Here is a 72089-nt window from a genome sequence, read left to right as displayed (position 1 = left end):
CTATGTCAAGATAACTTAACGTTTCAAGTACATATTCCAAAACTTCTGCATTTGTTGTATTTGTTTCATTTTCAAACTATCATGGTTGATGACAAATGTTAATATAATTTCAACAAAACTTCATTTTTTAAATTTCCATTAACGGCGTAGGTGGAATAGCGGCGGCATCTTCCGCCCACTTGCCGCAAGACACACATGTTACGTGGTTATTACATGATTCTTTCGGATATTGTTTTCTTAAATCTTAATATCACATTATCATCCATACACCAATTGGCTGCTCTATCTGTTTTTTTCCATCTCCTATTGCAGGCCATGCCATAACATTTCGTTCATTAAATCCTTGATCCAGTTGTGACCTGCTGTCCTGTAATTTCGTTCAGAACTCAAGGCCTGAAACAAAAGTTACCTCGTTGGTCATATTTCAGGGAACCCATTATTTACTGTCTTATGGAGATAATTTTCTACTAACAACGAAGGGAAACATTTAGTTATCTTGCTTATGCCATTTCATTATTAAGCAAGTTATTACTTACTGAGTTTGCAATCGGAGTAGCACTAGAGGTCAACATCGTTGTCCCTTGCGAAATTTTATTTTTCAGCTAATCCCTCATCCTGTCCATAACAATTCATTAAATGGTACACGATCAAATAAATAATCACTTTTTTCCCATTCAATTAACATCGCCTCAAGTCATATCTCATATTACCTGAACTTGACATCTCGTTGATAACGGTTTTCTTATATTCTTTTCTCTAGGAGGCCTTATGAATGGCTTGTTTTTGGAATCGGATCCTTGAATCTCTGACATTTGTTGAATGCTGACAGTATAAAAATCTCTAACTTTATCTGTTTTTAGTAATGGATGAACAAAGTCCTCCACCATTCCGCGTAAATGGCTAATGCATTTGTATGCATGCGCACAAGGAATCCCACTTATCTGCCACATGCCGCATGAACAACTATGGTGTCCCATATGAACAAAAAACTTTGTAATTGCTTCTTTTTGCTCCACAGTATATTGCATCCCATCTCCTCTTACAACATTCATATACTGGGCTGCTTCATTCGCCTCCATCACATGTCGTCGGACTACTGGCGTTAGTTTGTCTCTACACTTCCATGCGTCTGAATAGTATCGATCTCCAATTGATTTTCTCTTCGTTGCCAATCCATTGAATCGTTTTGTAATACTCTGTGCATAGTAGTTCTGCATCCACACTATGAATTTCATGCTAATTTTGTTGGTGACATGGGTTGATTTTGCCCATCCTGGCATGTAATGAACCGCCTACTTATCCCACATTGATTCCATTAGCCAAAAATGTCATTCTTCATTTAGTACCCTGATTTCCTGCATCATTGTTTTAAAGACATCTTCGCTGGTGCTCCTACATGCACGCCATAAATAATGTGCTATATGAGTGTAGGGGAAACATTTTTTCATGCGTTCATAAACTTTCATAGCACACAATCGTTCTTCTGCTCTACAGAATACTGACTCCATGGCTTCAGATACGCCGTGGTCCCCATCATGCAGGACACAAATACCATCCCCATTATCCAACCGTAAGACCTCGCCCAGCTTCTCAAAGAATGAAGTCCATGTCATTTGTGGCTCATTATCAACTTCGTACACGGCAACAGGCCAAATGCCTTCATTCGCATCGAGTCCGACTGCTGTGAACATTATTCCCCCATATTCCTCGCCTAATTGCCACCCATCTACTGCGATGAAAGGCCTGCACATTAATTTAAACGCCAATACATATTCCCTAAAGCAAACAAATAAGCATTCGAATATGCTCTCTGTCAAATGCATGGTGCTTGCTATTTCAAAGATGGCCTTATGGGATGTGTCTAATTCTTCCAGTGCTAAAATGAAATTGTGAAGTTCATTATAAGCAATCCCATGGTCTAACCCAAGAATCTCTAGGCCTAATCGATCGGCTTACTTTAACTTCCATAGAGGACACGCTTGTCCGAACATCTTAAGAAAAACATCATACATATGCCTTGTCGCCTTTTTAGAGTCCTTCTTCCATCTGTGTAAGAAGTAGTATACAATCCATTTCCAAGTCCCTCTACTGCTGTTGACTTTGGGCACACATGTATGGACACGATTGAGCTTGTTAATTTGGAATATTGGTCCCTTTTCAACTTTCGTTGCTTCAATCTAAAACTCGCAATGAATGTCCGAGCATTCCGCGGTAATGCAGTCTCCTGTATTCGCCATTTGGCACATGTGAAATCCATCCCTTGCAGCCGTTGCTTTGATGGCATGACATAAAACACCAGTATTATAGAATTGCTGCCCTGCATAATATACAATATCACCATCATCACTGTCATTAAATACGATACTTCCACCCTGCATCGCTGCTTCGTCACCCCAGAATGTGTCATTTAATTCGTCCGTGTCAGAATCCGAATTATAGTCATCCAACTTTTCGTCATTGTCGCTTATATGTGGCAAGGGATCACGTTTACTGTCTGACTCAGCAGCTTCAAATCTTGCATTCAACATCTTGCACTCTCGGGAGCTATGGCCGCTACTGCGTCTTTCAACTGATTTATCACTTCTCCCTTATGTTCCATAATTGCTTCGCTTTCGGAGTCAGAATCTATATCAACATTTTTTTATCTCCAATCCTTCTCATCGGTCTGACTCTCCCCAATAGTCTTCCTGCACTGCACATTCCTTGTGGATACATTTCCGTAGGTGTTATGCTCTGATTCCTTTGTTACTGGACAACGACTTTTTTTGCGATTTTCTGCTTTGGCCTTTATCCTTTTAACTGCGGTGAACTGAATGTCACACCTCTTTAAACAACTGTCAATGTACTCCTTTGACCGAAATAAACACCGTTTACAGTTCCTCTTCACATGTGCTTGTTTTCCTAATTGTACACCATGCCGGCAATTTCTCTTCCATGTATTCTTTTGCTATATCCAACTCCGAGTCCGAGGATTCTTCCGAACGGTCCAGTATTTGCGGCCTGCTTTTGTCCATAAGTCAACACCCTGTACAACATTGCATATGTAACTTTCCACCCACATGGCAACAATAAATTTAATAACTTTAAAAGGTTGATTTGCTCAGTGTAGAATTACGTTGACAACCACTTGTTGCATCTTAACCTGTATGCTTTCACCATTGCCAAAATTATGCCATCATCTTATTAACGTTAATTACTTGAGTACTGATTGTTCTGTTTCTTTTATAGTTTCCTTTTTTCTGCTACCATAACATCATGACCTCGCTAGCGTATTTAACTTAAATTTTATTTTAATCCAATACATGGCTTCTGTATAAAGCTTAATCATTAAGTACTTAAGTATATGTTCTTTTACGTTTGGTTAAAATTTCAATGTTTCATTGCCTAATATATAGACCTGAATCCAACACAACCCCATGAGTTACAAAATAACTGCCAAAATAAATTTATTTGCAACGACCTGACCTGGCAACAATTCTTTTCGCGGCGATCCTCCCCCTAGTTCTGATGGTCTGTTCAAAGTTATCAACTACTTTCCGTTGCTCCCAATGTGCTTCTGTACTTTGTGTAATTCGTCATTTCCAATTTGAGTTGGCGTAAATACCACAGCTTTTCTTGGCGCGCACATCAAAAGTTTCCCGCGGTTTTATTTCATAGGAGTGTAGACCTTTTTCTTGGCTGCTACGACTATTGCTTTGGTTCCAAGAAATTGCCAGTCAATCAATTGTTCATTCATCCTCACTGGCCGATGTTATTAAATTTTCAGGGACATAGCTAGGACCTATCTACGTTACAGATCCTGCAACTAACAGAATTTGAAAAGGCAAATAAAGAAATTACATTTGGCCACATGTACAAAGCGTTATGAAATTATGCGAGCTTTACAAGTTCCAATCTGTTTCCAAAGTTTAAACCAATATATTCAAAATGAAACTCCCCATCTTCGTTTGAAGTGAAGTCCAAAAATTTATTGTAATTGTTACTCTACATAATCTTATTAGCAAAATATTAGTTTTTTTTGTTATGAGTTAGAAAAATGATTTTTATTAATAATCATTTATTTAATACGATTACTTATTACAATGATGAACATTATATAATTAAGTCATTTACCTCTCATTCTTTTGTGTGTACCTATTTTTATATATCAACTTATACATTACTTCATGTTTTTTTCTCATTAATGAGTACTAAAAAAACTAATTTTCAGTGAAGTGTAGTATGACAAAATTTCATTGCTAATAAATTAGTAGACAACTTATTCCATAAATTTGAAATTTTTTTTGTGATGACAGTAGTAGCTGATGACCATTTGTTAATGGATTCCAAACATGAGATTTGACTAATAAACACATAATTTAGTGAAATTCCCCCCTCCCCTTTCGTTTCTCCCAACTATAGCGTAAATGTTTTGTTTTATATATAAAGATGACAACAAATTGGCCGATATCTTGTATTTCTAACTTAGCTACGTCCATATCTTAGACATACATAGTTTATTAAATTTGATTTAACATTGTGGCTTCTGAATTTCTTCAAGTATCACAATGGTTGAACTAAATGTGGCCTGTCAAAGGGTACCAGTATCATGAGAAATCAAAATTTGCCTTGTCACATTACTTTATTATGTACACATGAATTATTATCATCTTTGAGCAACATTTGTCCAATGATATGTACCCAATAAGCTTCTTATTGTTTTTATGTTGTGTAGAAATAGTTAATACACAACCAAATTTTATTGTTTCCTGAGCGAATAAAATACAGTTACGCATTGTTAGTGTTGTGAAAGTTTTGTGTTATTGTTCATCTAACACGGAAGTCATTAGGTAAGTTATTTATTCTGAGTTTCGATTTAAATGATTAATGTTAATATAATTATCGTCCACAAGAATGGGGAACCGATTTACCCACAGTGATGGGTAATCTTACACACTGGTCATTATAACATCACACATTAACTTATGCCTTAACCCATAGTGATTCAGTTAAACGACATTGTCTTCAATTAGCAAAGGATAATGTCATTTACTGTCCTCCTTCTTGTCACCCCCAGGAAGCCACATTATCCACCTAAGGGGATTAGTTGAAAACTGTCAGAGCATTTAATGGTATTCCACAGTCCTATCATCTTAGCACAAGACCCAATACAATCTACGACGGGGCACCGACTTAATTTGCTGTGGCCATCAAGAGATTTCCTTGCAATAGCAGAAGAAATTTATAATCATGCATCAATTTTCTCCGCAGGAGTTATGATAAAGAACCAAAAAGATCAATGAGAGTACCCAAGCTTAACTACAAGTATGAGGGTTATGCTTGAGCTACGTAACCCATGCAAGCCTTGCATGGCACATTCAAGACATGTATCACGTGAAGTTTGTGTGTGGATGCTTACCGGAGCAATAATGGTTGGATTACCACGTCAAGTGATCATTGCAGATTTAACAGGGAATCAAATCTTGGTTGTTATATTTGATTTGAATTCTGCTGCGAGTTTATAGCTAGGTGATATTATCCTTAATTTTATTTACTAAATTTGAGCCAATAATCTCGGTTACAAAGCAAAGTATTGTTACGCTTGTTGTTATAAATAAGCTCTAGTATTGAAATAAAAGGTATGGAGAAATTATCTTAAATATTTGTTTGTGGTCATTCTCACCAACAGCAGAACAATTATATTACTTGCAATTATTAGCAAGCATCTGACTGGGACCTATCAAGTTACCCATTCATATAAGGGACGATGAAGACGCAATTTCACACTGTTACCCAAGAGTTTTTGGAGCAGGATTCTAGATTAATTCAGTGCACGGTAAGTCCCCAAATCTAACTTTACCGATTGTTAGTATGAACGTACTCAGATTAGAACACATGTTATTGCTATTACTCCTAACATTTGACCAGTTGTCTTTTCATGTTATCAGTTATTATCAGCCATCAGTCGCGACAACGAGAAATGTAGGTGAGATTACACTATGCAACTTTATCTAACATTATGCTTCGTATCTTTGACCCTTGGCCTGAATTGCCAATGATTTTATTAATTTTCCTTTGTACCAATTATAATAATGCACATGTTGGCCCTATTTTGAATACAGATTAATGTAATATATTAGTAGCAACATGAAGTGCAGATAGTAAATTTAACCGATTCAGTGTATCTTTCACATCAAAATTATTTGCAATTTACCTCATATTCAACCTTATGTGTAATATGTTGCCATTTGCTAGAAACATGCGAGACTCTAAGTGGATTGTATATGTTATTGCATAATATCAGTTTGTTACGCCTCAAGTTCAAGTATATGTACATGTTGTTCCATTATAACTTTGTGTTAGTGCGGACCTTAAATATAGAGTAGAAGAAGGTCTATTGAAAGAAAATATTAAAGTCACCATTAGGTTGGTTCTACATGGTTAGATGTATTTGATGTAAGCGATTGATTGTTATGTTACCAATGGATGACTTCCGTATTTAATTATATTATTTTCATGTCTCTGTTTATTCATCACTATGTTATTTGTCTTGCAATGTTATATGTTAGCGAAGGACTGAAAATTTCCCCTTCTCGAAGGCAAAGGTGATAGATTGGCAACTGCGGGTGTCCTTTTCATACAAAATACCTCCACTGGTTTTTTGTCCCGCTGAAGTTAGTTGTGCGGCTAACCTTCAAATTATTGATGTCATCAGATAGGTGTTGACCTCAAAATAAACCCAAATGTTTGAAAGCACTTGCTTTGGACATTTCTTGCACATTCCAACGAATTTCACTTTCCAAGGCAACTTACTTCACAGTGTTCTAAATCGAGAGGTGTGGAGTGAGAATATTGATTAGGAGTTATGGTTCGTGGTGGGCGGTCGTCCTTGCAGATTTTCAATGATAGAATTTAAACTCATCATTAGTTTGAAGATGGGACCACATGTTGCGTCTGCCGATAATGTCAACCAGTCACCGTGGGTAAGCTGCATGAACATTTTGTGAGGAAAATATGGGTTAATGAAGATGATTAAGTTCTTGTTCGATTTGCCATTCTCCTGCTATTGTCACAAACTCTTCTGGGCCTTGCGGATGATGACATTGTAGACAACTTATGGTTTCGCCTAGCCGAGAATGTCAATGTATTTCAGAGCTATCCTTGGGGAAACTTGGTCTGGCAGGCAATATTTACATATATTGTCAACAACATTAATACCAACGCAGCCGACTTGATGACTACTAGTTGCATTGATCTTCAACAACCCCAGCAGCCCTACATTCTGACAGGATTTGTATATGCTTTCCAGGTATGGACTATAAACTTTTGTATATGCTTTCCAGGTATGGACTATAAACTTTCTCCCACAGAAATAGAAATATAGTAATATTTCATTGCTGGACAAAACCCATTTGTTGAAATCAAATTTAATGTTTGAAACATAAATGCTAAAGTACATATATACTTGTCATCGCACTACAACTGCCATGTTTGCATGAATTAAATATATCGGCACTTATTAAAGGTAGAAGTTATCGAAGTCAATATCACACCCAAGTCCCGACACAACCATATAATCTTAGTTGATTCATGTTAATTCTATAAAGGTTTGGATTTATGAAGCAATTGCGAGGGCAGGAGAATTATATGAAAAACGACAGAATAACTCCACTTGTCCTCACATCTTGCATTGGACAGCAGTCACACAGCCAACTGATAGCACGCTTAAGGTACAGCTGTACTCCATAACGCGATTCAGTTGCAGCCAAGTTGCATCCACTCTACAACATTCGCAGACAGAAAAAAACTCATCGTACTACAAGAGTGTCATGGCATGGGTACGACCTGTCCGACCGGTTCAATTTGTGGATGGTTTTAAAACCTTGCAGAAAGAAGACAACCATGTTACCATAACATTTCAGTTAAAGCCACATGTAAGTCCTATCACGAAATCTTTTTTCAGTTTAATGTCAATATAATTAAGAATATAATATTTTCTGATATTGGAATCCTGGCACAACATGCAACTGGCCGAATTCTGTTTACATGATTGTGCACTCAACGCAGCTAATGCGTATATATGTATTCAGTCCATGGCGCCGTCGGGACTTACTGTGCTATCATTTAATTAGAATAAACTCCAACACGAACTAAATCCATAATGCAGCGTATCAACCTAACATTGTGTGATATGTTTGGTAGAACATTATGTAAATGATGTTCACCCACTGATATATTACACCATGATTTCAAGAAAAAAGCATGGCTGGCTCATGGGGACAAGCAGACACCAGTAATGTAATCGTAAATGTAGTCCTCAGTGCCATATCTCAACTGAGGGCGGACATTCTAACCGAATTACGGTAGATAAGGACAGAGCTGTTTGATGAGATAGACTGCCATTACAGGATCCTTATGGAAGAACTACGACAAGGATCTCATTGGCTGAATGAGGATGAAGATGGTACCACTTCTACGAATTTTCTTCCTCAGATATGGGTAAAACACCCCATATTGAATGAAATATGTTTTGAGTCACTGAAACAGAATTTCAGCTGGTTCTTTGGGTTGTTAACAGTGGTTCAGTACGAAAGGATACCATAATTTATTTCAATTGGTTGTAAATAATATTGTAGTATTAATTAGTTGGTATTTAGCTTTAAGATATACTGACCGGACAGATTGGCTCCTAAATGGTGATTGTAGTTTAGGGTTCATGTGACATAGCAATTATCTCCCTGAAATTTGTTTTGTCATCATGAATGAACTCAGCATTTTACACATTAGTGTCTTGACGAATTGCAATTTATGTTATAATCAGTTATATTGATATACATATCATCACCATTGTTGGTTAATTGTATCACTGCCCATCTTGTCTGTGGGAAAAATGAAACAATGTGGGCAGATGTAAATGGGCCAGCAACTTGACGACTCCAACGGGATGCCACCAGAGTTGTCACAATTACACGAGCCAGTTAGGTGAACTAGAGGATTGAGGAAGAGACATAGGATAACTGTATTTGGTGATGACATCCATGTCAATCATCGCGCTATGGCAAACTTTAATGTAATTGGCCCATATACAACCATAATTCCGCCGTCAACCATCAAACTGGAGCCACTTGCTGACATTGACCCATGTAAATGGGGTTAGTTCAACCAAATGATGGAGCTCACCTTTGAAGACATACAATCCATAATTTTTGGGAGGAATTAATTCCTGTTGATTACAAATGGTTTCAATTAGTAAATAACGGGGAATGACTGCACAATGATGTAAGTTTTAGGTATTTCTTTAAGTACATAACTGCCATTGTAGCTGTTTTAGTATGAAATTACACAAAAAATGTAGACCGTTTTTCCGTCCCACTAGCTTTTAAATTTTTAATTATTACTTCCATACTGTAATGCATCGTAAATGGTAATTGTTTTAGCATGTGAGTATGTTCCTTCGACTCATCAAGGAGACACGGTACAACTCGCAAAACGAGCAACACACCAGATGTGCATGTATTGACAGTGAGTTATGGGTAAGTTGTTGTGGCTTAGACACAAAAACTGGGACAATACTACGTTACAGACTCTGTATGTTACAGCTCAGTGCAATTTGGTTTTGTATCAGCTAAGGAAAACACCTGTTCCTCTCGCCTGCAGCGCGTGGATGCTCCCCATGTTGTTAGGCTACATACAGAGTCTGTAACATTGCAAGGTCTTACTGTGCTATAATTTAACAAAATGATGATAGTAGGACGCAGATCATTAGAAAGATTCTTGCCATCCAGTTTGGTCAATGCTTACACATGATATAGTCGCATTATAAACTTGCGTAACTGGACTTCTTAGTTACCGCATATTTACTGCTATGCTTATATGCACATTGTTTTCATGATACTTAAATTGCAGACAAGTTTATCTGGCTTGTGGGATAAGATGCAACGTGATCGCAGGAAACCCCCCAATGTGCGCTTTGATCCTTACTTAATTACTAGATTCACGAAAGGCAAACGACATTGGTCTAGCGTTGATCAGGCAATTAAACATAATGCGTGTAAAAAACAAATTGAAATTACTGAACTTGTTAATTGAAAAAGCAAAGATCAGGAAGTTATAGCCATGTGGGATACCTTAGAAAAGATCTGCAAAATGCAATTGGATCGAATAAGAGACAGAAGCTCAAAGATTCTGACTCGGAGTCTTGCATCGCATACCTTGAAGGTAAGCGAAGTATGGACCCTTCATTCTATTATGAATACACAATTGATGCTAAAAATAGATTGGGTGACGTTTTCTGGTGTGATGGGGGCTCGCAGGCTGATTATGCTATATTTGGTGATGTTATTACTTTTGATGCAACTTATCGGACAAATGCTTACCGCAAACCATTAGTGATAATCGTAGGCATCAACCACCACATGCGCACAACAATCTTTGGGTTTGCTCTCCTAACTACAGAAACCGAACATGTATATTCTTGGCTGCTGGAAATCTTTTTACATGTAATAGATGCAAAGCAACCTCAAACAGTCATAACAGAAGGGGACAAAGCAATAAGAAAAGCAATTTCCAATATTTTCCTCCAATCGATTAATAGACTTTGCTGTTGGCATCTAGAGCGAAATGCACAAACCAATGTGAAAAATATTGGTTTCACAGCAGACTGAATTTGAAAGGAAATGGCATGCAATGGTTAATAAACACAATGTTGCACATAATGAATGGGTGAAGAAGATGTATGGTGACAGATATTTGTGGTCAGAGGCCTACCTGGCGGGAAACTTTTTCGATGGGATGCGGAGCACCCAAAGATGTGAGGGATTGCATGGTTACTTGAACCAATATGTCAGCATTAAACTAATACTGATAGATTTTGTGGATCAAATGGCAACACTTATGGACCGACAACGAGAAATTGAAGGAAAAGATGATTATGACAGTTGTGACGGCAACTCTGTTTGTACCACTCACTTGATAAAGTATGAAGAACATGCAAGCAAAATTTACACAAGGGTGGTTTTTAGAGAGCTACAACATCAAATCAACAAAGAAAGGTTATTGACAATCAAAGAAGTTATATCTGATATAAATAGCAAAACTTACCGAATCAGGGAGTTTCAAAAGCCAAATAAAGAATGGGAAGTTATATTCCACCATCACTCCTTGCCTCTTGCCAGTGCAAGTTGTTTGAAAGTAAGGGAATTCCGTGTGCGCATTCCTTTTTAGTATTTAAAACCGAAGACGGTAAACAAATTCCAGAAAGTATGCAACTATCTCGTTGGATGAAACAAGCGAAAATCAATGCGACATTACCTCGAGCCAACCAGCCAGGGTAGCACTACATGAGCAAACAAGCAAGGATTGGTTGTCTGCATGCCATATGTTCAACATTGCACAAATTTGCTGCCCATAGCCTAGAAGCGTACAATGCAACAATTACGGATATTCAGCAGCTTAATTTGCGCCTTCATGCTTCTTACTTCACATCAATCGAATCTATCAGCCAACATAATCGGATAGAAGACCCTCTCATTGTACTGACAAAAGGATCAGCGACCCACAATAAAACTAGGGCCCCAAAGCAAAGTCGAAAATGCAGTAGATGTAGCCAGCCTGGACACACAGTAAGAACATGCACAACATTGACACCTGCAAACCATTGCGATGTGAACATTTCCAACAACTTGACTGCACCTATTTCTCCAGTCGACTTGACCTGTGTAGAGCGTACAGCCTCATTTCCGTCTCAGTTGAGTCCTGAAGGTATCTTAGATCACAGATGTTCACAACGTTCAAACTCGTTGATACAACACTCCCAAACTGGTGTATTGTTTGAGGCATGTGACCTATCTCTAATGGGTATCACCTCATTACAGGATTATGAGCACCAAATGGAAGAAACGTTGTTTGAATTTGGCCACTCTTTGCCACCTACTGAAATCTATTCAACAAACTTCTCACCGTGGTAATCACCTATGTGGTGCACATAACAGAGGCATCAGGAATCGTACCTTCACAAACGTTAACCATGTCTTATCCCGTTCTCACAACAGACGAGTAACAAAATATTTATGTAAATGTGTATGGAAATATGGAGCAAAATAGACGGTGGCTTTTCTCTGCCTGTGATTATTCATCATGTTGGTCAACCACTTCAGTTTGTTTGCAGCTGCTATAATGACTTCATGTTTGTACGTATTTAAAATTCGTGAACAATATTTCAGGTACAGGCCAAATATTTCATTCAGACAAGCAATTTCAGTAACAATTTTGATAATTCTTATTATGTACAAACTGGTAATTGTTCGTTATTACACTATTGTGAACTACTAAAATATAAATAACATATAGCTATTACTAATGTACCCCCATAATTGGTCTGTCAATTCACTAACTGTTGCTTTTCTACCTTAAGTTAAATATAATAGACCGTTTACTAAACATATCATTCATTATTAACCTAACTACCGTCGTCGACCATTACCCTTCCACTTTGACTGGGAACACTTCTCACGAGACTTCTTCTGATATTACTCATCTCGCATTTGTTCTGCATTCTCAATCCTTGTGTAATAGCTGCGGGCACTATGCATAATTTTATCCTTTACCCTTTTACTGGCAGACATCACCAACTTCAGTGCCAAATTCTTCCGAGCCTCATCAGATTCATTCTGCCAAAGGATAAAGAAAAATATATTTGAACTTCCGGTCACACTTGCGGACAGTACAATAAACGTAACATTGGTCACCATCAACAAAGAATTTAGTTCATTTCTATTATATTGTCATATATTGTGTATCTAAATATTACAATTCATGTTTATATGTAAATGAATTTTTTTTCAGTACTAGAACTAACCATGTAATTCAATTCCCTTTCATTATCATGCTTCTCCATAAATGATATCATGAAAAGTCCATAATCATACGCATTGTACTGCCGCATTAAAACTCTACCAGTTAGTACATGGAAATCCTGAAACCGAAAATCCACTCTATACAACAGTCTCCTGTCCTCCTTTAAAACGTCGTCCAACGCTCTTAACTAAATCATTAGCAACAAGTCAACAAAATAAACTTGTCAATAAATATAACAATTGTTGCTTAATGATACAATATTCGCCACCTTCAATATCCACTCACTATCCCGCATATATAACACAATTGTTTGTATTCTCACATACTGTGATTGTAAGTCATCATCTCTGAACTAACTTGCCTTAGACTGAAACATGCGGTCTCATCGCACCAATAACAAGGGAAAATTTTACTTTATAACTTTATAAACCAAATAACCAATGAATAACATTTACAGATAAACATATCAAACACTTACCATTAACTTTGCCTCCTTCACAGTAGAAATATCCCTACCCTCATATGGGATAGGATCCCATATCTCTGCACACTTTCACTTTATATCCACCAACATCAGGTACCAGTGTGAAGGCTCATTTTTTATAGGAATAAATATCTGTTTCAAACTATATTGTTAATGATATAATCAATAAAGCTGCATTTTTCTTCAAATAATGCACTCTATTGTACATAATTACCTTCTGACACCACCCAAATTCCGGCATGTAGCATTCTTTGAATCGCGTACCCATTCCTAGGCATGATACATCATTTCTTTCAACTAAAATCTTTTGCTGCATACATATAAACATCATGTCCTAATAAATGAATCGATACCAAAGAAAGTCTAACACTTTTCTTTTAATATAACCATAAATTTGCATAACATACATCAAAATATGATGGCATAAACCAGGAACGATGACTACCCTCCACTTTTCGCCTTTCACTATTTGTTAGGGTCTCGGCCACAACAGATACTATCTACATAACCATTACTGATTATTAGGGCCATTGAATCATAAATATAACAAATCTGAAAGCCACTTACAGATTTTCAGGGACTTCCTCACCTCTTGTGAATACATATTTTAGGGCACAGCGTCAACATTTCCTTCCTGGTAACCCAATTAATTTTTGTGTGTACCAGTGGTTCACTGCCAAACAAATTAACCCATCACCCTACTAAACACAAATATACCAATGGATTATAATTCCTAGTATCATAAATTGTAATAACTAAGCAATACACACATTTTCAGTTTTCACGTTTATATTCACCACATACTATGACACAAATATGATCAAGTACATAAGATCGGCATCATATTACCATTCATCTAAGTCTTCATTCATCATATAATCGATCAACTTCATCTCATCAACTGACACAAGAGTCGCCACAACAAAAGGGCCAACCCTTAAATGGCCTATGGGAGCACGTCCAGTTGTCTCATTTTTGTCTGTCGTATTTACCATCCCAAACAGCATTCCCACGGCTAAATTACTGTCATTCTTCACCAACAACAGAGCCTCCATGTTGTCCACCCTCATAGATACCTACATTGGTCAAACACATATTCTTACATACCAATCTTAAATTAACATTATGCATATGAATCATTCAAACATATGTGATTTTCTCTTCATTGTAACACAATACCATTGCCTCATTGTTTTTATATTTATGGGTGACACTGATCGCTTCCTCCAATGTTGTCTCATCATCTACTAGATGATAACATTTTTCACCGTCCACTGCGTACTTCTGCCATACTTTATCCCCTTCCAATCCATTATCTCTGATGCAATCGGTAGCTCTTCCCTAAAACATATATTCGCAACATTCCAACCCTTCCACATGAATACAGTTAGAGACTTCATTATCATTTTCTTCATTTGCGATATTTTCGATTTCCCCGCATACATTACAACATGCGCTCTTTTCTTTGCTACATCTAACAATGTCAAAACTATTGTCCTTCACCTCTTCTACATCACTTCTGCGCTGCTCTACCGAAGATCCTTCTTCTAACCAGCTCCAATTGGCTACCTCGATTGCATGCAACAATTTGTCGAATTTCCTTTTTTCGCCAATATTTGTCACTCCATCACTTGCTTTCTCACGCATAACCACCTGTATGAATAATAACATGGACATTGTTTACCACTACTTGGCGTTATTCTTGAGTATATTTACATTGATACTGTCCTCAGTATCCATGAACATCCCTTGTTGGAGCCTTTTTTTGGTCTTCACCCAATATATGTTCACCCTTTTTCGTACATCTCATAATCATAGTACACTAACACCTCATATATATTTTTTTTCATTGATATAAACTCTACTCATGTATCCTAATATTCATATCGTTTACTGAATTTCACCTGATTCTCGAAATCAACATCGCTTTATACTATAACAAAGTTTCCACCATACCTTTTTATCAATATATTTTTTCTTTTTTTCCCATTTATTTTTCCCTAAAATTTATCCATTATTTGGATTCAAGCATTAATTCAGCCCTAACACAACTACAAAACGATCTTGTTTTTTTTACAAAACTCGTTTGCTAAAAAATGGAACGCGTCAATTTTTATTTCCTATACAAATGCTACAAAATTTTTATTCCAATCATCATTTGACTATAAGTGTTTTAACCATAAACCATACCTTGTCAGTCCCAATGCCTCCCTGTTTATTCAACCACTTCATGAATCTTCTAATCTCCTTAGCATCCCATAAAACTACTGGACATAATGTGGGGTCTCGTTTTATTTTTACATATAGTAAAGAATTGATATACAATATCTGCAAAACAACATTCATTTAACACGTCGGTTTCATTTTAATGATTACACTTCCTCTTTTTGTACTTTATATCCTTTACTCTTTCACCTCCCCCATCATATAATAAACCACACTGACATAATTACAACATCATATAACATTGCATTCTCTATTAACCGTAATTATCATCAAAGACAGCCGCGAACAATTCTTTCTATCTGTTTTTTCCAGATATCACGTAATAATAAAAAATAAAAAATCCCCCTTTTATTCAACTAACAAATACCTGCAAGTATAGCAGACAACCGCCTATATATGACAGTTTTTCTTCCCTATATTTTGTTATGCCTTGCATAAACCTCCCAAAGCAAAATGACACCCAATTCCTTGACCTTATTCTTTCCACATCCTTCAAAGCGAACAAAAAGGACGAACTTATGTGCACTCCCCCTGCAGGACACAGCACCGAACATAGAGCAAATAGCGTGAAAGTCACCTTGAATTGATCATCAGCCACGTTTTGGTGACGTAGGATATCAGCCAACTTTTTTATATGTATTCCGTTACTATTTGATTTATACAGTTTTAAATATCCTGACACCTCTTCCATGTTCCCATCTAACTCCACATTCAATCCTCCATAAGATATTCCCATTATATACCCAAAACTATGCAAACGCAGCTCCAACTCTGTGCCATGAACATTCAAAATTGATCTGGCCATATCTACCCTCTCTACTAACCACTCACATAGTTTTCTATTCAATCGCCCACACTTCATTTCATTTAATTTCCCAAATCCAATTGAACTTACCTCATCTCTTTGTGCTGACATCAGATTAGCTACCATGGCTGACAGTCGCTCCGGCACACACCTAGACACATACTTCACATTGTTACAATTCACACCAACTCCTCTGTGCCTTCCACCAATATACTTGCACTTAACCTCAGGGTGCAGATTCTTGAAGGCCGTTCCAATTTCTTTGCGCATCTGCATTATGTTCATTAAACGTCGTAATACATCAGTTGACAAAACTAGTTATTTCATTATTTTACTTCATTAATATAATAAATAAATAAAGCTTCTTTTTCTACCATCAAACTCTCACCTCATTAGTAATACAAGCTCTCTCATCATTTGCCTTTATCTTCCAAACTGCATCTCCACTTCATATAAATAATCATTCCACTTAAAAATAACATTTACATTTCTTGAGTCATTTCAACACTTTCTTCTGTCTTTACTCCATTACATTGTATTTTCCTAATTTCGAAATTTAACACGCTGCTTATTTTATGACTGCTTCGAAATGGACAACCATTATAACAAATTCGACAAACGCAACCCAATTTTCGTTTATCAACCATTATTCTAACTACTTATAACATATTGACTTAAGTTTGCTTGCAAATACGAAACAAAACCATAACAACTTGTTCCTTCCTCCCCGTCTGCACTGTTTTCGAACTGGGCTGCACCAGGTTCAGCTTCTTCACCAGTATAAGCAAACTGCTTCAGATCTGATGCAACCATACTGTCATCATCACCGTTGGATTCACAGATATATCTCTCATATTTCTTAGTCATATCTACCCACGAACAACCCATCATTTATAATATCAATTATACAATTTCGCCTCTATAGTCACCAATTCGCCTCCACTATGTCCCCTTCGCTGGTCTCTTCATACTTGTAAATGAAATCTTTGCTGGTTATCGTTTCGCCAATATTTCCCCTAGCCAATCTGCTGATCTTTGTACTACTCCAACCAATTTTCACCGATATTATAGTAAAATTGACATTAGCTTTTCCAATTCAATTATAATAGGAATGACCTAAAGTGTCTTTTTTCACTGACACCAACCTAATTGAAATACAATTAATTCTGTATATTTCTCCAGCCACGTGTCTTTTGTTACTTCTCACATCCTGTTGCACATTAACCATTAAAGCCGGTTTCCCATGCTATAGGTTATTTTTTACCATTATTTTTTTGACCGTTCCCAACCCTCCATCTTTATGTATCCACATTCAACGATTGAGATTGCATGTCCGTTACTTACAGAATCTGTAAGGTAGACAGGTCCTTTTGTTCGTAGTATTTTCATTGGTATCATGCTCAAGTACATTTGGTTTGGGTCTTGATTTTCATCAATATAAATGCTACATTTGGGTCTTGTTTATTTAATGGGCATTTGATTTTAGTATGTAGGCTGTTTGTTGCTGTGTCAATTTTGATTTATTTACATTCAATACGGGTGATGTTTATTACGTAGCAATGGAAAGTTTGGAACTTGGAAGAAGTCCACGAAGTTGGAGAACTTGATAAGGTTGAAAACAACAACTTAGAAGAAGATATTGGCAAATTTCGGATATTGAGACTGAGAGAAAAGACCTTAACCCATGACCCCATTACCCCATCACCCATTAGGCCATTACCAAGCAAATCAAATACCAAAACAGAAAAAATATATATATATACACTTACATGGTGAAAGACAAGTGAAGAAGCTAGAATGGTGTTGATGGGTGTCGCTTTAGAGTGGTTTGGGCTCAAGGGATTTAGGGATTTTGGGCCTGGGAATTGACTTAGAAGATAATGGATTTTAGGCTCTATAGTGGTTTGGGCATAATGGATATGAGGATATTGGGACTGAATTTTTTAATTTTTAATTTTATTTTTACTGTTTGCACTTGAAAAATGCGTAAAACTCATTAAAATTATCAGTCACTATTTTTGCTTCGATCTTCTCGGGCTTTAATAAGCTCGGTCCGTCTGTCATTTTTTCCATTATACCTGCTAATGATATGTTCATAACTGTTTATTTTGTGCTGTTTCTTTAGCAGGCTTCTGTTGCTGATGGGCATAATGATAAAACAAAGAGTGAAGAGCTTACGCATGCTTTTAAGAAAGATAATGTAAGTATTGAGTATTTACTTCTCTCAACAACTCCGTAGTGGCTATGTTTTTTTAGTACACTTTCAATCCACGGTAATGTAGATGATATGGAGGCATTTCTAATTTAGTCTTTACACCACAGACATGATCGCCACCACTTGTCTGGAGCCAGAAAATTTAGACTAAGCATATGTTTATTTAGGTAGCAAGTCTAAAACTTGCTGCTTCATGATAATGCAAGAATGTTTTTCTCCTTTGGACACAGATTGTATTCTTATTTATAGCCTGCTTTGAATCATTCTTGGATTGGTTTAATCCAAACTCTATTTAATAGTTTCATTGTAAAGATCGACATTATTGGTGTATTTCACATAGAAATCCATCAGCAAACTTTTTGTATCTATACACACACACATATATATATATATAGTCTGCTATAGTGCTTCCCTGAAAAACTATACTCATCTATAGACAATATTTAAATAATATTTTAGTTTGTCAGGCTTATAGTTTTTCAATTTCTTTTAGCATTCTAAATTGAGTTTGATGTGTTTTAATAGTACTTTTCCTAACTCCTGATTTCTTGTTGCTGTTTCTGATCTCAATTGTATCTATTTGCAATGGTAGTTAACCCAATCCTTAGAAGCTAAGTAGCTCTATTTTGCTTGTAGCTCAATCATTGAAATGTTTTCTTAAAGTGGCTTGCTGTCATTTTTTTGGTTCGCTGAACCATTATTCCCACAGTGTATTATGAAAATTTATTCCTCATCTGCTGACTTTTCAATTTTTTTAATTTTTATTTTTCAATCCATAAAATGATTATCCAAATGAGATTATCCAAATGAGAAGAAGTATTCGAATGGTATTATTAATTTTAGTTCTTGCTCCTTTTGCTCTAAATTCTGGAATGACCCTACTTAACTTTCTTCATTTCTCTGTGTTCTCAGTTAATGATCATCCACGAAACGATTACCCAAATAAGATGTCTGATGGAGAAGAGGATTTGAATGTTCCGTTGCTCTAAAGTTCACAGTTCTTTATTTGACTTTCATCTTTCGGTGTTCTCAACCGAAGATAATGCCCGAAATGATTATCCATATGAAATGTCTGGTGATGCAGCAGATTTGAATGGTATTAGAACTATTAATTCTTCTCATCTGTTGGTTGTCTTCATCTGTTGGTGTCCTCAGCTGAAAATTATCCAAGAAATGTTTATCCAAATGAGATTTCTGATGAGGAAGAGGTTGAGGAAGAGCAAGAGGAAAGTAAAGCTACTGATGAATCAGAAGGCGAAAGTGAGAATGGCAGTAGTATTTCTTCTAATGGTATTATAACATTTAGTTCTTGCTCATGCTTTTGCTTTTAAGTTCACAATATATCCATTTAGCTAACTTCATCTTTTGGCACTTCCAGTTAAAGATTATCTTCATAACTTTTGGTTTGCTCATCCCTTCACTTTAAATTTCAATATGGCCTTATAGAGTTTTCTTCATTTTTGTGTGTTCTCAGTTAAAGACAAACCAGGAAATGATTACCCATATGAGATGTTTGATGATGAAGAGAATTTGAATGGTATTATAATTTTTAGTTCTTGCTCATACTTTTGTTTTAAAGTTCAAAATGCCCCTAATTGTCGTTCTTGATCTGTCGGTGCTCTCATGATCTGTTGGTATTCTCAGCTGAAGCTAATAAATGATTACCTATATATGAGATGTTGTGAACTGAGGTTCGTTATATTCTGTTAAACAATAATGCTGAGGTGGCTTGATGAGCTGGCGAGTGTGGGGCCCTTGGTGGTTAAGTCGTTAGAACAGTCCTAAAAGCTTCTGGATTAAGTATAAAAGAAGCAAAGCTGGCTGGTGCAGCACCTGGAAGAGAGATTTTGAGATTTTGATTACATTTGAGATAGAACTAGAAAATTCTGAGTGGGAGATATTTGTTCTCTGTAACCTCAAGAATTGTTGTAATCAATCTCATTAATAAAAGCTTCAAGCCCAAAGGATATTATCAGCTGTGAATGTAGGTACTTAACCACGTAATATTGCTTTGTTCCTTTTTTTCTTCTGATTTCTCATTTTCTTTTGCAATCTTGTTCTTTGTTCTTGTTCTTTTGATCCAGTGTCATTAATTCTTTTTACAATTAATTAGATTTGTTAAGTTACCAGTCTGATTAAGATTAACGAAGGAGTTAACAGGGGCTGTATTTCATAACAGATGTCTCATGAGGAAATAGATTTGGATGGTATTATAACCTTTAGTTTCGGCTCATGCTTTTACTCTAATATTCACAGTACCCTTATTTGACTTTCTTCATCTTTCATTGTTTTAAGCTGAATATAATCCATGAAATGATAATCCATATGAGATGTCTAATGATGAAGCAGATTTGAATGGGTATTATAACTTTTAAATTTGCTCATCCTTTTGCCTTAAATTTCAAAATGCCCCTATATGACTAGTTTATCTTTTGCTGTTCTCAGCTGAATGTACTTCATGGAATGTTTATACAAATGTGATATCTGATGAGGAGAGTTAGAGCAAGAAGTGCAAATGGAGAGTAAAACTGCTGATGTATCAGAAAATTATGCTTCTAGAGATGTAGAGCAATTGTTTTAGAGAAGAGAGTGGCTGTTATATATTTTCAAATGGTATCATAACTTCTAGTTCTTATTCTTCCTTTTGATCTAACTTTCAAGATGTAGCCATTTGACTGATTTCATCTATTTGTGCTTTCAGCTCAAGATAGTCCACAAATGGGTTATCCAGATGAGACAGACGTTTCATGAGCTGTAGGAAGAAGAGAAAGACTGGAAGAGGGCGTGGAGAATCAATTCTTTGATGAATCATACAATGAAGGTGAGAGTGGTAGTATTATTTGCTTCAAGAGATTTGGAGCAATTTTCCGGAGAGGAGATTTACTATGATGATTTTGACCATGATGATTTTCATAGTGGTCTCTATGACAATTTTGAGGATGACAATGCTTACATTGCAATTACTATGACGATGGAGGGAACAATTACTATGACTATGGAGGGGGCTATAGTGGTGGTGAAGATTGGTGATTGGTGATTGGTGTGATGTTCTTATTGACAAATTTTGGCCATGAAGTTGAGCTCGTAATTGGAGGGATCATTTCTGTTTGATTGACGTGCAGCTCGTTATTGTTGCAAAAGAAGCACACTGAACTTCAATCAAGTATCATATTTGAGGTCTTGCTCAGTCGGTTGAGTTTGCAAGTGATGAGTTCTATTACCAAGTTAGATTCAAAGTATAGTATTAAATGTGGTGTCCGGTCACAATACCTTATGGTTTGGGCATTGTCATATAGTTAGAAAGTCAATAAAATATAACCATCTAATGATGAAGAAGTCCCAAGGTACACATAGTATTCATAGATGTAATAATCACACATAAGAAATGAATTAATACGTAGTTGAGTATATTGCATGGCCTAGAAAAATAAAATAAAAAGTGCTTTAAAAAAAACTAAAATTTTTATATTGTAAGGGGAATAAATATAATAAACTAAAGCATTGGAACTATCTCAACAAAAAGTAAACTCTAAAGAAAAATGCAGTGTTGTGTTAATACGTTAATTAAAAACAATTTGGATTCTGAATTTTGAAATTATTTTCTCTTAAAAAGCTTCCAAACACACGAATGAAATGAGAAGCTACATCTACTCGATAAAGGTCTGTAAAGGGAGAATTCATAAAACATGATGTTTTTGCTGGTTGCCTGCAGCAAGCAATTCGTTGAAGCATTACATAACCTAAAACGATAAGTTATTTACACGTAGAGATGGAAAAAAATTGCAGAAAATTGAACAATTATATAATAACTGCCTTACCTAATCCATTGAGATTATTTAACTACCATACTACTGAAACGGCCATTATTTAAGAAACATGATAAATCACAAATGCTAAAATAAATAAATAAATAAATAAAAATGTGAAAGCAAACATCGAATCAAACTTTTTAAAAAAGGTCTTGGGCTTAGAAATGAGCCAAGCCCATCATAATAGAAGCCGAAGTGTGCTTGTCATTTTCCTTTAGCAGAACTCTACTCACGCGCCTTTTTTAAATTTAGTGTGGGCTCACATTTTTGTTGGTTTATTAAATCATTTCTGTCTTCTCTCTGTCTTCTCTAAGTTCAAATAGCAGAACTCCTTTATGTTTTTGTATTTTTCTTCTTAATGTTTATTTAAACGTGTAAAGTCGAAAATTTTATTAATTTTAGATTTTTTCTAAACTTATTTACATTAAATTTTTAATTTATATATAATTTTTAATTATTTACATTTAAATAAAAAATAAATTTAACTTTTATTTAAATGAAAAAAGTTTAAGTAAAAATAAATATGATTCTAAATAAGAAATAAATAAATATTTTTAAAATATCTCTTCCAACTATATTTGTTTGTTAAATTAAAAAATTTTGAATATCTTTTGTTTTAATTTACAAAAAAAATTAAATAAATTTTTAAAATTTTTTTAATTTATAAAATGAATAAGACACTATTATATTTAAATATTTGTATTCACATTTATTCAATTTTTTTTTTAAGGGAAACAAAAGCTGATATTCCATCCATCAGATCATGCGGTGCAGGCAGAGACTCTTCAAAGCAAGCTGAAGCCGGCTGGCGAAGTCCAACCAACGAACCTGATTCCCATCATCTCCATTCTCCAATAAAGCCAGCCACTGTGCTCTTTTTCGCTTTCTATTTATTCTCCTTATTTACTATTCATTAAAAAATAAAAAAAATCAAACTCAAATGAATTAAATTAAATTTATCAATATTTGTTATTTATGGCTGCTTCTGGTCCTATATACACGGCGAACTCGCCGATCCCTGTTGATCTGTTCGTCTCCAAGAAATATCCCGGCCTTACACGTGGCGATATCGGGTTCGCTGATTCATCCGGTGACGTTATTTACAGAGTCAATCGTACTCAGCATCAGTCAAAATCAAATTCATCACAACGGAGGAAAAGAGTGGTGGTTGTTGATTCAGCGGGAAATCCTCTCATTTCCGTCTATCGCCAAGACGTAAAGACTTTCTCTTTCCTTTTCTCTCTCATTTTTTTCATTAAATTTTAATTTTTTAAAATTATCAAATTAGTCCCTATAGTTTGTCGAAGTAGTAAATAGGTATTTAAATTTATTTGTTGTCACAAATCAGTATACTCCTCTCATTCGAGTAATGATAGGTATAAAATATTTTAAATTTTTTTCTAATTCATAGTAATTCGATACAAAATTCAAGTGGATTAATTATATTTTTTTTATCAATTAATCATGAATACCACATTATTTAGCCTTATTTTTTAAATGACAAATTTGTAATGGTTAGCATTACACTTATTATTTACAAAGTTGGAAGATGGGACAAATTATTAAAAAGAAAAAGGTAAATTTGTAGACTAGTTTGTTACTTCTGGTGAACTGTAGAGATCAATTTGATAATTTCACCGCTTAAAGTTCACCTGAAGAGGAAATAAATGACGTTATTTTAGCCAAAGGGTTCTGCTCTTCTGCTTATTGTCTGTTCACTGTTCCAAATAACATTATTATCTTATTTATTTATTCATAATATATTGCCTTTTAATTAAAGATTAGTATTTTTGAGTAATGAGAGTGTAAGACATGCGATCATTGATAACCGTGCTTATTTTCTGTTCCTATAAATTTTTGACAATGCCTCTGAGTATAGTTGGCTTTGTTTGTCTTTATATAAAAGTGTGATAATCTTTTATGGGTGATAGTTGGTTCAATTGGTAAAATATAACCCTTTGAGCATGATTTTGTCCCTTTGCGGCAATGCTTTAAAAAAAAATATATTTATTAAATTTGGTGAAATTGGAATGTTTGGTTATTGCCAAAGATGTGTAGTTTGGATTTTGATTGCATTTTGATGTCCTATTATTGTGATTGGCCAATAGTACCTCAAAAGCTACAGTATTTGGCAAACATTTGTTACTGTGGTGTAGAAGTTGAGTTGATTTTTATCTCACATATAAATATGATGAACTACTTATAATATCTTTACTAATTCTGTCAAAATTATTATTTAAGAGCTATGTTTACCACCATAGCACCTCAATACTAAACGGACCCTCAGACCATTGTGTGTTTATATAAACTAAAGACATGAAATGATTGACTTGCTCTCCTGTTTCATGCTTAAGTAGGCCTGTCCATGCATCTGAATTTGTTTCTTTTTGTAAGACTTCACTGATTCTAATATAATTGTCATTTATTTTTTCAGAGTAAACCACAAGTAATGTGATTTCTTTCCTGGTTGTAGAAGGGATTGTGGCAAGGTTTTAAGGGAGATGATGGTGAGGAGAAGGAGCTGATATTCAAAGTGAACAGGACAATGAAAACACTTACAAGAACTGAGTTTGAGGTATTCCTTGTCGATGAAAACTCTGAAGACTCAGCCTCTCATTTCACAATGAAAGGCAGCCCTTTTCAAAAATCTTGCACCATCTATAGAGGCAATTCCATAATCGCTCAGGTATGATCAACGTTTTATAACATTACGTTATACGAATTTGGCCATGTTGAATGAGAAAACCTAAACCTGCAGTAGTGCCAATATTTCCAAAATTATTCCATTTTTTTCATTTCTCTTGCTGTTTGATTTCCATACACATTTGAAGTAGCTTGATTTGATGAAACATCATTCAAGCATGAGAATTGAATTTTTCAGACTATGTCATGGTTGGTGGGATAAAATGAAACTGAAACTGAATTATAAAGTTTTCAAGTCAAGAGCAACAAAACATGGTTTTTCTATGTTGAACAGGCTACAACTGCTGAAACAGATGGACTTTTTTTCCTTTTTTTTACTTGTGGCTTTTGCCCCTTTGTTGTTGGTCTTTCAAATTGAACCCCGTAAATGCCTTGATGGTTTGGTCTTTGTTCTGCTAATTACTTAGAACAAATAGATCTGTCTAAAGCCTAATCAGATTAATTTCTCAGTGGATGCTTTTTATTCTTTCATCCTTTGTGCAAGCTTATTAGCAAAATTAACTTTCCTTCATGATAGAGATTTTATACCATAAATTAGGATGGTAAATTGATATTATGGGTTAAATGTTCCGAACCTTGAGCTAATGTATAGTTTGTTCTCTCACTGTCCTTGTCATGTATTATTTATCAAAATAAATCTCATTGTTGTCGCTGATCAATTTGATGCAGACTAGTCTCATGTACAAGCTTCAGCAGATTTATGTGAGAAGAAATAAATTTCGACTAACCATTTTTCCCACGTCTATTGAACCTGCTGTAATTGTGGCTTTGGTGGTTATTTTCTTAGACTAATAAAATTATTTCATCATTCCTTTCTCCTGGTCTCCATATGCACACCAGCGAGAAAGGAAATGTATCTGCTTTTGTATTGTATTTTGCCATTTCAAATTTTGCAATGCTCTGAAGGCTCATATTCGTTCCATGTATCTAGCTGAGCTCTGTGTATTGGGTGGGGGTCTCAAACTTGCAATAAGTTCAAGTTTGGGTAAAATATGAGTTAGCTTCATAGACTTATCGCGTATCAAGTAGTCCCTTGCATTATGATTTAAGCCAAAAAAGCTGTTCGGAAGGTGGAACAAGTGCAAATTTTGGACCTAATTGACAATTGAATTGGAAAATGAAGAAACCAGTGAATTTTACTAGGAATATGTATTTTTAAAATGTCAATATGTTAGGGTTCCATCCATAAGTTGTAGAAAGGCAATTTAATTACTACCTAAGGGTTAGTTTGGTAATGTTGTAACTTTTAGAATAACTGCGATTATCTGTATTATAGAAATAATCATCTATTAAAATAAGTTAAACATTTAGTAAAATTTATTTTTAAAAGTGTTGTAAATTTTAAAAATAATAGTATATATTTAGTAAATTTTATTGTTAAACTGTTGTAAAAATAAATGTAAATAACTGAATTTGATATAATGTTGGATGAAATTTATTGATACATTTATAAACATGTATATAAAATATTTTTTATTGTGTATATGTAATAATTGATAGCTACAATAAATATTTTATATTATTAATTTTTTTTTATTTTGTTAGCTGAATATAATTGTTAATAATAATAATCTTTAAAGTTAATGATTTTATTTCCTAATTAATAAGAGTAATTTTAGATTTTTATAATATATATGATAATATATATAGAATTGTATTAAGTATAAAATTGATTTTCAAAATCAAATTTTGAAAACTATTCTTTTTTTCTTCTTAAAATTTGCTATAAGATGAAGTGATTTTATAAAAATTAATTTTTAAAAACAATTACTAAATAGTAAAATTAGTTTTTTTGTTTTTTAAAAGTAAATTTTGAGCATTCCAAAAACAATTCCAATTGGGTTCTAGGTATCTTTTTGGGGCCAGAATCGTGCAAGGGAAATTTACAAGAATAGTCTTAAAACTTTTGCCATTTTTGAATTTAACCCACTTAATTTTTTTTCTATCATAACTAGCCAAAAATCTTATTTTTTGGACTAAATTACCCTCATCATTTTCATTAAATTTACAAATGCATGCCACTCGATAAAATCTAATACAACTATATGCTCTCAACTATAAACAACTTAACAAACATTCATCACTTTCAACAAATTTCATCACTTTCAATAAATTAGGAAATTTACAAAAATAGCTAAAAACATTAAGCGTTTTTCAACTTTAACCCCCCAACGTTTTTTCTATCATAACTAGCCAAACACCCTATTCTTGGACTACATTACCCTCATCACTTTCATCAAATTTACAAAGGCATGCCACTTTTTCCTTTTCAATTCCAGCAATTCCAGCACTTCCACTACTTTTCTCTTTTCAACTTAACAAATTTCATCACCCAACAAACTCCATCACTCTCAATAAATTAACAAATTTCATCAAACAAGCATTACATAATTGAAGATATAATTATCAATTGGAGAGCTTCTTAAGGTTAGTTTATACTCTTACCATAACCTAAACTTTTAATCTATTGATTTTATCATTTGAGTTCGAAATTGAAGTGAGTTTTTATAGCAAACGTTGTTATTTTTCATTAACAAAACAATGTGACTTGTTAAAGTAGTTAGTTTGAGTTGAGAAATGAAAATCAATAATTGAAAACCCTGAAAAATCGAGCAAAATATAAGCCCAGAACAAGTGAGACAGGCACCTGTCCCACTTGCCTGTCTCACCAAAATATGTGCGACAGGCAAGTGGGACAGGCACCTGTCACACATATAAACCCACTGGTTTTATGTGAGACAGGCAAGTGGGACAAACTCATGTCTCACTTGTTCCCACTGGTTTTATGTGAGACAGGCGCTTGTCTCACTTGTTCCCACTGGTTTTATGTGAGACAGGCACATGTCCCACTGCATGTCTCACTAAATTTGAGCTATTTTCCAAAAGTAATAACTTGGGCTACATGTGTCCGTTTTAGACGTATAATATATCGTTTCGAAGCTTACGATGAGACGAAGAAAATCCAAAATTGTATACTTCATTTCATCCACATAAATGTACTGTATATTCACTTTACTAGGTTTTGTAGTGTGGAATCTTATATCTTTTGTTTTTTTTTTATAATTTTTAGGTTTAATGGATTCCGTTGTACTTCAATTATGTTATGACGGTTGGTGAGAGACGTTAGCAAATGGTTGTACGGAGTACGTGAATGCGAAGAATACAACATTTTTAGTTCGGAAAGATTGTACGTTTGAGCAATTTCTAGCAATGGTGTATGAAGTTTTACAGATAAATCCTAATGAATATAGTTTGACGATGAAGACAACTTTGAGGTCTAGTAACACAATGTATCGTGCATGTTCACTACCTATGGACAAATTTAATGATGAAATGGTTAATGTTGTACTACACATGGCCTCTGATGTGGTCAATTATGGATGTCTCCCTATATTTGTCACTACATATCCTCGAGTTCCAGCTGAAAATCCTGAGCCATTTGTGGAAAGTGAAACTTCGTTTAGAGCAAACGAGACTGTCCCCGATATTGAGGAAGAGGTGTTACCACAATAAATATTGTTCCAGCAACATTATTCACCAGTCAACGAAAACAATGACATTATTGATGATAATGACATTACGTTAGCGAATGTTAAAGAAAATGTGTTACCATTAGGGACATCGTTAGAGCAACATTACTCTCCATTTCACAATAATGAGTTCCGCAGTTATGATGATCCTGATTATGACACCAACAACACAGAAGCTGCTAATGCTTGTTTGGAACCGTTCAATAGTGTGCAAGGCATGAACTCCAATACTGAAGTTAATGATAGGGGCATTGGTAATTCTGATATTTCCATCAATAATGAGGATGAGCATCAGTATGATATTCCTATTAACAATAAAGACAACCGACCTATTCCTCCGATGGCCCGTTCGAGGAGGAGGACAACAGTTAATCCCCTGGTGAGCCTTGCTCCAATTTTGCCTTCAAACTTGGTTGCTCCAGACTTAGTTAGAAGCTGTAATTCTACTGACATTGGTGTGGGAAAGTTGTTCGCTGAGAAGAATGAGTTAATACTGGAATTGCGCAAAGTGGCCTTGCGGGAAAAGTTTGATTTCAAGATTGCACGGTCCACAACGACACGCTTTGAGGCTCACTATTCTTCGAAATCATGTAATTGGTGTCTTTGCGCAACGAGAGGTTCAGATGAGCAGAATGTTCCTTGGGTAGTGAGAAGAGTTGACAATGTTCATACGTGCTCTAATGAGGTTTTGCCTAGTGGCCACCGTCAAGTTAGGAGTCGGGTTGTTGGCCATCTTATCGCGGATAAATTTATTCAGGATAAATGGATATACACGTTGAATGACATTAGAGCAGACATGCAGCAAGAATACGGGGTCCAGTTAACATATCAGCAAGCATATTGGGCTAAAGAAGTCGGTCTTGAAATAGTACGAGGGAACCTTGTTGAGTCATACAACTTACTTCCCAAATACTCTCACATTTTGACCAAAGCGAATGAGGGCATAGTGACGCACCTCCAGCCGGATGGAGATAATAATTTCTTATACTACTTTGTTGCGCTTGGATCTTCCATTAAGGGCTTCACACAGTACATTACGCCTGTGATCGCTGTAGATAGCACTCATTTAAAGGGGCTATATCGTGGAAGCATGTTTGTAGCAACATGTCTAGATGGCAATAATCAACTGTATTCGTTAGCTATTAGGGTCATGAATTCAAAAAACAATAATGCTTGGGAATGATTTATGACGAAGTTACACGGAGTGATCGACGATAGGCTAGAGTTAGTATTTATCTCTGATCGATGCACTGCCATCAAGAGAGCCATTTTAAAAGCATTTTACACTGCTGCTCATGGAGTTTGTTTTTACCATGTCAAAGGCAATATTAAATCGAAATTCAGGATGTCTAAAGCTATTTGGGATCAATTCGAGCCAGCCTTTATTAATGCAGCAAAGGCATATAGACACGAAGAATTTAAAAGACAACTTGAAGGGTTGTAGATGCTCCACTCAGGCGCGGTTGATTACTTAGAGAATAATATGGGTACGTGTAATTGGGCAAGGTCTGAATTTGAAGGTAGGAGATACAGCATACTTACCACCAACATTGCAGAAAGCGTGAATTCTTTAATGAGGGAACCGCAAAAATTTCTTTATGATAGAAAAATTGTGGCTGAATCGATGAGCACTCGGCTAACGACGTGGGCAGATGAGATAGTCGGCGAAAGGAGAATTTTGGCCGAAAGAATGACCGTTCGGCCTGTGTCTCAGCATCGATTTCATGTTTTGGGTGGAGGTATGAAGGAAGGGATAGTTGACATTCATGAAAGAACTTGCTCCTGTAGAGTATTCCAACTCGATCAGCTTGTTTGTGCGCATGCAATTGCTGCTTGTCTGACCGCCTGTGTGGATTACATAAGTCTTTGCACTGATTATTACTCTAAAGATTCATTGGTCATGGTATATGCAGAACCAGTGGAGCCGGTTGGTGACATGACAGATTGGGACATTCTAGAAGAAATTCAGGAAATCAGAGTTAACCCACCGATCGAAGCACCGCCACCTGGTCGTCGTCTAGAGTTAAGAATTCCTTCTATCGGTGAGGATGTTAACCGAAGAACTGTGAGATGCGGTCGATGCAACCAACCAAGTCATAACCGCAAGAGTTGTAAAAATTCCATTGTGTCGAATCCAAACTGACTGTATCATTGTAACTAATTATGGATTCTGAACTCTTATTATAATTTATTTTACAATCATATGTAATGAGGTATATTATTTTATGTTCATTTGCATAATGAGTACTAAAGTAGATCAACAATTACTTATAGCTAAATATATGAATATATCAAAAGTTTATATCTATTAGAAAAACAATCTACATCTATACATCAAGTCTGAACACAATACAATGACTTACAAGGCAATATCGCCTGTGAATATATCTATAACAATTTTCTTCCTGAAGTAATGCCTGTGGCTACTATCAAAATCAAGTTTTAGCCCGAACATCAAATACATTGTAAACATCAACATAAATACACCGTAATCACCACTTCCAGGTTCTTGTTGGGGCACATCCTTAACGATTCTTACTTTCCAAGGGTTGGCACTCTGCAGCTCAGGTTGAATGTTGTAGAATCCAACATCTTGAAGCCATTGAGGGAAGACGACCTGAAAAGGTTTGAATTTACGCAAATATGTTTTGTCATCACGAAAGGTAACCAACGAGTCGTAAATCTGCACCCTCTTCGCGCATAGGTCCACTCAAGCTAGTACTTAATGATCGCCGCCCAAATTCACAGGGATGAATATCTACATAAAAAAAATGCTAAATTAGTATATTTAATACACAATTACCATAAGATTGAGTGACAATTCTTACCATATTGACGTCCGTAAACAGTTTGGACATGATATCTTCCTGCCCATCGATATAGTAGTTCAAATTACTGCCATATTTTAATGAATGGACATCACAACTACCATTGTTCTATAATTGTTTTAGGAACACCTATTACACGATGAGTAGAAAATTAATAATATTTCGAGATATTTAAAACATCGAAATTATAGTTAATGATTATAGAGTTCGTAAACATGCCCAAAAGTATATATCTGTATGCGTGACATGCTGCGGTAGTGCATTTGAAAACTGCCGTTGCTTCTCGCTGATCGAGCGGTAATACGTGTGAATATGCCGTGAAGGGATTAAACTAAGAAAATTTAGAACATAATCCATGCCAGCGGGAATATGAACAATATTGTAATGTACTGACCATTAAACACACTTACCTCGTCACCAAGCCACCCCATCGAAGCATTGCGCATGAGTATTTCAAAGTAATTTCGGGACTATTGGATGGGCCGATCCACAAAAAATTTACCGGCAAACCACTGATCAAACTCCTCATATAGCCTTGAATCTTCTAGTCCCCTAAGCAGATTTATATCCACACTCGATCTTTCATCAATTTCATAGTTCGTAATGTTGAGTGCGAGTAGAGGCCTCACATTCCTAACTCTCTTGAAAGGAGGAATGAAGTAAGGACTGCCAAAGATATACGACGGTTGGTACGGACGGCCAAACTTACTAACGCCGGAAGGTGCCTCCGTGAATATCTGTACATTGTCACCACTTATGTCCCCATATAGACTGTACAACGACATGGGGGTGTGCTCGTCGTCATTACCAGCATCAGTATGTGTACCGTAGCCAGCATCAACGTTCGGTCCAGAGCCATTTAAGGCCTGTTGTTTTGAGGAGATGAACATATTAAAATAATTTCGGGTTTGAAATCATAATAACATAACAAAAGCATATGAAACTTGCTCACTGTGTGCGAAGGGCCAAATGGAGAATCACCGTACGCGCCCTTTGAAGAACTCGCGCCAAACGAAGCCATAAACCTCATGACCGCTTCTCTATATTGTTGTGCTTCTCTGCGTTCTGCCAAAAGTTCTGACTTCAGTTCGTTAATGGAACTGTGTCCAGCATGAAGTTCCGACCTCAACTCGTGAATGGAAGACTCTATTTTGTCCAGTCGTTGAACGAAATAATCATTGCGGAACTTAGTCCTTGCCTATTATTACAAAATAAGAAAGTAATGACAAAGTGTTGAAATTAGGTATATGTGATGAAACAAAATGTTCAGGACGATAGAAGTTACCTTCGGCTCATTTCTGTCATCTGAATCGTGTGCGGATTCATAATGGTCGTCGGCAGCACAGTCATCCTCAACAAGACTCTGTTGCAGTCCTATTTGGTTCTTGGTGTCATGATCCGCCTCGTTTGGCCTTGTAATGGATGGTGCGTTGATTGAAGGCTGGTGCTGCACCAATTAAAATAGAAAATAGTAAATACAAAAATCACAAACATATAAATGACTTTGCATTCGGTTTTCAATGATACTGTAAAGGATACCCACATTACGAACCCAACTTGGGAAATATGGCACGTAATCCTCGACACTCTTCTAATAATTTGTGGCTCTCTCCTTTGCTTCCGGTTTGAGGGTTTGGAAAATGGTGTCATCTTGTCGTAAAGAATACTAAATTTTCTATTAGTATAACCATCTATTATTTAACAGCGATATATAGATATACATATAAATGACTTACAAGACGCTCATTAAGGTATGAATAGATTTCGCCGAAGTTTATATTTGAAGAAGCCACGGGCTTCCATCGCACGATCTAAGGACCATTCCTCCTAATTTTCACCACCCACTGTGATGGTAGTCCTCCAATTGCTTCAAAAATCCATGCCTTCAACAAGGAAAGATGTGAAGTAAAAAAACGTGTCATTTAAATAATTATTATAACAAAACTAAGTTATAAAAAAAAATTCTTCACTCACATGCACTGCAGACGTAAAGCCTTAAAAATTGTTTTTCTCAATTCTATGCAATGGATTTTCTGTGCTTGCCCTCTTAAATTTATTGGCTTTACCGTTCAATGCATTATCAATGCTTTTATATATTGTTTCCCATGACAAAGACCCCACGGACAACTTCGAAAGTGATTTATGTCATCTACCTCATTAAGCAACTTGAAATTGATTTGACAATGATCTTTTCTTCCGTTTAGCACTCTATCAACAAAGTAAAACATGGCAATTTTTAGCGAATCGGTGTCATCCATAGTCTTGAAGTGTAAGTTCATAAATATTTCCTCGAACTGGCCAAGATTTATATCGCGATTCCTGCCTCCAAAGTACCTTTTAAGTAATCGATGACTTGTTTTATGCTTCGTCAGGAAGACATTTTTGCCATAACAAAGTCCCGTTACTAGACACCACTCTCCAATCGATAGCCGTATCAAATGGTCGCCAACTTGAAACCATAACTCATTCTTTTCATTTCCAGCGCCATGGGACACTTGCCGAAGCAATATATTGTGTACAATTACGCCACTGAACGAATAGCTTCGGCACTGTAGGAAATGCCCAAATATATTGTCTTTGAACAGTTGCAACTGTTGCGTTGTTAATTTTTCCTGGATGGCATTAACAACGACATCTAATTTGCACATACCCGTGATACTCCCGGGAAAGTGATCAGCATAAGGTATCTTCATCATTCCCGATTCTTTTGTTGGTCCGGGTGGGTTATGCAATGCTATTTTTTATTTTCCCATTTATCTAGTATAAGTTAAAAGTATTATATGTTAATAAATTATGAACAAAAACACAAAAAAAGGCAGCACCAAACATCACGCTGTCTCTTGGTGCGACAGGCACCAAGAGGCAGCACCAAGCTCGTTGCCTCTTGGTGCGACGGGGTGCCTATCGCACCAAGAGGCTGCGCCAAGTGCGCGCGAGTTGCGAGCAGGCTGGCACTCATCTCGCGCGAGACCGTGCCTGTCGCCACGCGAGATGCGCGCGACACGCTCATCCCGCGAGCGAGGATGGGCATGCTGCGTGCATCTCGCGTGCGACAGGCGCGGTCTCACGCCAGATGCGCATGCCATGCGCATCTCGCGTAGACAGTCGCGGCCTCGCGGGTGCGAGATGCGCATGCCGCGGGCATCTCGCATGCGACAGCCACGGCTTCGCGCGCGGGATGCTCCCCTTCACTTCCCTTTCCCTTCCATTTCTCTTCCCTTTCTCTTTCCTTCCCTTTCCCACATGCATCTCACCCACCACCGCCATTAAACACCAACAACAACAACAACAACAACAACCCAAACAACAACTACAACAACAACCCAAACAACAACAACAACAACAACAACAACAACAACATCAACAACAACAACAACAACATCATCAACAACAACAACAACAACAACAACGGCAATAACAACTCACCTAGGGTTTCCAATTTTTGTCTTTGATTTTGGATATCGCCGAAGATTTTCAACGTGATTTAGCTTGTTTCAGCCGCCGACAACTTCCTCCACTGCCGATCTACACCGCCGACGATGTATACGGGATTTCGGTGATGAAATTTTGTGTGAGAGGGGGAAGAATTTGCTTAAGGGAAACGTGAGAATGAGGAGGGCAATTTTGTCCATAATTTGGTGATTTGGCTAATGTTGATAAAAAAAATTGGGGGGGTTAAAGTTGAAAAATGCTTAATTTTTTTGGCTATTTTTGTAAATTTTCCCAATAAATCAACAAATTCTATCAAACAAACATTGCATAATTGAAAATATTAAAATTAATTTATGCTCTTACACAATATAAACCTTTAATCTATTGATTTTATCAACTAAGTTCGAAATTAAAGTGGGTTTTGTTGCAAATGTTATTATTTTTCATTCATAAAACAATGTGATTTCTTAAAGTACTTAGTTTGAGTTGAGTAATGAAGAAAAATCATTGAAAACACAAAAAAATCGACAAAAAATGAAGCCTTGAATAAATGAGACATGCAATGGGACATGTGCCAACTATGACATAAATGTTGTAGAAATTGAAAACACTAAGTTTTGGGTTTAGTTTATAAAGAAACTATATGATCAGATAAGCTGCAAATGGTGAGGGTTTGTACTTTATAAGTAATAGACAAAAAGATATATTGAATGCACTAGATATGACTTTTCTTTAAGCTATGAGAAGGCATTGTTACGGGCACATATATGCAAACTTCAAGTAAAAATTTCTAGGAATCTTACTTAAAAAAGAATTTTGGGTAGCATATAGAAATAGAAACCAAATGGATTTCAACAGCTTTATCATTGAACTTAATAATAGTAGCCATGCTGCTTCCAGGTGACTATTACAAATTCCTTTGAGATGTTGGGCCAAACATTGCTTCCCTATACAAACTAATTACTCACATATCACAAATAATATGGCCGGGTCCATCAATAATTAGATAAGTAACTTCAAAGGTATGCCAATAGTAAGAATTCTTGAGGAGATTAGAAAGAAGATTATGATCTTCGTATATAAAAGACATGAGCCGGTAAAAACATGGCAAATGAGCTGCCTCCACTTGTTAAGAGGAGAGTATTAGAAGCAATGGCTGAATCGAGAGCATTATCTATTATATTTGGGTACAACAAATCCTTTGAAGTCATATGTCCATCCTCTGTTGAAGAAAATTGCATTCAAGAATGCCTATCATCACTACTCATATCTTGTGCTAGAAGAAAGTAGATGGTCATTACTCTTGCATAATAACTTATTGCCACCAATTATTATTAGAGATGTTGGTAAGCCCCAAACTAAGGGTAAAAAAGATGATGATGAAAAACAACTATTTTAAAAGAAATAAAGCTATGGGGTGTTTTATTGAAGAACTAATACATAATCTAATTATCTATATGTAGGATCAATGAGAGATATCCAGCTTTAAGAATAAAGATGCTATCACAGCTAGTCTTATTATAGCACTTAGAACAGTGTCTATGAAAATAGTAAGCACTTTGTGTCTAGTTTATTTTGAAATTAATGCATATGTAAAGTTTAATTACACCACCGGTTTGTTTTACTTGTGTTGTAGTTCCAAAAAATGTGTTACATTTTAATTTATTTTCTTTGATCATGAAGGACAACTTACTCAAGATGACCAATGTTGAGTTAAAGCATCCAATGACATTAGAAACGTCGTTTTATAATTATCGAATAAAAATACCAAACGTCAAGCTAATCTTTTCTAAGAAATTCTTTTAAGGGATTAGTTAAGTGACAACATTGCTATGAAAAGATGTTGTAACATCTTTTTATCACTTAGGCGTAGATATAGGTAAGCGTTTTTGTACATTTTGTGGTTGTGTGGTACATACAAACTCACACTCTTACTGAGGCCATGTATGCCTTATTTGTTTTTGTCATATCCAGTTAATATTATAGTTGATGACTTGTTGAGACTCTAAATATTGGCTACTGTTATTTGTATTACTGATGGAATTCAGTCATTAATGACATATGATGCTCTTAATATTGCTCAAATGCATACGAATTTAAAAATTAAATAGCCAAAAATTATAGGTTTTACCTTGTTTTATTACTCAATTCCTTCTTTATTTTAGTTTGTTGATTATGAATTGAATATTTTATGGCATTGAAGAATTAGTTTAAGTAGGGACTTGTGTTCTTGTTGTGATACTATCAATTTGAAAAAGTAGTATGATTAGATGTATGCATATTAAGCATCTAAAAACTCAAATTATTTCATAACATTTTAAATTCATCATTATTTTCAAAATATAAAGGCCTTGTACCTAAAGGAAAATGATCTTAAGAAAATGTTGTTTTTCAAATTTATGGACTAAATTGAAAAAAGTTTTACAAACTTTGAAATCAACAAATATTGTTTAAAATCCTAGTGAGGGCTTATTTGAAAAGTTTTATAACATTTTAGGCCAATATAAAATTTTGAAAGTTTTAAGGCTAAACTATAAATTTAGAAAATATGAAAAATTGGGTTGGTGGCAAACCAATAACTTCTTGAAATGTTCTGGAGTCCAAATGATGAACCAATAATTTTCTGTAATATTCTGGAGTCCAAATGGTGAATCAATAGTTTTTATTAGTGAACTAATAATTTTCTTAAACATTTCGGAGTTCAAACAACGAGCATATAATTTTTTCGCGGTGTTCTGATCAGGCCAAAATTTCAAATTTATTTTACTACCTTGATTTCAAACATTGGATTACACATGCATTATATTTCTTTTCCATAAGTATATTATATAATAAAAATACTAGATTTTGCACTATAATGCATTTTTCATACCTAGTATTTCTTAGGCATATTGGGTAATTTTTAAAAACCTCTACTGAGGTTTGAGGTTGTTGTAAGTAGATGACCAAGATTGTTTCATTCGTAAAAAATCCTTTACCATCAATTAAATTTTTCATTGACCGTTAGTTAACTTTAAAAAGAGAATATTGTCTCTTGTGACAGTTTATAGACTGACACAATTAAAAAAAAAAAGTTGAGATTCTTGGCGCAAAAAAATCACAATTCTATTTTTTTGACATTTTTGCTCTTGCAAATTCTAAAGATTTACAATGTCATAACTAACTAAAATGACTATTTTATCCTCTTTAAATTATTGATATTTCCTTAAAATCCTAAAAAAGATAAAATTACAAACTTAAAAAGAATATATAATTATTTTGCATTATGATCGTTGGCTCTTAGTACCTATTTAAAAGCTTGTATATCAATTTAAAGCTCACATACAATTCTTAAATAAACAGTTTGCATTTCTTATCTTAATGGCTTCTGGATGCACAAATGAAGTAAGTAGTAGCAGGAATAACAGAAGCATCACAAGGTGTAGAGATCTAAGCCAAATGGAAATATGATGAAGTTCACCAAACAAGAAAACAAACAAGAAGTGTGGATGCAAAGTTTGTGCTGCTATGTTCATATCAGAGTTCAAAGATAATCCTAACTAGTTATTCTACTGTTGCCCTTTCAATTAATATGGCTATTTGAGGTGGAGGTATACATTACTAATTGATCTCAATAATGTTGCATTGCCTGAAGGCTTTAGAGTGGATAGAGTCCACAAAGGCAATGTTGCAAATGCATGTGATGCTTGAAGACATTCTAAAAGGGGTTGCTGAGGTTAAGAGAATGGTGAACAAGTCTAAAACTAGTGGACTGAAATCTAATGTAATGAAGGTAATAATGTGTGGTAATGTCATTTTTCTAACTCTATGTGCTATTGTGTTCTTTTGTGGCCTTAAAGTGAATAAGTTGTGTGTATGTAGAGAAGGTGCATTAGAGGTCAAAAAGCTCACATCTGATTCGATTCGACATAAAGGTTCGTGCTTGTGGGTCACCGGCGAAACTCACTGCGATATATTATGGACAATAAGGATGGTCATTTGCTTAAACAAGAAGTAAAATAGCTTTGCAGAAATGAAGATTAGGAAGAAAGCACAGTAAGTAGACTCAATTGAACTGGAGGCTTAAATGAGCTTGAACGAGAGAGCAGTTGAGTATTATTATAAAATTAAAACTAGGTTTCGAACAATTTTGAAACTAGGCTTCTTTTTGCAAGTTTGAGTATTTATTTGCGTCAGAACACTGTAACTAAAAAGGCAAACCATTGTGCTCAAGGCAAAAAAAAACTTGCAAAATCTTTGGCAATATTGTGAAATGTCAACAATGTCCCCAACTACCTAAATAGCAACCAAACAGAGCAAAATTTTTTTTTTGCCAAATAAAACAATTTTGGTCATTTACTTGCAACAACCTCAAATTTTAGAGGAGGTTTTTAAAAATCACACTAGGCATATTGCTTCTTGCTCGCTAAATTAAGCATAAATATAGCTAGATTTAAGTACATTATCATCTTCACCTCCTCTTCTCCAAATCCTTACTTTTGTAGCTTCTTCATAATAGTCTGTACTTCCTTCACATTTGCTTTTCTAACATTCAAGTTACCACAATCCACAATTTCACCCAAATTCCCTTTAAACATTGCTCAATTGTTGAAATCATCCATTTTTAGAGCCACCATTTGAAGTATCCATAAACTGTTTTGCTCGGGCATCTATAATAAAGTCCGTGAGGATTATCATCCAATTTAGATTTCATCATTTTAGCTCTCCTAAGACATTTGTAGATTCGGTTTGAAAACCTAACGAGTCACCATTAAAAATGTTCCTCTGAGCTAGCTCATAAACTTTTTGCATGTTTAATTGGTTAGATGTATTTGAGATTTGGGAACCCATACGATTGAGACAATATTTGATTTTGATTATGTTGAATGCTTCTGTCAACGAGTTGAATGGATGAAAAGTTTGAAACAAATGCAAAGATTTCTTAAGAAGAAGATGAAGAAGAAACTGTGTTATGGTAATTTGTTGACCTGGAAAGCCTCCATTTATAGATGCTGTTGCTCCAAATATTATTGTTTATTTACAACAGTAATAACGACGGCTTTGTTTCAGTTTTAAGTAATTTTTTATTAATTAGCAATGTCAATTACTTTACATAGATGTGTAATTTGTTGTTTTTAGATGTTCAGTAATTCTAGTGCGGATTTTATTACCCATGGCTCTCAAAGCTTTATTTAATAATTAATTATTTTGGCGGCAAGTATATTTTTATAATTTATGCAGTCCACTAACGATCAAGCTAACTAGTAATTAACAACAGGAAAGGTGTCTATAATTATATTAATATATTCTATTTAAGTGTTAATTATCCAAATAGGGGAGGTCTCTAAAAATTACCGAACATAAACGACGTACGGCGTGCCTACTAGATTCTCTGACGTAGCAAGATGTAATTGGTATTTGTTTCCAACTGTGTACCCTTCTGTACTGGAGAAAAAGTTTTAACCTCCTAATTCAGACCACCGGCCTTTCAATTCAATTTCGCTGCAGACTCCCCGGTCTTCGCCGTCTCTCTCTCTCTGTGGTTACAAAAACGACTGCGTTTTTGTTTATGAGAAAACAGAATGGGGAAACAGAAAGGAGATGGAGGTAGAGCCAAGGCTCGTCCTTCAAGCAGCAGGTAATTTTTTTTAATTCGTTCTTCTCTGTTTCTCATTACGTATTAATTAATTAATTAATTACAGCAGTCGTGTACATTTATTTATTTTTATTTTATTTAATTGAAATTTTCAGTCTCGCTGCTTCGCTGCTGCCGTCGGCTTCAGCTGGTGTAGCCGTCGGATTCGGTGGCTACGTCGGTAGTTCCCGGCTCGAATCTACTCTATCTAGCGAAGAATCAAGCCCCTATTTGGTAAATCACTCTGTTTTCTCAAGTCCACTTTTGTGCAAGTTTTACATCATTGCTTCGTTTTATATCATGATTTTTTTTAATGCTTATACAGTCACAGTAATAGCTCCTAAGCAATAATATTGAATTACACATTCTTGTATTTTCATTATTATTAAAAAGTGATTCTTGTATACGAATGGCCTGGAGGCTTGGCCAGTGTTTAAGCAGTTTTCTTTGACTGGCCACCCAAGTCAAATCCTTGGGGAAGGTAGGGGGCAAATGTCACTTGGGCTTTGCCCACCCTCCTATCTTTTTTCGTAATATATAGATATGTGTGTGTGTATGCATACATATATATACACATACGTATATATGTGTGTGTGTGTGTGTGTGTGTGGACGCACGCACTAATGGCTAAAGTGCTTGCAAGACACCCAATTCTTTCTTGGCAGCGAATATTTATCACTCGCTCACTCATGCTTGGCAACTAGCGATTTTATTTCATAGCCATGTATATGCTCTCAAGCATATCTTGAATGTGCTAATTTGTAAAGGCCACGTTGAATTGTTCTGGTTAAATGATGTGTCTGTAGTTATGATTGTTCTCTTCTGGATAGCTTTGGGTAATTTTGATATTGGCGATGCAGGACATAGATAGCGAGGTGGCACAACATTTGAAGAGGCTTGCTAGGAAAGACCCTATCACCAAGGTAGTATTAATGTATAATCATTTTGTTTTATTACATGTGTAATGAATGAAGAAGCTTGTGATTTGGTGTAAAGGAACTATTTTGACAAACAAAAACAAGGAAAATCTCTCTGGGGAAAAATTTATTTTTTGTATCTGATAAGGCCAACCTCAGAGGAGGTCCCTATAAGTTTCCCATAATATGATGGACCCTGTGGGCACTGTGGCATTTGTTGTATAGTATCAAAATGTATGTTAACTCTAGATACTTTAGATTGGTTACTTGTTGAAATATAATTGGTGTAACTGTTTCAATTTGGTGATAATTTTTTGTGTGATGAATTTTCAACAGCTGAAGGCTTTGTCATCTCTGTCTGCTCTGCTTAAGGAAAAATCTGGAAAGGACATAGCACCAATCATTCCTCAATGGGTACGTTATTTTATTATATTTGCTAGTATGTGCATATGTATAAAAGAAGAGTATAGTTATATTTAGTGGTTATAAATAAACACCAATTAAGGTACCTAAAGTACAAAAGAAAGTTTGTATGTGACCATTTTGTTTTGTGCTTGTATGTTCATCCGTGTGAGACTTTAAGATAGAGAGAAGCATCTTACTTTGTACTATTTAGTGGTCATGGTGAAACCCTATTCGAGTACTTGAAGGTACAAAGGGAAATGTCTAATTTAATTGGATTCAGGGGTTGTAAGGATTGTTTCAACAAGTTACCTAAGATTTTGGGACTGATCTATGCTGAAATGAAAGAAACATTGTTTAAGGTACTTAAACTTAATTGTGGGTACCAAAGGAATGCATATAAAAAGAGAGAGGAAGGGAGCAGCTTTGAATTTCACTTTACTCGGGAGTCATAGATGTATGTTATTGTTGATTGCAAGATTGAAGGAGTTCTCTGTGTTTTGAGTTTGACATGCATAGAAGCATTTAACTGTGCATGAATTTTAGGCCTTTAGATTTTTAATCATATTTAATCTTTTAGTTTCTCTCTGTGTCTTTTTTTTTTAAATTTACTGTGCTCATCTTCTTGAGCTCTTTTTTTAATTATTTTTTTTAATCTTTGGTACAAGAATTATATATGAAATAGAGAACAGAGGAGACAATTTGGCTTGAGTTGAGACCTATAACACATTCATCAATCTGTGTCTGCTAATATCTCCAAAAGTTTGTTTTTAAAAGTTGTTTTACTGCGCTTGGATTGGTTAGCAATTATTAGACCTAGATGGACCATTACTTTGAGTGTTTGATATAACGAATACATATTGAAAAACTATACTGAACTATAGTTTCTGCAGGCAGTAGAAATATGCTTAATTAAGTTCAATTCTACTTTGGTAAATTGGGTGTTGCTTTATATTTGGTATATTGCTCTTTTTGTGTAGGCATTTGAATACAAAAGGCTGTTGCTGGATTATAGTAGAGAGGTTCGGCGAGCCACTCATGAGATGATGACTAGTCTTGTCATCACAGTTGGGTATGATGGATTCTTGATTTACAGCTATCTTCTCCTTTACTTCTGTTTGATACAACTTATCTGAAAATCTTGGAAACTTCATTTGCTTTGGTTTTTAACTTAAAAAATGTCACATCCTATGACCTAGTGCTTGTTTTGCTTCCGGGAAGTTAGCTTGATAAGTAAGCTTTACACTGAAAAATAAAAGATCAGGGGTAACTGTGTGTTTTCTTTGGGGATTATATGTTTCTTGAATCTTTTTGGAGCCATGGAGCCTCATCATAGGTTACTACTCCTCCCTACTATTAGTCATTTTTATTGAGATATGCATTTATGTGGTTCCTTTTTATGTTAAATTTTAATTTGCCAATCACTACATTCCTCTTTTCTAAGAATCTACATCTGGTAAGGAGATTAATTTATCCACTGCAAGGGTGGAGTGCTTTAAGTGATATGAGACTATTTGTGAGCTATGTAGTGGGCTCGAGAGTGAAATAAAACTGTTGCCTTCTACATGTGGGCACCTATGAGATTCTGTATAACCCTGGTCCACTTGCCTCATTTTTTATTCATATGCTTCAAAATTTTTTGAATGTCTGTTGTATTGGCATGTGCAAGTTTATCTTCAACAATCTTCTGTTGAGTTCAATGCAGATTATTTCTTTGTTTGATTTATTGTGTGATTTATGCTGAGAATTTGCTTACAAAATCACTTGTATGCACTCAGGAGAGATTTGGCTCCGCATCTGAAGTCTTTGATGGGTCCGTGGTGGTTTTCTCAGTTTGATTCAAATTCCGAAGTTTCTCAAGCTGCAAAGCGATCATTACAGGTATTTTTTAATCGCCCTTAATTTCCTCAGTTCTAAACTTGAGCAAACTGTTTCAGAAGCAAAGCGGTAAAATAAGTTGTGTATCAACTCAACGTGGAGGGTGTACAACATTCTTGAGCTAATTCTATATATCAAAACATTGTATTGGAACTGAACTTTCTGTTGAGGTGTCGATTGAAGCCGGTAAAAGAAATGAAAATTATAATGACTTAATACTTGTTTTAATTAATGGAAAAATAATGAGAATAATACTTCAGGTTTTAGACGTACATTATCGTAGTATTCTAGGAGGAAATATGCTCCTGTTAATACCTGGGACATTATCCCATCTCTTAGCTTGCTCTGAGCTCCCAGATTTTATGAAATTGGGCCATTTGCCCATTTTAACCCCTGAAAAATTTGCGGCAGTTCTTATCATTTAAGCAATACAGTCGTGAGGCAACCTTTGCATCCTTATCATTTAATTCTTATGATGACTGATCAAGCACGGACATTTTCTCTGTCAAAACAATTGGTGTTGGACAACATGGAATTTTCTATACCTGCCAATAGTTTCTGGAACTGCTGGATAGAGATTCGCTTCTTTTGATGACTTGTTGGACAACACAAAATTTTCTATACCTACCAATAGTTTCTGGAACTGCTGGATATAGAGTTTCACTTCTTTTGATGACTTGATCAAATTATGATTTTTTATTTTTGCTTATCCTGTGTGGGTAATGATCAATTTACAGATAATTTTGATGTTTATCAAAAAAATTTTAATGTTCTTAGACATGATATTGGAAAGTATCTTCAATTTAACTTCTATTCTCGTATCAGAAAAGCTATCTGTGTATCCCCCAATTTTGGGCTTTACCGCTTTAGTTTTATTTCGTCTCATTCCTTGGCCGTTTTCAACAGGCAGCCTTTCCTGCCCAGGAAAAGAGATTAGATGCTTTGCTTATATGCGCAACTGAGGTATTCATATATTTGGAAGAAAACCTCAAGCTTACACCTCAAAATCTGTCTGATAAAGCCATTGCCTTGGACGAGTTGGAAGAGATGCACCAGCAGGTGTGGATCGCGGGCACCATTTGACATTTGGAATTCATTTTCTGTTTTCATGATTTAAGTGTGAACATAAATTAATATTAGTCGACCCTACCATTCAAGGAAAGTCTTGTTTAGGGTTCTTACTTATTAGTTATCAGTAACGACTTCTCTAAATGTTTTAAACAAAATATGGAGAGCTACTATTCATTTCTTTCAGCATCATTGTAATTGTGTTGCTACATTCTCCATTTGTTGTAATGTAATTTGTCCTATCATTTGATCTAGTCCTGAGTTTGACTTAATTTGCTTGGAGTGCAGGTGATATCTTCATCATTGCTGGCATTGGCAACACTTCTTGATGTTTTAGTTTGTGAACACTTTGGAAGACCTGGTTTTGAGAACATAACTGCTGAACCAAAACATGCATCTAAGGCTAGGGCAATTGCTGTTTCTTTCTCGGAAAAGTTGTTCTCAGATCATAAATACTTTCTGGACTTTCTGAAATCTCAAAGTGTTTCTATACGATCAGCTACTTATTCAGTGTTAAAGAGTTATATTAAAAACATTCCACATGTGTTTAATGAAGGAAATTTGAAAATGATTGCGACTGCAATTCTTGGTGCTTTCCAGGAAAAGGATCCTGTTTGTCATTCTTCAATGTGGGATGCGATATTATTACTTTCAAAGCGATTCCCAGACTGTTGGACGGTGTTGAATGCTCAGAAAACTATACTGAATCGGTTTTGGCATTTTCTTAAAAATGGTTGTTTTGGATCTCAGCAGGTTTCTTATCCTGCTTTGGTTCTGTTTTTAGATGTTGTGCCTCCTAAAGCAGTGGCTGCAGATAAATTCTTTCAAGATTTTTTTAATAGCTTGTGGGCTGGAAGGAACGAGCCACATTCCTCAAATTCAGATCATAAAGCATTTTTCCGGGCATTCAAAGAATGTTTTCTTTGGGGATTACTTAATGCATCCAGGTGTGATTTTGTTGAACAGCTTTCCCTCTATATACCGCTGCATCTAGTTGCCCATATACTTGCAGTATGTATATGCATTTAGTTATGATTGCTTTGTTCTGTGCTATGCTAGATATTTTGATGGTGTTGACTCCATTTTTCATTTTCGAGTGGCTCTTGTTGACGATATTCTTTTGAAGCTTCTGTGGCAAGATTACCTGTTCTTTGGTTGCTCAAAAGGTCAGAACAGCCAAGTCTCAAGAATGTCTAAGAATCCACCTGAGGATGGCAATCTACCTTCCAACGTGAAGAAATCAGACACACTGAATATGAAGTATCCTAAGAGTTATTTCCAAGAATTGGGAAAATGCATCGTTGAAATTCTCTCGGGCATATACTTGCTGGAACATGATCTGCTCTCCTCCTTCTGTACAACATTCCATGAGACTTGCTTGCAGGTGGTTCAGCAAAAAGAAAACTTAGGTTTATTTAGTGAAGAGCAGATCATTAAATTTCTGTCTTTACTGGAGCAACATGCAATTCAGAAAGGTGAAGATTGGCCTTTGGTTTATTTAGTGGGACCAATGTTGGCCAAAGCTTTCCCAATGATAAAATCTCTGGTAAGTATGTATTTCCCTTAATAATTTGCCCATGATGTTCATAAATACATGTATGCTGACTGTTATTACACCAAGCATACTATTACTTGTTTGGGTTCTGTTGAAATGTCTTTAGTGTTCCCATCTAACAGAATCCTAAACAGAGACTTTTGCTTTCAGCCTCTGCGCATGGTTAGGTTGGCCTGGGAGTGTACTTTATTATATAAGTTTTTCCGAAGACAGAGTCGTTAAGCCTAATGTCCTCCCTTCCATTCTAATAGGAACCTTGAGGCATTTTTTGTTTTTGAGAGAATGAAGCATGTAGAATAGCTTGTGTCATGAATCAAAATCCTCTGGTAGTTTTCTTCTTGGTTCTCTTCGGGGTATTGGATATGAGATACTATTATACTTTTTTAGGGATGTCCTTTTGCATATTTTCAAATGCATTTTTCTGATGTGCTCTTATTTATTATTTATTCTCCTTTTATCTTTTACATTAGGATTCTGTAAATGGTATAAGACTTTTATCAGTTTCGATATCAGTATTTGGACCACGCAAGATTGTTCGCGAACTCTTTATTACTGATGATGGGGATCAGATGGTGGATTCAGGGTCTTTTCTGCAAGTGTTTAAGGAAACATTTGTGCCTTGGTGCCTGGATGGCTATAATCATTCCATGAGCTCTCGATTGGATCTTTTGCTTACGTTGCTTGATGAAGAATGTTTTCTTGACCAATGGTGTGCTGTAATGTCATATGCAGCTAATGTAAAGCATTCTGGGGTTGAGCCTGGCTCCTTAGAGCCCAGCCATGTACTTGTACTAGCAATGCTCTTGGAGAAGTTAAGAGATAAAATTACTAAACTGAAGGTGGGAGAACATTCCACAAATTGGCAAGGTTCCCACCTGGATCATTTGCATCATGAGCTTCTGGATTCTATTGCTGTTGCTGTTGCCTGTTCATTTCCTCCTTTTGGCACTTCTGATGCGCGGTTAATGCGGTATGTTAATAAAGAGTCTAGATATGAAAATTTGAACATGTAGGTTTGAGTGCTGGAACTGACCTCCAACTCTGGTTTGATTTGATCAATATTCTTTCGACATTAAATATTAGAAACGTAGTAACATCAGGAATTACCTAAGTGATATTAAATTCATTCTAATTCTTGTTCCTCCATGACGTGGTATCATGTGCAAATCTTATTGAAGAACTTTAATCAACCTCATCAACCCTTATTTTTGATTGGTTTCAGATGCCAATGTGGTGCAATTATATACCTTGAGAATACATGATATAAAACTAGCTCATCACAGATTTTATCCAACATGCAAGTACTTGTCCAGCACATTGCATCCTAGGAAATACTAGTTCTACATTCATAATACAATGACGAAAGATTTTATCCTATGTTAACAAACCCCTTCTTTGTGAAGTGCTCTTGTTCTATCCATAGAAGATGCTTAAGCTGTATTAAAATGACAAGGTGTATGTATTTTGGGGCCAGTGATTATTGTTTTTTTCTTTTTCTTTTTTTCATATGAGGGCATCTTAATTGTGTTATTTAAGCTCATAAATATATAGTTGCTCATTTGAGTTCTTTCTTCTCTTTTTATGTTTTTTATACTTGCACGCAAGTCTTATTTTGTCTTAACTGCAGAGCTCTTCTTGGTGGCTCAACTGAAGGCAATCAAGTTTCTTTTGTGTCTACAAACATATTGATAATGATATTTAAGGAGCTTCTTAAAAAATTAGTCCCATTTCTTGGGGAATCCTCTTTCACTTGGGTTAGAGATGCAAGTTCTTTATTAACTTCTGAAGCAAAAGATTTCAGGTTTGAAATTGGAAAATCTGTAAATGTGATTGAGATGGCACAGTTTGCATTGGACATGCTTGATGGTAGCTTCTTCTGCTTAAAGAGAATTGATGATGAAAGTAGCCTTCTTTCAAGTATTTCAGCTGCTCTATTTATCATTGACTGGGAGTATAGCATGGCTACAGTGTTAGATGACACACTTGATGATGAATCCATGAAGAAAATCAATGCGCGGTTGAATGTTTGCAAATCCGTGCACGTTTTTCGTTCCAAGATAAACAATGGATTCTGGAGAAGTCTCAACATTGACAATCGGAAGAAATTGTGGAGTATCTTGATTCGCTCCGTCACAAATGCCATTTTCAAGGAACATAATATGAAGAGTGATAAACTTGTATCTTTGTGCTACTCGTGGATGGTTGAAATACTGGAGTATCTTAGTCAGAATCCATATGAGGAACAAAATCTGTTAGACCAGCTTCTGAGCGGGGATGCCACATGGCCTTTGTGGATCAATCCCAATTTAAGCACCCCAAAGGAATCGGATGCCTTAAATACTCCAAATGAGTCGCTTAATATACATGTGAGTAGACATTTTCATTTATTTATTGTGGTTTTTTTTTTTTGGGGTTGTGCTATTACTTTTTTGTTTGCTTTTACATGTCTGTTTAAGAATTTTGCAAATTCAGCATGAAGATCTGGGGAAATAGGAATTTTGGACATATTTCAGGGAACAACGTTAGGATGCATAATATGGAATAATGTTTTGGTAGTATGTGGGGATGGAACTGTTAGTATTGACATAGCCTTATCTTTATGTGCCCAATGAACTAGGGTACCATGTGCTCTAGTTCCATTTCCTTTGTGCCTTTTTTTATGATACCTCTTCTTTTGCTCAACATTCTTGGCTGTAATGACAGATGATTTCGTCTCTAATCTTAGTTCTTCAACCTATGGAAATCTTCTTATGCTCAACCTCTTCCAGATTTTGAACTTTTCAACTGTGTGTGTGCAGTTTTAGCTGTTGTAAAAGCTGTATGTGCGTTGCTAAGTCATGATTCTAGGTCATCTGGTTGCTTTACAATCTTTAAGTGTCAATTATTTCATAATTAGTTGTCAACCTCCATTTGTATACTTTTCCTGAAAAAAAGACATTGTGCTTATCCATAATGCTAATCCAGTGCAGCTAAGAAAACAAAATTTCTGGTGTTAGTGGTTGTAAACTAAAAAGATACTCTGATAATGAATATCCCAAAAAAGAAAAAAAAGAAAAAAGGATTGATTTTATTGTATCTGGGGGCTAGGAAGTCAATGTAAGTGAAGAGTACCACACTTTAGGTGAGTAATTTTGTTTACTTTACCATCCCAAGTTTGTATTGAGGAATAGAGTGATATACTAAGTTACAGTGACACTCGGTAAGACTAGTGTGGTATGAGAACATGAGCCATCCCCTGAGAAGCACACCATTAAAAATCTGTATGCTTTACTACTCTTTAGGAAACAGTATTCGAGCTTTTCTCTGTCCTTAGACCGGTACCTGTACCCGTGAAAGAGGATATAGTTGAATCAATTCAGTACTAATTGAATTTGTCACATAACTGGATTTAGCAGCTGACATGTTTCAAAAATATAATCATGAGCAGGTATCTGGGCATCACAGGTTTGTTTCTTTAATTGATAAGATTATCTCAAAAGCTGGGCTTCAAAAAGTTGTTGCTGGTCATGTTACGCATGCTTGTCCATCTCCGCCTGAGGAAACAATTAGTGAGGTTCCTTCTAGAGCCTGGCTTGCTGCTGAAGTATTATGCACATGGAAATGGCCGGGAGGCAATGCCCTAGATTCATTCTTACCTTTGCTGTGTTCGCATGCCAAGAGTAGAAATTTAGCATCTCAGCAAAACTTTTTAGATTCCATTTTTGACATTTTACTTGATGGTGCTCTTGTTCATGGAGGAAACAGTTCACAGAGTTTGTTTGATATATGGCCTCCTTTAGATGATAAAGTGGAGCTTATTGAAGAACACTTCCTGAGAGCTCTTGTATCTTTGCTTGTCACTTTGTTAAAAAATGATATATGGGAAAGAGACAAAGCTATGATTCTGTTTGATCTGCTTGTAAATAAACTTTTTGTTGGTGAAGCAATCAATAAGAATTGTTTGAGAATTCTTCCTCCAATTATTACTGTCCTTGTACGAACATTAAGCTATAGAAGCGTTGGTTCCAACGAATATGGTAGAGGTGTTGACTCAGATACTTCTGAAGGAAATCAAGTGCAGGATACAATTAGGGGTTGGCTCCAGCGAACGCTATTGTTCCCACCTTTAGTTACATGGCAATCTGGAGAAGGTAAAGCATGCTGTTTTCAATTTATTCAAATAAGTAATAGTCTGGTTCTGCTCACTTGTCTATTTTTTTGGTGGTACGCTGCACTGTCTGACTTTACATGACCCTGAGAGAGACCGAACGAAGCATTGTGTCTCTATAACTATGATTAACCCTTTTTTTCCCCAACTTGCTATACAGGACATTAGAGTTTGTACTAACTATTCATTTCACTCAAATCTGGCATTTCCTCTTTGATCAGCCATATTGATGCTATCATTTTATTTCTTGCAGATATGGAAGAATGGTTTCAGTTGGTTATTTCTTGCTATCCTCTAAGTGCAACAGGGGGAGCAGAACTGTTTAAGCTGGAGAGGAATATCAGTCATGACGAGAGAACACTGTTGCTTGATTTGTTTCGGAAGCAGAGGCATGGAGGCGGTATAGCCAATCAGCTGCCAGTGGTGCAGGTGTTGCTATCACAGCTAATGGTAATTTCAGTTGGCTATTGCTGGAAGGAATTTAATGAAGATGATTGGTCCTTTGTGTTCTCAAACTTGAGTAGTTGGATTCAATCAGCAGTTGTGATCATGGAAGAGGCTGCTGAAAATGTGAACGATGCTATTGCTGATAGCTCTTCTTCTAATAATTTGGATGACATTATTGAGAAGCTTGAAAAAATTGTTTTTATTTCAGACCCTTCTCCTATAAATAATGCGAGAAATGCGATTTTATCATTTTCTCTGTGCCATAATATTTTGCTATGTCATGGAGCTGAAGACTCAGATAATTCCAACCCCTTGAGAACAGAAAGATGGGACCGTGTTAGAAACCGGATTGCAGAAGGTATTCTTCGCTTATTTTTCTGCACTGGCATTTGTGAGGCTATTGCAAGTTCCTATGGTCTTGAAAGTGCATTGGTTATTGCGTCATCACGGCTTGACCATTTTTGTTTCTGGGAGTTGGTGGCATCAAGTGTTGTTAACTCATCTCCTCATGTTAAAGACAGAGCAGTGAAGTCAGTTGAGTTTTGGGGGTTACGCAAAGGGCCTATAAGTGCTTTATATGCTATTTTGTTTTCTTCTAAACCAATTGCACCATTGCAGTATGCTGCTTTTGTTGTTTTGTCAGCTGATCCTGTTTCTCAGTTGGCTATATTTCGTGAGGATTCTGTATCTTCTTTGGGTGCTGATTCTGGCGTTGACCAGGACATGAACTGTCTTGATTTGTCATCAGAAAATGTGCATCTGCAGGGTGAAATCTCTTGCATGATTGAGAAGTTACCCTTCCAGGTTGTTGAAATGGATTTGACAGCCCAAGAATGGGTAAATTTGCTTTTACCACAGTGAACCTATTTATCTCATTTGAAATTTTGGTTAATGGATTCCCCCCCCCCAAACCAAAAAAAAAAAAAACTCATGTTATCTATGGACTGATGTAATTGTCTCTAATCCACAGGTTAACGTATTCCTTGCATGGTCTTTGTTGCTATCTCACTTATCATCTTTACCATCATTAACATCGCAAAGGGAGAGATTGGTCCAGTATATTCTAGATTCAGCTAATACAGTGATATTTGATTGCATTTTCCAGCATATTCCTTTGGAATTGTGCGAGATGCAAGACCTGAAAAAGAAAGATGGGGATCTTCCTGCTGAGGTATCAGCAGCTGCAACTGCAGCAAAGCATGCTATCACGACAGGGTCATTATTGTTTCCTGTGGAATCACTTTGGCCTGTTGACCCTGTGAAACTGGCTTCACTTGCTGGAGCAATCTATGGTTTGATGCTTTGTGTTCTTCCTGCTTATGTTCGAGGGTGGTTTAGTGACTTACGTGACCGGTCCATTTCATCTTTGGTTGAGTCCTTCACACGAGTGTGGTGCAGCCCTCCTCTAATTGCAAATGAACTATCTCAGGTGTTCTATATAGCTCAATAAAATGTCTAATTTCTAGTCATGCGAAGTTCTTATATTATGCAAACCTCAAGCCATATGAGTATAAGTGATCATAGAATTCATCCAAGTTTCAGCAGCTTATTATAAAAAATAATAGTTTTAATAATAATATTAATAATTATTTCATAAAAAAATAATATTAATGATAAAGTTTAAGCTTATATATGATTCTAATTTATTCTAAAGAATTAATTGTAATGACTTTCTAGGGAATGGTAAATTTTTAGTAAATTTCTTTTGGGTTTCTCATTGTTGTATGTGTAGGGACATGGTTGGGAAGATTAATTGTTGTCAGATTCCTTATCTGATATTCTTTTGACTAGTCACCTGAAGACTGTTTTCTAAAATTCAGTGATTGACTTGACTTTCTGAAAAAGGAAATGGAGAGTGGGACATTACTGATTTTATGAGTTTAACCTATTGATCTGGCAGACCTCTGACTTAATTCCATTCTATTGCAGATAAAGAAGGCCAATATTGCTGATGAGAATTTTTCACTTACCGTAAGCAAATCAGCAAATGAGGTTGTTGCCACATACACAAAGGATGAGACGAAAATGGATCTTATTATCCGTCTTCCTGCATCCTACCCATTACGTCCTGTTGATGTTGAATGTATGAGGAGCCTAGGGATTAGTGAAGTGAAGCAGAGGAAGTGGTTGATGTCAATGATGTTGTTTGTTCGTAATCAGGTACTTACTCTGGCTTCATACTCTGTGTACTGTTCTTTTTACTTCTTCATGCAATGGATGTGAGATCCTCTGATCATGGTTATATACATGGAGTTATGATCCACCATCGTGGCCGTTGGACAAAAAGAGAAGCTTAAAGAATGACAAAACGATCAATTAATTGGCATGGAAATGATTATATTTAAGAGGACATCTGTGGTTTGCAGATTATTAATTTTGCTCTACTTTTGATGCAGAATGGAGCTTTAGCTGAAGCAATACGGATATGGAAGCGCAACTTTGACAAGGAATTCGAAGGTGTTGAGGAGTGCCCAATTTGTTACAGTGTCATCCACACTGCCAACCATAGCCTTCCTCGTCTTGCTTGCAAGACGTGCAAACACAAGTTCCATTCAGCCTGCCTCTACAAGTGGTTCTCAACTTCTCACAAATCATCATGCCCATTGTGCCAATCTCCATTCTGACCTAGACATCAATTGTAGTTATTCGTGGATTTTGCTCCTCTGGTTGCAACCGACATCAACGTAAAAAGAAGTGACTACTGTAGAACAGAAGGATAGATTACAATGTTACATATGTCTCAAGTTTAAAATACTATTACTAGTGTGAAAGTCACAGATGCTGATTCGAGCTGGAACCAACTGTTAGAGCACAATACTGTAATCTCTCTCTGCCTCTTATCTGTCTCCAAAATATGAAATTTTTTAGTCCACAATTTAATTATTGTATTTTGTTGAGTGTGTGATTTTGAATTTTTTTCCAGGAGTGCAATTGCACCTGATGCAAGGCGAGCTACATAACAATATCCATTTTTGTTCCATGTAATGTTATTATATAAAATTTGTTTGGCTGATAAAAGTTGCTACCTGCAATTTCAGATCTTTTATATAATAATCTTGAGGGATTTTCAAGAAAATCGGAACTGTCTCCAAGTAAGTACATCCTTCACCTCAGATGTTGAATATTGGATATGAGATCATGAAACATGAATTTTTTCAAATTTCTATACTCCAGATTTTAATTCTTTTAACCGAATGTTCAGTTATTTCCGTAATGCTCATTGGTTTTGCCCTGAAATTTTGGTTTTTTGTTTTGAGTACCCAGAGTATAGGAGACTGAACATATTTTCTGAATTCAGTTAAATCGTATCAGATATTAATTATTGAAATAGTCGAAATTATGTATAATTAAGAATTGAAGAATATTTGTTCTTGGGGATGCTTGCGCGACAAATTATTCCGATTTATGAACCTTTAGTAGTAGGTGTTACGTCACGTAGACATTTGCTGCCTTTGGGTGAAAATTTTAACATGCATGTTACATGTTGTATTTGCCAACTAATTTTGTTGATGATTTTCTAATCGCCTGTATGATTGATCAAGCAGGTTTTACAGACATGCTGAGTGGGCGGGAGGAGATCCTATTTTGTAGTTTTAAAATATGAATAGAATAGAATACAGTTAAAGTGAGAAGATAGAAGTTCAGAGTTGTGTACGGAAGATTTATACTGTTCACCAAACGGAGGATTAGAAAGCTCTCTTTTTTCATTTGTTTCTTTATTTATGCATTTGCCTAAGTATCGCTGATTTCACAAAATTAAGCAGATTACTTGAATTAATTAATATAGGAAAAGTTCTCATCCCTTCAGAGTATGAATTGAAAACCCTTAATTTGATCGCTTCGTCAAACCCCATTTTGATCACAGATTATTTTAGAGCACTTTTAAATTTCTTAATATACATATTTATTTTCGCCATACTGTTCATCATGCCTTCAAATACAAGTTAAATACAGACCCTTGATAAAGGTCAAGAGTTCAAAAAATTTGTGGAAGTTCTTTCTGTTAACAAACATACGGTACATCAAAATCAATTAGAATTTCGCATAAGTATTCTCAAATTAGTATATTACTGAAACAAGGTATACAACTTACAAGCGCCAATAAGTAGTAAAGATTTAGACGCCCAGTTCAGTAACTTCAGTTGGGAATAAGCTTGCAATTAGATCATTACTCGAATAATAATATAGGGGTTTGAAACAACAAAACTGAGTAAAAGGTTGCGTGACTGCAGTATCATTATCAAAAATGTTAATAAAATGCTAATGAACAATGATCTCAACCAGACAATGTTACATAAAGATCAAAATTTTTTTGGGGAAAAATTTAAAAAAACAAAAGGAATACAAAATGGGAACTGATTTATGTATGGTACATCGGTTTTAAACAGCATCCCTCATGTCAATAAACAATGATCTCAACCAGATAATTAAACTGAATATGAGAATCCCTAAATGTCACTGATTTCATCAGTGTAAGAACTCAATCCACTAGTATTTTGAATCCGATGAAGCAGGAAGCTATGCGAACAAATATGCTATTGTCAGTGCATCAATGGAACTAACATCCTCATCTCTGCTCCATTCCCATTAGCTAAATAATACACTTTCTTCCAATTTTCCTCAGAAAATACCTCACGACTTACTAATCTTTGCCTGTCATAGACAGAAAACACAAATATCACTACATAGCTTTGGAAATTAATATTCTTCTTTTACTTGATTAATTGACAGGCACATAGTTCAGGTCCGAGTTACAGAATCAATAGCTTCAAAGAAGCCCTACTATTGTTGACAAAGCAGCTGAACAATTGTTAAGCTTGTGATCTGGAAAGTATTCAAACCTTTTTTGGTTAATCATCTTACTCAGTCCCCTTATGATCACAAGCAATAACATCCTTCCCTATTTTTTTAATAACATATTAAAATCTGAGAAAAGAAAGGAATTCAGCAAAAACACACTTTACCTAAATAATTCGGCTGCAAGGAAATTCACCCCCCAATTATTTTAGTACACAGAAATCCCTCCAAGTTCTGAACTGGGGACTACTGTCAGCCCCTACAACCTTGGTAGTCTGGAAACTCTGTGGGACAGAAATGTCCTAGGTAGGTGGACCTAAGAGATTTTTCTTGACCTATAGGTCTAATCCAACGGTCTTCTATTATTACTTGAATAAGCACAAAATCTTCATTCACGGTAAAATGTTCCTCCGAGAATGCAACCTTTTCCTTAGTTATGGTTATGAGAATAATTTAGCTCAGAAATATTAATCTTAAAGAAGCACAAAATTTTTCATTCATGGTATGAAATGCAGCTGCGAATGTTAAACCTTCTTTTTTGGATTATGAATATGCTAAAGGAAATCAGGTGGCATAATAATTTTATGTAAATTTAAAATCTGGAAATCCTGTAGATTATTACACATACCTAAGGTAGTAATGGCAAACAGTTGCTGCTTCATCTGGACTGTAGCGAGGCAAATTAATGCGGGCATCTACTGGAACATGTGGCAAGTCCTTGCGAAGCTTCCCCACTGCAGTTGAATGAGAGAAAGCGCCCACCATCATGTCATTATGCATCATAGACCTAAAAGCATTCACCTGCCAAGAAAAGCAAAGAATTAACATGGTTTACTACAAACAGATATGCTACAGAGATGAGATATTAATGCCCATTGAAAAGATTAAAGGCACATGGACAAAAGCCCATCCAGATGCCGAAGATTGAACCATCAGAACCTGATGACAAGCATTTCTGTCATAATTGTATTCAAAAGCATGCTCGACACCATAAGGAGGTTACCTTTTGGTAAAAGCATCCAGTCCATCAAAAGATATTTGAATTGTCGTAAGCCTTAGGATAAATTCAAAAAGGCAGATACAGAATTGCTTTAATTTTCCACAGATTATCATTTAATAGAAAGCAACCTTTTAGTCAATTTGCAGAGCAAAGAAAGAGTTGATACTAACCATTGCAAGTTCTCTGGCGTGCACGGGTCGGGTAGAGCGAATAGTTACTGGCTCTTCATATTCACTGAACGTAAACCAGTTATTATACTGGAGACAAGCAATGGCAACAAATGAGTGAAAGAGATAGCAGATAGTTGTAAACGTTTGCAGTCGAGCTCAAGAAGTTAGAACCAAAAAAGAAAAGAAACTGTTCAAAAAATTGAATATTCCCCCTGGGAAGAAAGGGTGATAAAAAATTAATTTGGCCCTCTACCTTTTAATAAATATAAATATAAATATAAATAAATAAATGAACTAGAACTGGTGCTCACTTGATCAATGGCAATAAGCACAGGGATATCTTTCACAAGTGATAACTCTTTCCTCAAACGAACTACAACGCCGACAGATGCATGCATTTGGTTGATTCCCATTTGAACCAAATCAAATAGAGTTGAACCTTCCGAGATTTCCTTGGAATCAACCCCTTTCAACAATCCAACACCGGCTCCTTCTCCCAGAGGAATAGGATCAAGTATTTGGCATGGTAATTCTCTCAAATGCGATTCATTATACTTGATGAAGTCCTGGAGAAAAAATTAACCCATAAGCCAATAAAAAGCATAGCATGGATGGGCGACACATCTAAAGAACATATAATTCCATTGTATATCTAAAAGATGAATCAAGCATGAAAGCATAAAAAGGTGGAATGGGTGTTCCCAAAATATTTCCACCATAAATGTAGGGACATGTATCTACCAACTTATAGTCAACAACTGTAATTTCACTGTTGACATTATGAGAATAATAGCTTTCTATGCTTAATGCCTCTCCCCCAGCCTCGTGTTGTCTGTCCAGCAGTAGCTTTCATAGAGAAACTTTAATGCTCAACAAAGAGTAAAGGAATTTTATACTTGGGAAAGAGGTATACTTGCCTTGAGGACATTTTCAGCCTGAAGAGGAGTATCCCAAAGACCAGTTTGTGGGTTTTTATAAAAATATCCTCCATGAGTCCACTCCCGTCCTCTAGGGACATATAACACGAGCCAACCTTCCTCGCGAGCCCAATGTACAAGCATTGCAAGTGTTATACTCTTTCCACAACAAAGAGGACCATCCAAGACAATTTGCTTCCTAATTTTTGGTCCTGAAAAAAACTGAAAACCAAAGTAAGGATATGTTTGGGATTTGAGGTGTTGTGGCTTTCTATTAACTCACAGATAATGTGGGATGAAATCGCTTATTGTCAAGCATGTGCAGGGGTGCGACTGACAAACATTAGCTGCTAAGTAAAAGCGGACATTTATTAAACAATTTGGCTGCAGCACTTTCAAAACTAAGTATTAGCTCAGCATTTAAAAGATACACTCGAAATGTATCATATGTCTCACATATTCAACCCCTCTAGGATAATTGCATCTACAGACTTTTCTGTGTCCCAATGTACGAGTAGCAATTAGCAAATGAGATTTAGTACTGTGTTTGAGATGAAAAAAAGCATTTAAAAAGCACAGAATTCCTTCATCAAAAACTAGTAAAAATGACAACTTCTGTTGAAAAAAAAATTTGACTAAACAAAATACTCTGGCTTTATTTCTCCATAAACCCTTCTTCCACACAAGCACGTGCACCATTACAACTAACTAAAATCTACAAAATCTCTAGTACAAACTAAATAATTGAAGGCACATAAAAGACGATAATTTAACTTGACAAAAATTAAAAATTAATTAATTAACTAATTAGTTGATTTACCGTTTGTTGATTGTAAGGAAGGATCAACAATTCGCCTGAAATGATCGCGAATATCCAAAAAGCTTTGCCTCACGAGCAATGCATACCGCATTGAGTCTTTAAATTCCGTCAACATCCCCGTCGGTAACCCCTCCGGTAACATGGCCTTAAGTTCGTCCTCGCTGAGCACATACAAACCAATCAACACGTGACACGCTTTCAACTGCTGAAAATTTAAAAATAAAAAAAGAAAAATCATTTTTTAATACCTGAATTTGAAATAAGTGCAGGCGTCTTTGCGCGTGAGCAGAGAGAGGGAAGTGGTTTTGGTGAAGAGAGGTCTGTGATTGGGGCCCACATCGAGGGAGGGGTTTCGATCGTCTTCGGCTAAACGGCGAGCGCGCGCCCTAACCGACTCCAAGTCATCGGCCGAGTCGGCTTGCGCCGCGGCGGCGGCGGATAAACTGTTGGCATCGGAGGATTTAGATTTGGATTTTGATGATTTCTTGTTATCATCTTGTTTCTTCTTGCTGGATTTTGTTTGTGTTTTTGTTGAGTAGAAGAATTGGTGATTGAGGATTGAGGTTGAGGTCAAAACGGTGTCGTTTCTCTGTTTGGAGAGTGCAGCAGCAGCTGCTGCTGCTCTAGAAATGAGCCTCAACATTGCTCTGCTCACTCACTCGCTCGTTTTGGTCTCTGCGCCTGCGACTGTGATGGCTTCCGTTTGGGGTTTGGCCTAGGCGCCGGGAGGGTTTATTGGTGTAAGATGTAATTTTAATTATAATTTGAGGGTATTATTGTAAGACAATTCTTTTCATGGATATGCTTTGAAGATATGGGCCGTGACCAACCCTTTTAAGGCGTAAACCCCAATAATGTGAGTGCCTAGGGGTGGGTATAAACCCATGGTTTATCCAAACCAAAACTAAATAAAATAATTTAGGTTGGATAAATTATGAAATGAGTTATTAGATTTTTATGAAAGAAATCATTTTACAATAGTTTTGGTATAGTTTACCTATGGGTTATGAATAAATTCAAGATAACATATTAATGAAAAATAAATTAAACAAAATAAAAGGCTAAATCAATATTTTAATAATAACTTTTTATTAAAATTATTATTATATAATAATTATACTACTAATAATAATTATTATTATTATATAGTAATTATACTACTACTAATTATTATTATATAATAATAATAGAAGTGTTGCACAGGGCAAATACACTTGCAATTGGTTGTACGGTACACTATTATATAACAATTTTTTACGGTCTCAACTTGAGTTAAAAGACTAAATTAACATTTTAATAAATTACTCAAACAATATTTTTATGAAATCCTCTAATATAATTTTATAATCCTATTTGTATTGTAACTTACTAAAATTAAAAATGTAATTAATTATAAGATTTTATCAAATAAATTATGATTCTATTGTTATTTTTTTAATTAAATTTAAACCTAATTAGATTTCATGTCCAATTTTTCTTACTGCATTTAAAATTTTGGCGCTTTTTCTAATTACAATAAATTTTAGATTTATTTCTCGGAAGATTTAAATTTATAAAATTAAATAATTTAATTTTGATGGATTGCTTTGATACTTGAGTTGAGATATTTTATCTTACTTTAATTTGTATTGACATTGTTAGCATTTATGTTGTAATATGGTTAATATTTAAGAACAAAGTTATTGTAAAATCCATTATTCATAATTTTTATCCACTACATTTTTTCGTATTCAAATATTAATTAATAATTATTATAATTTGATATAGTTAAATTTATTAAAATAAAAAATATTTTAATTATAAAATTTAAACCAAACCCAAATGAGTTGGTTTGGGTTGGGTTAAAAATATTTGGATTGGTTTGGGTTGAACCCAAAGTTTTATGATTTGGTTTGTATTGACTTAAAACCCAACCCAAACCAACTCATGTCCACTCCTAATGCCTAGAAATGAATACCAAAATTTCTAGGGTTATTTAGTTTAAGGATGGGAAAAGTCGCATGTAATGGGCTTGAGCCATTTTTCCCATTGGAGGCGGATACTGAGAAATTTTATACTCAATTTCTTATTAACGGAAGGGATGAGAAATTAATGAAATCACCAACCCTTTCTAGTTTCCTTTTTTTTATTTTTCTAGAATTTTTAGTGAATATATTTTAATAGTAACAATATGGATTTAAGTAATAAATATCTCAATATTTATAATATTAATATAAATAAGTGCTAAAATAAACATTTGAGTTAAGTTTACGACAATTAATTTATTCATAAACAAGAAATAGTTTTATTTTTGTAATGGATTACTGTTAATCAAGAGATATTATCATTTTTATGGATGTGTTTAAATTCGAAACTTACTTTTACTTAATTTCATAGATTATCTTGTAATGTTGATGACATTTAACTTAGTCTAATAGAAATCATTTTAATTAGTTTATTCTATTTTGATGTTTTTGTTTTGGTAATATGATTTTATGCGTTAATGATTTTATGCGTTAACTTTAATATAGTTAAACCAAGTTCAAAAAGTAAAAATATTAGTTATTTTGGGATTCTTGATTCCCTTTTATTATTCAAGGATCTCCATCCCCTCCCAACTCCCCCGCAATTAATTATAATGGGGACCGGGAAGGTACAAAGACAACAAGAAGAGTATCGGAGATAGGTACAGGGATGTCAATCCCTTTCCCTCTCCTCTTTATTGCTATTAGGGATGGGCATTTAGATCGGGTTGGCCGAAACGAAAAAAAAAACCCAAAATTCATCGCCATTAGTGGTGGACATTTAGATCAAGTTGACTCGAACCGATTGAACTTGAAATTTATTTTTGGGTTAGGTATGATTTAGATTGAAACTTTGAACTTGTTTAAGTTCAAAACTCAAAACTGATTGAGCGGTATTTGGTTCGAATTTAATCCAGACAGAATAGTCAACCCGGTTGAGTTAATTAAGTAAATTGGAAAAAAAGAGAAAAATTTAGAAACTCATATCCATCTAACTCTAACAGACTAGGTCACAGTCACACACTACCCACTTAGCCGCCCCCTTCTCCTCCTCCTCTTCTTCTTTTTCCTTTTCTTCTTTTTCTTTTTTTCTTCTTCTTCGTCTTCTTCTTCAAGTAATTTCAGCAATGAATCAACAGCCTGTCTATCGAGGAGGTAGTGAAGTGATATTGCACTAGGACTTGTGCATGTTATATATATATATATATATATCCAAGGCTAAGAATTGGTTTTACTGCCCTTCAACCAAATCGGGACTTACAACCAAATACTACCAAGGCACCAGAAGTAACACTCACCACACAAGTAAAATCTTAACTAAACTACAAGTCTTTATACCATAGAGTCTCTAAACTATATTACACTATCCTCCCCGTGGCTCTGATACCAGAAGGTAATAAATCTTAAAGAATGGATGTGTAATCATTCTTTAATCTTAAAGAATTGTAGGATTAAAACTAGATTATAGGTTCTTACCCATGGATTCTCTACTCTGTAGAGCATCATCCTTTTCCAACTCTTCTTCTGGAAGAACTAGTGATTCTAAGAATGTTGTGAATTCAGAAGAATTCATAATTGAAGACTTTGATAAAACAATTGATTGTTGGGAACTTCCAAAGATTTATAAAGAAATGATTTACAAAACAAAAAAGCTTGATTTTTTAAAGAATGATTATGTCATAAAAACTGAAGAACGTGACATAACTCTTTCAAAGCCTTTTGAAACAATTCACTTGTTTTCAGAACAATCTTTAAAAAATCTAAAAGAAAAGCATTTTAATTATGTTCACATTGGTTTAATTCAAGTTGGAATAAAACCATTGACTAAAAAAGGATTGAATACTTCAATCCTAGCTGTCCTTAGAGATGGAAGAGTCATCTCTTTTGATGATTCTTTACTTAGCAGTATTGAATCAAGCCTCTGTAAAGGACCCATTTCCTTTAGCTGTTATCCAAATATAACAGTTTCCCTTAAAGACAAAAACATTCTGAAAAGCATAATATTACAGATCAAGACCCATAACTATCACATGCTTGAAGGATCTGTACCGATTGCCCTAATTTTCAGAATATCCTACAAAGCCATAATATCTGCGTTTACCAATACGTGACATAAATTCCAGTAAAAAAGAGATGAAACTCTTCTCTTGCAGACTGACTTGTCTAAAGCCAATACAATTATTCCTAGACCACTCCAATGGAAGGATGTCAACCTCCCTGAAGAATGGATCTTAGAAAGAGCCACTGAACCAGTGATTCCTAAACAACTTGAGCCAAATATAGAGTTACAAAATGTGACTCAGTATTCAGATGGTAAAGTCAAACCATCCTTTAAGAGATCTTCATCATCTAGATTCTCTGATAAAGATTCATGCTCAAGTATTCCTTCATTAGAAAGGAAATTTTCAAAGATTCCTTCCGTTATAAATCTCCCTTTCCAACCAGAAAAGAGTCAACATAGGTTTTCGACATCGGATATACCTAGTTCCTCCATTCACTCTATTGACTATACCACTAGTGTTCCACACCCAATCTACACTAGCAGTCAACATGAACAAAGATAGGAAGAGAAGGAACCTTCTCCTCCAACTTCTCCTACATTTTCTGCTGTCACAGAAAATGTAATTAGTGTCATTAAAAAAAATTAAATTAGAAAAAAACTCTTCTTCACAATGATTTTTATTCTGACACTAATAAAGAAAAAAGATTTTGATTTTTCAAACATTTCTTAAACCAAAGAAAAGAGATCCAACAAGTCTATTATAAGTTTGTAAATTTGCATAAAGTTTATATATTGTTTTTTGATTGGTTTGAGATGTATGTTTCGGATAACAAAATTACTTATCCTTTAAAAGAATCAAATCCCATTACTGTTAGGAAGAAAATTACTGAATGGAATCTTTCTGATAGTGATAGGATTATAGAATCTGAACATCCTCCACTTAGGAGTCTAACCATTGATCATGGTGAACCTCCTGTTCAGATTAAAGCCTCACCCTACAAAATTCATAAACCCAAATACCCAGAAACAGATTTAGATAGCATTATTCAACATAATAATTTCTGTAATGCCAATCTGAAAACAATAGGAAAACAGTTGATTAGGATAGAAAACCAATTCCAAAAGTCAACCATAGCTGTTTCTCCTAGTATTACGTCAAAGACTGACTCTGAAAAGAAACTTAAAGAGCCTATTTTCAAACCTTTCCAAGTCTCGAAGACTAGTCAAAAGTTAGTTCAAGAGTCAAAATCATATTTTACTAAAGCCATTAGAGAACAACTAGATAGAATAGAAGCTTCTTCTTCCTCTTCTAGTAAAATTCAAATAGCTCCAGATAGTGCCCAATTTAGTAAAATTGGTGTACTAGAACAAGACCAAATGTCTATAGCCTCTTCTGACTTAGAAGCCTTTAAAGAAGAACCTGTTCCTAAAACAAATAAAATCCATTGGGAATTAGCCCTTCCTACTGTTAGTTCTCCACCTGACTTAGCCATAGACAACAGACCGAGTGCCTTAAACCAATCTCATTTTAATGCCTCTTCTATCTATGAATGGAACATAAATGGTATGTCTGAGTATAATATCCTAGGATTATTACAACAGATGACCATGGCAGCTAATGCCTATAAAACCCAACAGGGAACCTCTGACAAAGCCACAACAGAGATTCTCATTGCTAGCTTTATTGGTCAGCTTAAAGGATGGTGGGATCATCTCCTCACCAAACAACAACAATTAGATATTTTAAATTCAATTCAAACAGATGAGAATGGAGCCCCCATCTGTGATGAATTCAATAGTCCAATTCAGGATGCAGTTACTACCCTGATTCTGACTATATCCCTTCATTTCATAGGTGATCCTTCACACTTTAGGGATAAGAATGCTGAGTTACTACACAACATGAGATGTAGGAAGCTTAGTGAATTCCAAAGTTATAAAACCACGTTCTTTACCAGACTTTTCCTTAGGGATGATGCAAATCATATAACTTGGAAGGAAAAATTCCTTGCAGGTTTACCTACCCTATTAGGAGAAAATGTTAGGAATTCTATTAAAGCCCTTTATGACAACCGTATTCCCTATGATGAGCTCACCTACGGTGAACTTGTCAGTTTTATTAACAAAGAAGGTTTAAAGATTTGTCAGGACTTGAAATTACAGAAACGATTAAAATGGGAGCTTAGACAATCTAAGCAAGAACTAGGTGGTTTCTGTAAACAGTTTAACTATGACCCATTTAAAGCCTCCACTTCTAAAGATTGTAATGGTAAGTGTTCTTCGAAACCTTACAAGAAATATTACAAGTCTAAAAGCCATAGGAAACCCTTCCATGAGTTTAGAGAACCTTCCTATAGGAAACCATCGAAGCCTTATAGGAAACCTCATTTCTCTAAAAGGAAAGATACCATAGCAATAAAGAAATTTTATCTATAGTTTTATGCATATCTAAATTTCAAAGTGATTTGTTTAATCAAAAATTTTTACTTAGAATTGATTGCAAAGCTGCAAAACATGTTTTCGAAAAAGATGTTCAAAACATTGCATCAAAATAAATTTTTGCATGTTGGCAAGCCATTTTAAGTGTTTTTGATTTTGACATTGAGTTTATTAAAGGAGATACAAATTCTATCCCTGATTTTCTAACCAGGGAATTTCTTCAAAACAAATACAAATTTTTACACGTTGGATGTGTTTTAAGAAGAATTAATAAATTAAAACTAATAAACCAGAAAGTGGTACGTGTCGTTGTGATTACGCTACGATGCAGGTATTTCACTGCCTTAGAGAGTCATCTCAGAGCGTTGATCTGACTTAGAACAGACCAGCCCTTATCTCGCACGCTATGCGTATTTCGAGCCGATATACCAAATTCTTTAAACAAATAAATTTAAAATGTTTTAAACAAACCTAGGCAACACAAAGGCTCATAGATAGTACTAGATCTGGATCCCAGAAATAGTACTCTGATTGGATGGAGGGAGAAGAGAAATACAACCAAGGGGAAAGATCAGGTCTCTATGCCTTGGAAGAACGTAACAGTTTTATTTCTGATGTAGAAGATCAGCCAAGGCTGCAACTGCAGAGCATACTTATACATACAACCTTAAAATGGCTTGAAGAAATTTGTATCTGTTTTGAAGAAATTCCCTGGTTATCTGTTTTGAAGAAATTCCCTGGTTAGAAAATCAGGGATAGAATTTGTATCTCCTTTAATAAACTTAATGTCAAAATCAAAAACACTTAAAATGGCTTGCCAACGTGCAAAAATTTATTTTGATGCAATGTTTTGAACATCTTTTTCTAAATCATGTTTTGCAGCTTTGCAATCAATTCTAAGTAAAAAATTTTGATTTAACAAATCACTTTGAAATTTAGATATGCATAAAACTATAGATAAAATTTCTTTTTTGATAGTAGAATAATTTCTTTGACATTCATTCCAATGTGCAGAGACATATTGTACTATCTGTTCTTTACTATTTTCAACTTGTTTTAGTATTCCTCCATAACCTAAATCTGATGCATCAGTTTCAACAATCTTAGGTAATGCAAGATTTGCAAGAAATAAATATGGAATATTTTTAACAGAATCCTTTATCAGTTTAACAGCTTTAGTGTGCTCATCAGTCCATGCAACAGGATGTTTCTTTAATCTATTATGCAATGGCTTTGAAATCCTATTGATGTTTGGACAGAAATCAAGAACATAATTTAAACTACCTAGAAAACTCTGTAATTGAGTTTTATCTAGGATTCTATCAGGAAATTTCTCTGCAAATGCAAGAGATCTTTCAATAGGTGTTATGGTTCCTTTGGAAATATAATGACAAAGGAACCTGATCCTTGTTTGAAACAAGGATACTTTAGAACTAGAAATGGCTAGACCAGTCTTCCTAGTGGCAAGATAGAAAGTCTTTAAATGCTTGAAATGTTGATCAATTGTTTGGGAAAAGATCAACACATCATCAATATAAACAATGCAAAATTCAGAGAAAGGATTATAAATACCATTCATAATCCTTTGAAATTCTGAAGGTGCATTTTTTAATCCGAATGGCATAACAATCCATTCATACTATCCAAAAGGAACAGTAAAAGCAGTTTTATAACGGTCTTTGAGATGAATTTGAATTTGCCAAACTCCAGATTTTATATCAAATTTTGAAAAATGAATGCAGAATGTAGTTTCTGGAGCAAATCCTTTTTATTAGGTATGGGATACATAATCCATTTTAATGCTTTATTAAGGGGTTTGTAATTTATGACTAATCTGGGTGTTCCTCTTTCTATCTCAAAATTCTTATTGACATAGAAAGTAGCACAAGACCATGGAGACCTAGACTTGACTATGAGACCTTTAGATTCTAAATCTTTTATATCATCTTTGCAATATTGTTTCAATTCCATGTTCATTTGGATTGGACAGGCTTTGGTAGGTATTTGCTTTTCATCAAAAGAGTTTTCATAAGGCAAATCAACCAAATGTTGTTTTCTATTCCAAAAAGCAGATGGTAGATCCGCACATATTTCTTTTTCAATGAGGTCTTTAAAATTAGAGATTTTTCTTTTTACAAATTCATTTTGTAATTGGTTTTCGATTCTTTGTAAACTCAAATCCTTTTTTAAACAAATAAGGTCATTTTGTTTTGATTTGAGGATTGTATTGATTTGGTTCTGATAAATAGAACATGCTTTAACAATATTCAAATTTCTTGTTTTAGGTTTTTCAATAAAAGGAAAAACAAGTTTTTTGATTTTTGCTTTAAAAGATATACTATCATAGTTGACAGTATAGGGAGTAATGAGATTGATAAAAGGGGTTCCTAAAATGACAGTATGGTGCATGTCATTTGTAAGAATAAAAGAAGTCTTGAATTCAAAACCATTGTTATGAATAAAGGCGTCAACTTTAGATTTGACATTAAGTTTTGAATTATTAGCGGCAGAAAGTCTTTCATTTGTTTTCTCATGAAACCTTCTGGGGACAATATCTTCTTTAATGCAATTTAAATCAGCACCAGTGTCAAAAAGGGCAATGGTGTCAATTTCAAAATCTTTAGAAAAAATCAAGGTATTTTTAATCAAATACTTTCTCGTGGTGATTTGCTTTAACACAAACAGAAAATCATTGGGTATAAATTTTTTTGACACTGGTGTCAATTTCAAAATCTTTAGAAAAAATCAAGGTAATTTTAATCAAATACTTTCTCGTGGTGATTTGCTTTAACACAAACAGAAAATCATTGGGTATAAATTCAATGTTTTCAAGACTTTGTCCTCCATTACCACCATCATCAGATTCTGATTCTTTATTAGAATTATCCTGGAGTTGTCTATGTAAGAGAAGTTGAATGGTTTCAGAATCATTCTTTTATTTTTCTTTCAACTCTTTTATCTCAAGTTTGATTTCTTTAATCTCTCTTTAAAGGTCTTGGATATTGGGAATTGTTTTCTTTGTTTTCTTTTTATCCAAGATTTCAGTTAGGTCATATGTATTCTTTTTAATGGTAGGGGTTTTAGAAGTTTCTGCTTTATCACCTAATTTTAAGGCTTTTAGAAGCCTATCAAGATACTCCTTTTGAAGAGTAGAGTCAGAAATGTGTTTAACTAGCTCAAGAAAAGTTTCTTGTTCTTTAGTCAACACATTGAGTTTTTTTGTCTTTAAATAGGATTCTGTATCAGAATCACTATCACTAGTTACAGATGTATCCGAGTCAATTAACTCATCAACCTGTAGAGGCTCACTGTTTCCCGACATGGAAGACTCAGAGTCAGAAAACTCTACAAGCAAAGGGGCCACTTTAGAGAATATCTCTTCATCTAGGTCAAGTTCATGGAGCTTTCTGCTCATTCTACAGAACTTTGCGATATGACCTTTCTTTACACATTTGAAACATGTGGATTCTTTGTAATTGAAATGAGCTTTTGATTTTGCTATGGTGTCTTTCCTTTTAGAGAAATGAGGTTTTTTATAAGGCTTCAATGGTTTCCTATATGAAGGTTCTCTAAACTCATGGAAGGGTTTCCTATGGCTTTTAGACTTGTAATGTTTCTTGTAAGGTTTCGAAGAACACTTACCATTACAATCTTTAGAAGTGGAGGCTTTAAATGGGTCATAGTTAAACTGTTTACAGAAACTACCTAGTTCTTGCTTAGATTGTCTAAGCTTCCATTTTAATCATTTCTGTAATTTCAAGTCCTGACAAATCTTTAAATCTTCTTTGTTAATAAAACTGACAAGTTCACCGTAGGTGAGCTCATCATAGGGAATACGGTTGTCATAAAGGGCTTTAATAGAATTCCTAACATTTTCTCCTAATAAGGTAGGTAAACCTGCAAGGAATTTTTCCTTCCAAGTTATATGATTTGCATCATCCCTAAGGAAAAGTCTGGTAAAGAATGTGGTTTTATAGCTTTGGAATTCACTAAGCTTCCTACATCTCAGGTGTGTAGTAACTTAGCATTCTTATCCCCAAGGTATGAAGGATCACCTATGAAATGAAGTGATATAGTCAGAATTAGGGTAGCAACTGTATCCTAAATTGGACTATTGAATTCATCACGGATGGGGGCTCCATTCTCATCTGTTTGAATTGAATTTAAAATATCTAATTGTTGTTGTTTGGTGAGAAGATGATCCCACCATCCTTTAAGCTGACCAGTAAAGCTAGCAACGAGAATCTTTGTTATGGCTTTGTTAGAGGTTCCCTGTTGGGTTTTATAGGCATTTGCTGCCATGGTCATCTGTTGTAATAATCCTAGGATATTATACTCAGACATACCATCTATGTTCCATTCATAGACAGAAGAGGCATTAAAACGAGATTGGTTTAAGGCACTCGGTCTGTTGTCTATGGCTAAGTCAGGTGGAGAACTAACAGTAGGAAGGGTTAATTCCCAATGGATTTTATTTGCTTTAGGAACAGGTTCTTCTTTAAAGGCTTCTAAGTCAGAAGAGGCTATAGATATTTGGTCTTGTTCTAGTAGACCAATTTTGCTAGATTGAGCACTATCTGGAGTTATTTGAATTTTACTAGAAGAGGAAGAAGAAGCTTCTATTCTATCTAGTTGTTCTTTAATGGCTTTAGCAAAATCTGATTTTGACTCTTGAACTAACTTTTGACTAGTATTCGAGACTTAGAAGGGTTTGAAAATAGGCTCTTTAAGTTTCTTTTCAGAGTCAGTCTTTGACGTAATACTAGGAGAAACAACTATGGCTGACTTTTGGAATTGATTTTCTATCCTAGTCAACTGTTTTCCTATTGTATTCAGATTGGCATTACAGAAATTATTCTGTTGAATAATGTTATCTAAATCCGTTTCTGGATCTTTGGGTTTATGGATTTTATAGGGTGAGGCTTTAATCTGAACAGGAGGTTCACTATGATCAATGGTTAGACTCCTAAGTGGAAGATGTTCAGATTCTATAATCCTATCACTATTAGAAAGATTCCATTCAGTGATTTTCTTTCTAACAGTAATGAGATTTGATTCTTTAAAAGGATAAGTAATTTTGTTATCCGAAACATACATCTCAAACCAATCAAAAAACAATATATGAACTTTATGCAAATTTACAAACTCATAATAGACTTGTTGGATCTCTTTTCTTTGGTTTAAGAAATGTTTAAAAAACCAAAATCTTTTTTCTTTATTAGTGTCAGAATAAAAATCATTGTGAAGAAGAGTTTTATCTAATTCAAAATCTTTTTTAATGACACTAATTACATTTTCTGTGACAGTAGAAAATATAGGAGAAGTTGGAGGAGAAGGTTCCTTCTCTTCCTATCTTTGTTCATGTTGACTGCTAGTGTAGATTGGGAGTGGAACACTAGTGGTATAGTCAACAGAGTGAATAGAGGAACTAGGTATATCCGATGTGGAAAACCTAGGTTGACTCTTTTCTGGTTGGAAAGAGAGATTTATAACGGAAGGAATCTTTGAAAATTTCCTTTCTAATGAAGGAATACTTGAGCATGAATCTTTATCAGAGAATCTAGATTATGTAGATCTCTTAAAAGATAGTTTGACTTTACAATCTGAATACTGAGTCACATTTTGTAATTCTGTATTTAGCTCAAGTTGTTTAGGAATCGCTGGTTCAGTGGCTCCTTCTAAGATCCATTCTTCAGGGAGATTGACATCCTTCCATTGGATTGGTCTAGGAATAACTGTATTGGCTTTAGACAAGTCAGTCTGCAAGAGAAGAGTTTCATCTCTTTTTTCTGGAATTTATGTCGCGTATTGGTAAACGCAGATATTATGGCTTTGTAGGATATTCTGAAAATTAGGGTAATCGGTACAGATCCTTCAAGCATGTGATAGTTATGGGTCTTGATCTGTAATATTATTCTTTTCAGAATGTTTTTGTCTTTAAGGGAAACTGTTATACTTGGATAACAGCTAAAGGAAATGGGTCCTTTACAGAAGCTTGATTCAATACTGCTAAGTAAAGAATCATCAAAAGAGATGAATCTTCCATCTCTAAGGACAGTTAGGATTGAAGTATTCAATCCTTCTTTAGTCAATGGTTTTATTCCAACTTGAATTAAACCAATGTGAACATAATTAAAATGCTTTTCTTTTAGATTTTTTAAAGATTGTTCTGAAAACAAGTGAATTGTTTCAAAAGGCTTTGAAAGGGTTATGTCACGCTCTTCAGTTTTTATGACATAATCATTCTTTAAAAAATCAAGCTTTTTTGTTTTGTAAATCATTTCTTTAGAAATCTTTGGAAGTCCCTAACAATCAATTGCTTTATCAAAGTCTTCAATTATAAATTCTTCTGAATTCACAACATTCTTAGAATCACTAGTTCTTCCAGAAGAAGAGCTAGAAAAGGATGATCCTCTACAGAGTAGAGAATCCATGGGTAGGAACCTATAATCTAGTTTTAATCCTACATGTATGGCTATAATCCAAGGCTAAGAATTAGTTTTACTGCCCTTCAACCAAATCAGAATTAGTTTTACTGCCCTTCAACCAAATCGGGACTTACAACCAAATACTACCAAGGCACCAGAAGTAACACTCACCACACAAGTAAAATCTTAACTAAACTACAAGTCTTTATACCATAGAGTCTCTAAACTATATTACACTATCCTCCCCGTGGCTCTGATACCAGAAGGTAATAAATCTTCTGCATCCGAAATAAAACTGTTATGTTCTTCCAAGGCATAGAGACCTGATCTTTCCCCTTGGTCGTATTTCTCTTCTCCCTCCATCCAATCAGAGTACTATTTTTGGGATCCAGATCTAGTACTATCTATGAGTCTTTGTGTTGCCTAGGTTTGTTTAAACCATTTTAAATTTATTTGTTTTAAATTTACTTCCTGATTAGATACCAGAAGGTAATAAATCTTAAAATCTAATCAGATACCACTTTATATATATATATATGTAATCATTCTCAGGGGGTGGGCACCCTTATTTTCTTTAATACGAACATGCTATTAAGCCATATTGTTTGATAGAGTTAAT

General features: G+C 35.2%; 4 protein-coding genes and 1 long non-coding RNA gene across 9 annotated transcripts; 3 read left to right on the top strand and 2 right to left on the bottom strand.

Annotated features, from left to right (window-relative positions):
* Positions 1-12241: 12241 nt before the first annotated feature.
* LOC127898743 (uncharacterized) lies at positions 12242-17449 on the bottom strand. The gene is made up of 8 exons (XR_008050591.1): positions 16738-17449; positions 14498-16619; positions 14168-14394; positions 13908-13991; positions 13726-13818; positions 13533-13628; positions 13313-13450; positions 12242-12647 (listed from the first exon to the last, which is right to left on the bottom strand). It is a non-coding gene; the product is annotated as an uncharacterized LOC127898743 (long non-coding RNA).
* Positions 17450-23088: 5639 nt separating this feature from the next.
* Positions 23089-26002, top strand: LOC102623494 (protein LURP-one-related 7). Its single transcript, XM_006468074.4, has 3 exons — positions 23089-23588; positions 24847-25059; positions 25746-26002. The coding sequence occupies exons 1-3, from the start codon at positions 23349-23351 to the stop codon at positions 25866-25868; spliced, it is 576 nt and encodes a 191-aa protein (XP_006468137.2). The 5' UTR covers positions 23089-23348; the 3' UTR covers positions 25869-26002.
* Positions 26003-30089: 4087 nt separating this feature from the next.
* LOC127898864 (uncharacterized) lies at positions 30090-30749 on the top strand. The gene has a single exon (XM_052431361.1). The coding sequence runs from the start codon at positions 30090-30092 to the stop codon at positions 30747-30749; it is 660 nt and encodes a 219-aa protein (XP_052287321.1).
* Positions 30750-40213: 9464 nt separating this feature from the next.
* On the top strand, positions 40214-54701 carry LOC102622803 (E3 ubiquitin-protein ligase listerin). Of its 3 annotated transcripts, none has more exons than XM_052444178.1 (18): positions 40214-40483; positions 40597-40714; positions 41341-41403; positions 41734-41811; positions 42780-42871; positions 43578-43680; positions 44584-44736; positions 45034-45692; positions 45805-46291; positions 46771-47270; positions 47928-48666; positions 49728-50430; positions 50701-51731; positions 52000-52323; positions 52824-53054; positions 53291-53713; positions 53818-53986; positions 54440-54701. In XM_052444178.1, the coding sequence occupies exons 1-16, from the start codon at positions 40428-40430 to the stop codon at positions 53516-53518; spliced, it is 5565 nt and encodes a 1854-aa protein (XP_052300138.1). In that variant the 5' UTR covers positions 40214-40427; the 3' UTR covers positions 53519-53713; positions 53818-53986; positions 54440-54701. The 3 variants fall into 3 exon arrangements, with proteins under 3 accessions (XP_052300138.1, XP_006468135.2, XP_052300137.1); XM_006468072.4 differs by having other exon boundaries at positions 40216-40483; positions 51865-52323; positions 53933-53986; XM_052444177.1 differs by having other exon boundaries at positions 40216-40483; positions 51865-52323.
* Positions 54702-55101: 400 nt separating this feature from the next.
* Positions 55102-59361, bottom strand: LOC102622498 (uncharacterized). 3 transcript variants are annotated; one of them, XM_006468070.4, is made up of 7 exons: positions 58847-59355; positions 58599-58759; positions 57779-57990; positions 57173-57427; positions 56862-56948; positions 56320-56492; positions 55102-55547 (listed from the first exon to the last, which is right to left on the bottom strand). In XM_006468070.4, exons 1-7 carry the CDS (start codon positions 59239-59241, stop codon positions 55436-55438), a joined length of 1395 nt encoding a protein of 464 aa, XP_006468133.2. In that variant the 5' UTR covers positions 59242-59355; the 3' UTR covers positions 55102-55435. The 3 variants fall into 3 exon arrangements, with proteins under 3 accessions (XP_006468133.2, XP_024951090.2, XP_024951091.2); XM_025095322.2 differs by lacking the exon at positions 55102-55547 and adding an exon at positions 55564-56120 and having other exon boundaries at positions 58847-59361; XM_025095323.2 differs by lacking the exon at positions 55102-55547 and adding an exon at positions 56695-56745 and having other exon boundaries at positions 56344-56492; positions 58847-59361.
* Between the last annotated feature and the right edge of the window lie 12728 nt (positions 59362-72089).

Source organism: Citrus sinensis, chromosome 7 (genome assembly GCF_022201045.2).
Source record: "Citrus sinensis cultivar Valencia sweet orange chromosome 7, DVS_A1.0, whole genome shotgun sequence".
Lineage (NCBI taxonomy): Eukaryota > Viridiplantae > Streptophyta > Magnoliopsida > Sapindales > Rutaceae > Citrus > Citrus sinensis.
The sequence above is the reverse complement of the archived record's forward strand: the minus strand, read 5'-3'. Positions and strand labels throughout refer to the sequence as shown.

What these genes read in the sequence shown, in the direction of transcription:
- LOC102623494 (XM_006468074.4), top strand. Translation starts at nt 23,349, where the DNA reads ATGGCTGCTTCTGGTCCTATATACACGGCGAACTCGCCGATCCCTGTT. An exon ending in TTTCCGTCTATCGCCAAGAC is followed by an intron (nt 23,589 to 24,846) that starts GTAAAGACTTTC and finishes TCCTGGTTGTAG; the next exon opens with AAGGGATTGTGGCAAGGTTT. An exon ending in GCAATTCCATAATCGCTCAG is followed by an intron (nt 25,060 to 25,745) that starts GTATGATCAACG and finishes AATTTGATGCAG; the next exon opens with ACTAGTCTCATGTACAAGCT.
- LOC127898864 (XM_052431361.1), top strand. Translation starts at nt 30,090, where the DNA reads ATGGGTACGTGTAATTGGGCAAGGTCTGAATTTGAAGGTAGGAGATAC.
- LOC102622803 (XM_006468072.4), top strand. Translation starts at nt 40,428, where the DNA reads ATGGGGAAACAGAAAGGAGATGGAGGTAGAGCCAAGGCTCGTCCTTCA. An exon ending in CTGCAAAGCGATCATTACAG is followed by an intron (nt 43,681 to 44,583) that starts GTATTTTTTAAT and finishes CGTTTTCAACAG; the next exon opens with GCAGCCTTTCCTGCCCAGGA. An exon ending in ATGAGTCGCTTAATATACAT is followed by an intron (nt 48,667 to 49,727) that starts GTGAGTAGACAT and finishes AATCATGAGCAG; the next exon opens with GTATCTGGGCATCACAGGTT.
- LOC102622498 (XM_006468070.4), bottom strand. Translation starts at nt 59,241, where the DNA reads ATGTTGAGGCTCATTTCTAGAGCAGCAGCAGCTGCTGCTGCACTCTCC. An exon ending in TGCACTTATTTCAAATTCAG is followed by an intron (nt 58,760 to 58,846) that starts GTATTAAAAAAT and finishes GTATGTGCTCAG; the next exon opens with CGAGGACGAACTTAAGGCCA. An exon ending in TGCTTATTGCCATTGATCAA is followed by an intron (nt 56,949 to 57,172) that starts GTGAGCACCAGT and finishes GCTTGTCTCCAG; the next exon opens with TATAATAACTGGTTTACGTT.